This window comes from Stylophora pistillata, chromosome 8, assembly GCF_964205215.1.
Source record: "Stylophora pistillata chromosome 8, jaStyPist1.2, whole genome shotgun sequence".
Classification (NCBI taxonomy): Eukaryota; Metazoa; Cnidaria; class Anthozoa; order Scleractinia; family Pocilloporidae; genus Stylophora; species Stylophora pistillata.
The window spans coordinates 3479481-3548968 of NC_142526.1; the positions used below are offsets into that span (position 1 = coordinate 3479481).

General features: G+C 41.1%; 8 protein-coding genes, 1 long non-coding RNA gene and 1 other non-coding gene across 14 annotated transcripts in view; 4 read left to right on the forward strand and 6 right to left on the reverse strand.

Annotated features, from left to right (window-relative positions):
• Positions 1–1048: 1048 nt before the first annotated feature.
• Positions 1049–7053, reverse strand: LOC111342601 (uncharacterized). Its single transcript, XM_022949697.2, has 5 exons — positions 6416–7053; positions 4102–4743; positions 3385–3924; positions 2741–3054; positions 1049–1958 (listed from the first exon to the last, which is right to left on the reverse strand). The coding sequence occupies exons 1-5, from the start codon at positions 6612–6614 to the stop codon at positions 1818–1820; spliced, it is 1836 nt and encodes a 611-aa protein (XP_022805432.2). The 5' UTR covers positions 6615–7053; the 3' UTR covers positions 1049–1817.
• Positions 7054–10189: 3136 nt separating this feature from the next.
• Positions 10190–23275, reverse strand: LOC111342602 (uncharacterized). Its single transcript, XM_022949698.2, has 11 exons — positions 22715–23275; positions 20087–20269; positions 17689–17844; positions 16919–17196; positions 15397–15523; positions 14836–14988; positions 14395–14495; positions 14200–14291; positions 13788–13827; positions 13589–13638; positions 10190–13386 (listed from the first exon to the last, which is right to left on the reverse strand). Exons 1-11 carry the CDS (start codon positions 22943–22945, stop codon positions 11138–11140), a joined length of 3660 nt encoding a protein of 1219 aa, XP_022805433.2. The 5' UTR covers positions 22946–23275; the 3' UTR covers positions 10190–11137.
• Positions 23276–24447: 1172 nt separating this feature from the next.
• LOC111342600 (uncharacterized) lies at positions 24448–30716 on the reverse strand. 2 transcript variants are annotated; one of them, XM_022949696.2, is made up of 4 exons: positions 29645–30716; positions 26181–26249; positions 25534–25623; positions 24448–25424 (listed from the first exon to the last, which is right to left on the reverse strand). In XM_022949696.2, exons 1-4 carry the CDS (start codon positions 30656–30658, stop codon positions 25371–25373), a joined length of 1227 nt encoding a protein of 408 aa, XP_022805431.2. In that variant the 5' UTR covers positions 30659–30716; the 3' UTR covers positions 24448–25370. The 2 variants fall into 2 exon arrangements, with proteins under 2 accessions (XP_022805431.2, XP_088587072.1); XM_088730946.1 differs by lacking the exon at positions 29645–30716 and adding an exon at positions 26675–29633.
• Positions 30717–31448: 732 nt separating this feature from the next.
• Positions 31449–43132, reverse strand: LOC111342609 (histamine H2 receptor-like). 3 transcript variants are annotated; one of them, XM_088730948.1, is made up of 2 exons: positions 42972–43132; positions 31449–33539 (listed from the first exon to the last, which is right to left on the reverse strand). In XM_088730948.1, exons 1-2 carry the CDS (start codon positions 43026–43028, stop codon positions 32475–32477), a joined length of 1122 nt encoding a protein of 373 aa, XP_088587074.1. In that variant the 5' UTR covers positions 43029–43132; the 3' UTR covers positions 31449–32474. The 3 variants fall into 3 exon arrangements, with proteins under 3 accessions (XP_088587074.1, XP_022805443.1, XP_022805442.1); XM_022949708.2 differs by lacking the exon at positions 42972–43132 and adding an exon at positions 40339–40482; XM_022949707.2 differs by lacking the exon at positions 42972–43132 and adding an exon at positions 35663–35805.
• LOC148724465 (uncharacterized) lies at positions 34829–36405 on the forward strand. The gene is made up of 2 exons (XR_015990874.1): positions 34829–35097; positions 35596–36405. It is a non-coding gene; the product is annotated as an uncharacterized LOC148724465 (long non-coding RNA).
• Positions 41483–45842, forward strand: LOC111342598 (steroid 17-alpha-hydroxylase/17,20 lyase-like). 2 transcript variants are annotated; one of them, XM_088730942.1, is made up of 3 exons: positions 41483–41825; positions 43200–43357; positions 43901–45842. In XM_088730942.1, the coding sequence occupies exons 1-3, from the start codon at positions 41629–41631 to the stop codon at positions 45070–45072; spliced, it is 1527 nt and encodes a 508-aa protein (XP_088587068.1). In that variant the 5' UTR covers positions 41483–41628; the 3' UTR covers positions 45073–45842. The 2 variants fall into 2 exon arrangements, with proteins under 2 accessions (XP_088587068.1, XP_022805430.2); XM_022949695.2 differs by having other exon boundaries at positions 41721–41825; positions 43274–43357.
• Positions 42100–42172, reverse strand: Trnat-ugu (transfer RNA threonine (anticodon UGU)). Its single transcript has one exon. It is a non-coding gene; the product is annotated as a tRNA-Thr (tRNA).
• Positions 45843–64998: 19156 nt separating the features above from the next.
• On the reverse strand, positions 64999–66660 carry LOC148724466 (uncharacterized). Its single transcript, XM_088730949.1, has one exon. The coding sequence runs from the start codon at positions 66071–66073 to the stop codon at positions 65012–65014; it is 1062 nt and encodes a 353-aa protein (XP_088587075.1). The 5' UTR covers positions 66074–66660; the 3' UTR covers positions 64999–65011.
• A 1586-nt stretch (positions 66661–68246) lies between these two features.
• LOC111342611 (uncharacterized) overlaps positions 68247–69488 on the forward strand; it is a 9674-nt gene continuing 8432 nt past the window's right edge. The window contains exon 1 of the mRNA XM_088730952.1: positions 68247–68911. Coding sequence (XP_088587078.1) covers positions 68262–68911 — 650 coding nt within the window. The 5' untranslated portion in view covers positions 68247–68261. The remainder of the gene's footprint in view (positions 68912–69488) is intronic.
• LOC148724467 (uncharacterized) overlaps positions 68927–69488 on the forward strand; it is a 7525-nt gene continuing 6963 nt past the window's right edge. The window contains exons 1-2 of the mRNA XM_088730205.1: positions 68927–69108; positions 69244–69488. The exon at positions 69244–69488 is cut by the window's right edge and continues 6744 nt beyond it. The gene's annotated coding sequence lies outside the window, so the exon portion shown is untranslated. The remainder of the gene's footprint in view (positions 69109–69243) is intronic.

The window sequence follows — 69488 nt, forward strand, 5'->3', positions numbered from 1 at the left end:
TTCGCGAGATCTTTGCTCAACAGAACTAGGGGTAAGACTCCAATGCCTTTCCTTATTCGCTTAATTTCGTAATGCAAAAATTCCGCTTTAAATCTTGCGGCCCTAGATCAATTCTACATACTTACAAAGTAATTATACGAATAAAGAAAAGGGAAAAAGTTTACCTTTGCATTTTGTTGGACTGTGGGGTTAAGTAGCTCGAGTCACGCAGGCACCAGGAGTGTGATCAAGAACATTGTATCACTCTCTGAGTCTCTTGCTTTCCAATTCAGCCCTAATTACGTGCCCTTAAACACACTATCGGTAGGTATGTTTGGGCTTACGGGACGACTGACCTTAGAAGAGCAAACTTATTTTTAAAAAGCAAACCCAAACAATTTTACAAGGTATTTTTTATGAACAACAAAGTGATTGAAAAACAACAAATCTTCAAGAGTTAAGACCTAAACAAAATTTTCCGTCGAGGATTCTGAGCAAGGTCATGGACAAACCCAAACACGTCTAGCGATGACGATTATCGTTCGAGAATTGAGCCCTATTACATAGGTAAAGGACACATCACTCAAATTGTAAAAATGAATATGTTGTCTTGCAGCACATTACAAAGCAACGCTCACAAGATTCGCATAAGGATTCCAAAGTAATCTAAGAGGCCTGAGAAATTCCCAAACAATAAGCCAGAACAGTCCTAATTTTAGTAGCCGATGGCTTATTATTCTATGTTGATTTGACTGCGTGTATTTTGGACTCTACTTGCTCGTTTAGAGTGGGCGTAGCTTTGCAGTCTAATAAAGACATTTTTTTTGAATTTGTATCAATTAATATCATTACCGGATATATACGGTGCGCCAAGTGTATTAAAATCACCGCAATATATTGCCATAGGATGACGGTGCTTCTTCACTCATTTCTTTGCACCAGTAACGGCCTTTTTTCTCTATCTTGTTATTTTTTCTCTTCTTATGTGTACCCAACTCAGAAGACCCGTGATTGACAGTCAGCAACCACTATCACTGATCCAAGCCATTTAAATAAACTGTGTTGGCTGTTAAAGGGTTTCTAACGTCACTCCACTTTATTTGAAATGCAGCATCAGTCTCAAAGACGACACCTCCTTCCTCCTTTTTTAATGAATTGAATTATTATTCTTCCTTTACTTTAACTACTAAGGGTATGTTAAATAACATTTTCTGTTCCTTTACAAGCTTGTGTAATCGTCAGCATTGGCTCGACTGCAAAATGATTTCCGGAAAGATCTAGTTAAGAGCTAAACGTACCTGGACACCATTGCTGACAACTGCTAGTGAAAATATACTTATTACTAATACAAAATGCTCAGAATGTATCGATTTCTAAAACGCAGAGTATAACTTACATCAAATATATGTTACCAGTGTGATTAGATATTTATTTTTAGAATCTTACGTTTTTTGCGGTATACCTTCTGCTATTGTTGCTGCAAACTTTTCTTTAACATGCAGACTGTCAAAGCGAGGATTAGCTATGCTAAGTTAGGCCCTATATGATTTGAAGCTAAAACAAAAAAAATTCCAAGCGATAATTTGTATACAAGGCTTGAACACTTTGAACCAATTTTGTACTAGATAAGAGAAGCTTCTAAAGTGGTTTTCACAACGGATTAAGTGCATCAGATCTCTCTGATCCTTTCCCCACTTTATTTCCTTTATTACGCATCTTAGATAAATGGAAATCTGAACTCTCTTTCTGGTATACGTTTTTTGCATTAGGCATCGACAGTTTGTCTTTGTCTCCTTTGGCCAATGATATAGAGGAAAAAAAATCAGTAAAAATTGCCATCATTTTCGCACGAATACTTCAACTCTCAAGCATGGAAAATTTAGAAACGTGACGGGATAGAACCGAATGTATCTGGCACTGACGTCAGTAATGAGTGGATTCTTTACAACGGTGTTTCGGTCTGAGTTTCCTGGGAACACCTGGAAGAGGAAAAGATGCATTATTCATAACGAGGAACTCTTATAGTTCACCAACACGCAACGCAAGTTTATAGGGAGAAGACTTTGGGAAAGGATAGAAGGTAAATGGATGTTGGCGAGAAATCTTATGTTGCAAGTGAAATATCAGTGTAGCCTTCGGCGCGGACCTCTTTAAGAAAAGTCTGGTTCCACTCTAGTTTTCAAGTTAAGCGTTTTTAACCTCACTCCTTTGTTATTGAGAAGGACCATACTTCAAACTAAAAGTATGCAAAGCGTGATCCGGCTTTGATCAAACGATTGGAAAAATTTTCGATTGTAGTGGGTCCATCCTTCCGGCTCGGGATTCCCCGCTTTGATCCCGCGGAAGAAAGAAAATTTCGTGAAGGCGACTTACAAGGTTCCTAATTTTGGAGTACCAAAAGCCGCAGAAGACACTCAAAACAAAGAAAACATAAGCAGCTCTCGTGGAATCATATTACAAACACAGTTGGCATTCTCTCCCGGCTCTCGAAACAGACAAGTCATTCTTATTAAACCGAAACGTTTTTGCTATAAAATGAATCCTTCATTGAGCAAGCGTTAGGTTATACAAAAGAAAAAGAACTCGACCACTATCTATCACGCTTGGTCAGTAACGCATATATCACACTCTTGCTTGTAGTGATCCGATTTTGTAAATGACTCGTTTAATTCGCAGACCGACATGAGCTCCACTAGGTCCTAGAGCCATTATTTATAGCTGCCGATCAAATCAACTCCTTATTCACTGGTATTTTTCAAACCTTTTCAGCTTTTGATTCCTTGTAAGTTGTCCAAGTTACACCGTCTGTGGATAGGTGCAATTTGTAGCTGGTGGTCAATTCTGTAAGACTCCGTTCTCCCTGTGTAGCCACAGCACAAACAGACCGCACTGTACCCATATCAACTTGAAGATAGTCTGTTCTGTCAGATGTAGTCTTCGGACACCACCCCCCCTGTCCCCTGGTTTCATGCAGTCGGCCGTAGTATGGCTGATATCTTCTATCATAGAATGTGCTTGCTTTCAGTGCAGCATCTGGAATTGCATTATTGTCCCCCACACCGACAGGCGCACATTCTAAATGAGGGTAAATGGAATAAAAGTTAAAGTTTATTCGTATGGTATCATAAAACCTGCATTTATTGCTTCGTTTTGTTATCCAAAACGTTTGATTAATCAGCACAGACTTCGGGCGGGGATTGGGCTGCGATCGATTTTAAGAATAACAATAGGATAAAATAATAGTGATAATGATATTAATAATGATAATGATAACACTAATGATAATGATAAAAATATTAAAATAATATTGATAACACTAGTAGTAATAATGGTTCTAACAGTTACAATGAGAACGGTAGTTGTAAAATATAAAACGCGAATATAGAATATACAGGGCAGACTTACTCCCAATAGCCAAATTCATGATAGTAACCGCCGTGTGTATTACATTAGACGTTGCTGTACAAGTGTAAGTGCCTGAGTCTTCCTCCTTTGTGTCCCAGATTTGAAGTGTTCCATCATGTTTGACCAGTGATCTGCCAACTGGAAGATTGCCTCCCTCTTTAGACCACGTGATTTTTGGTTTAGAATGACCAGTAGCCTGACAGGGGACTGACACTTTTTTGTTTTTTTGTTTTTGAAGCCGTGCAGGTGGTGTCTTTGTAAAACGCGGCAGCTGAAAGACATTCAGGTGTGTCCAAGCTGAGTCATGTCCTAACTTATTTGACGCTGTACATTCGTACAAACCAAAGTCTGCCATTTTAGCTTGTAATATGGTTAGTTGTCCATCTTTCGCAACAGTCCTGGATTTCATTAAGCCACCGTTAAATTTAGACCACGTGATTACTGCTGGTGGGAAGCTTGTTACGTGGCATTTTGGTAGAGTGATATCTTTTCCCATTTCAACGTAGGTTGGACCCGAAGAAAGTGAAACCTTAGGATGACCTGCAAAAAAAACCGTATGATTATCACTACTATTCAACTATTGCAACCTGCTCGGCTGCTTTATAAACATGATGGATTAAAATGATTTAAACGAATGTGGCGATATGCTTTTATGTGTAATTATCATACAGCAAACAAACAAGATAGAAATGTAAAAAAAAAAAGATCACAGCCTACTTTGAACAACAAGTGTTGCAGCTTTTTCATCCTTTCCCAGAATATTTCGCGCCTCGCATTTGTATTCGCCTGCATCTTCCAAGCCAACGCCAGTGATCTGTATCAGCCCATCTGACGTCACTTTGGTGCGGTCGCTAGGCAACGATCCATTAGCTTTTGACCAAGATATTTGAGCTGCAAGATTTCCAGAAACAGAGCATAGAAGCGAGGCTGTGTTGGTTTCGTTGACAATTAGTTTTGGTGGAGAAATTGTCACCTTTGGAACAGAAATAGACTCTCCTTGTTGACCTTTAATCCCTGGGATACCAGGGATACCGGGTGGCCCGATGTCGCCTTTAATTCCCTTCTCTCCTCTTACTCCAGATGGTCCCATCTTTCCCTGTTTTCCGCTCCGACCGGGAGGTCCTACAATTCCTCGAGAGCCTTTTGTTCCTTTATCACCTTTGGGTCCAGCTCTCCCTGGAGGTCCCGGCCGGCCTCGTGGGCAAACATTTAATTGCCCTTGGTACTGACACATCTTTAAATTGGCGGAGATTATATCTCTAAACAGTTCTTTAACATGAGCCGAGCTATTGAGAGGAGATGGTTGTGAAATACCACGCTTCAATCGATGGAGTTCATCCTCGCCGTGTTTAGTAGAAACTAAAATTTTAACGAATCAAGGTTAGTTTACTCAGCAATTTCTAAGGCTTTTGTGTCTAGTCTTACTATGATATAATTTTTTTGTTGCTGTTGCTGTTGCTGTTGCTGTTGCTGTTTCTGTAGCTATTGATGAATTTAGCTGACCTTCCATTTGGGACGTTATTTATAATTACTTGTACTCAGTTATTGTAATTTTTTTTTTTTTTTGGTGACGCTGATGTTGTTTTCCTGAATCTAAGTAAGCCAGGGAAGCGTGCGATGTATTAAAATGTCGTAGAAGCATAAAGCGAAAGTAATAATATCATCTCTTAAGAGCATATTGTTTTCATCGACAGATTTGGAACCAAACGAGTCGAGAAGGAAGTGAATGAATTCTTCGGCAGCTCTACAGCTATGTTTCTAGGAATTTGCGGCCTCTCTCTAGATAACGACGAAAAAGAGATTCGAGAACGTTTCGTTCAACGGAGAAATTAGTTTTCAAAGATGCAGGTAAATCAGTATTTCTTCGTCCATCAAGAGTTGAAGTTAAAGATCCCATCCCATTTAAAAATTAAACTTATTACAAACGGAGGTAAGTCACCATAAGAATTTGCCTCGAACGATCAAAATGAAAGATAAACTTGTATCATTTTGGCGTAAATAATTTGCCTCTCCAAGTAACGTTATTCACCGAATAACTTATAATTGACGTGATTGAAGTTGTCCTGTTAACAATTTTATTAGATTATAAGTAAGTTGTTGACATCTTTTTAAGGTGGCTGAACACAGTTTTTGATACCTTTGTTTCTTTCACCATTTTCTCTAAAACCCTTGATCTCTCGGTCGCCAAAACTGGCAGCAAGCAAGTTGACAACACAAACTTTGTTTTTTTGATAGTTAAGCTGACGTATGTGCCGTTGCCTTGGCGACATGAATAGATATAAACAGGCAATTAGAACCGGTTTTGTTTCTTTGTACAAAATCTGGTCATTAGATTTTCTTTATAATTTGCATGCAACGAGCTTGTATCGATACTCACAAGTTAACAACATTTTACAAACAATTTAACAGAGAGATCTTTAATCATCCCTTGTTGAAGGTTCACTTTTTCAATACCCCAGTTACTTATTTCCTAAAGTACTTTCGTGCCAAATTTCGTGAAATTCTAATGATTGGTTCTCAAGAAATAGGCATATTTCCGAGAAAGCAATTTTCCATTCTTTTTTACTTACTACGTGTGCGCTGCATTTAACTAGGTTCTTTCGGTAACGACGAAAAAGCTGAGAATTGCTAGGCTCTTTGCATCGTTAACTTTTCTAACATATCTTTGTAATGAAAGATTAAAGCCTTCAATACACTGCGCCAACTGTAGAGAAAAATGTAGGACAGATAGTGCGGGTGCGTGTTGAGTAAATAAAATGACCGCTCTATTGACGGCATGTTTGTTTTTCTGCAATCCCTGTGCGCGTACTGAGTTGCATCAGCAAAAGCGCGCGCAAAAACTATGTTCAGCCACCTTAAGAGTTTCACTTCTAACATGCGATCCACCTTGAGTATGGCTCAAGCTACTTGTAAGGGCATGACAACTTGTAAAATTGTATCAAAATAATTAAAAAATGTAGGTAAATGTGTGTTAATGTATGTTAATGTATGCATGTAACCATCTCATGCAACACAGAACGGTTTTCATTACCCTCCTTGGTCGAAGCTAAATCCGTCTTTGCTCGTTTTAACTGATAGTGGGGCATAACTTCTTCCAGAGTCTTCAACCTTTGTTCGTAATCTTTGAATATGGTCTCAATTCGAATGAATCCGGTAGAGCAAAGAAGCAAACAAAAAACAGACAGAACTGTGCCGGGGCTTACCGGAGAAGAATGTTCTTTACGAGACATCACGAAAACTGGATGACGCAGGTGGTCAAAACCACTTATTTATATCCTGTTTATGTTCCGTTCGCTCTGATACAGCACAAATTTGATACCACTCTTTTTTTTCTCATTGTTCTCGGCATCAATTTCCTCCTAGGTTTTGTTTAGAGGCAACTTCCTTCAGTGCAAGCGACAAGCGTGAAAACTCGACGATATGAACCAGGAAGGCAAATAATAATCAAACAGCGCAATCAAAGAGACACAAGACTCTGCAGTGAAACAGCGGAATTAGCTCCTAAAGATACTCTGACAAAACGGAAATGTTTCATGCTAATTATCGGAGTCGCTTACGCTGGTAACAGTTGCATACAATTAGCAGACAGTTTTCTGAGTCACGATTCACAAATTCTTAGATATCATAAACCCTAGCTTACCAACACGGCCGGTTTAGGAACGCAATCCGACCTTATTCGCAATGACCCTTTCTGCCTTGATAAAGATTACGTCTTTTGATCTGATTCAAAAACAGCACCAACTGAATAACCTGACATGTTTAGGGTCTTCCTCTCTCACGTTATTTGACCTTTGAAAGTAAACTGAGACATTTCAGTCGTAAGGCTTCTTAAGATAATACGCTATTAAAGCACAAATACAAAGAAAGTCATGAAAATGGTATGAATCTGTTGTCGATTTTCAAGGAAAGTGTTTCGAAAGCCTCATCTCCAAGTGTCTCTAGATTAAACTCGTTACAATTATCGTTTTGAATGAACTAGTTCGGGTGGTAATGATCTTAGTCTGTTTCAGTCTTTGTATCGATAAAACACGCATCCGTGTTGTTTTGACGTTTTTGTTGCTTTTTTTTTTCTCACTGGATTGCTGTACGCTCACTAAAGACGCTCAGATAATTTCATATTTTAAAATGTTCCACTAGCTCTGACACGGTTCAAATTTCACGAACAAAATTGTTTTTAAAATATCTCTAAGCTTTCAAAATTCATTTCCTCTTCATTTTATTTCCTTGTTATCAGCAAGTTCCTTTCCGAGTACAAAGGGGAATTGAAAAGAACTCCATGAAGTTTACCAGGAAGAAAAACGAATTATAATCGATCAATACAATCAAAGAAGCGCTAAATTCTACAATGGAACAGTTCTGTTCCATTGTAGAACAATGTTCTGTTCCTTGGGAAGTCATTCATTACCGTGACATCTGTATAGAAAGTTTAAAAAATCGCAAGGATGGACAACTTCTGACGTAAAAAAATATAAAAAATTTTAATAAAAAACCTTTCGGTCAGAGACCTTCTTCAGCTATTTACAACTTTTGAAATTAAAAAAGAGCATTAAATAGGATCGGAGTGCTAGTGATTACGTAATTACAGATAACGACTAATGAACTGGTGCTAATAAACAAAAAACCTAATTACAAAGAAAGCAATAGACAAAATACAAGAAACAAACCCTAAAAACTAAGAGATAAGAATACTAAATATGTTAACAAGTGGCGTAATCAATTGCATAGAAGCAATGCGGCGAGCATTAAAAAAGGGAAGGCCCACTTTTTACCACAACTGTAAACCGTAACAAAATCCCAAAACAAGGCCTTTTGAGCCCGAAAGGGCAAATTAGCAACAAAATCCCTGGAGGGGCTCTTAAATGATACTAATCAACCCCACACACCCTGGACGATTTTTCGTTCCAATGTATTTATCAGGTACAGGCCCCTAGTGGCTATGCAGAGATCGATAGGCTTTTAATCACAAAAGAGGCTTATTGGAGTGCTCAGTTGTTCTCTTTGGCACCCCATGGTTTGAATAAAAGAAAGGAATTTCATTTGAAAAACAGAATTTGCTATAATTAATTTCCCATCTTATATTAGGCGCTACTAATTGATCGTTCAAAGGCCCTTTTCTTGGATTTTGTCGGCCCTTTAGGTGTGGATTGGACTCAGAGGCCCTGCCAAGGGATCTTATTATGATTAGTACGAACACTGGTCCCTTGGATCGGACACAAATGTGTAACATCAGACATTTGTATCTCACATCGGACACTATTGTATAGTTTTAGAAACTAGTGTCTTAAATCGGACACTTGTATGTAATACCGGACACAAGTGCCAGAAATCGGGCGCTAGTGTCCTAGATTGGACACTAGTATGTAATATCGATACTAATATCTAAAACCGTCCACTGTGTCTGAAATCAGAAAATATTGTCTAAAATCATACACTGATGCCTTTAATCGGACATTGGGCTCTTAAATCGGACGCTGCTCACTTAAAACTGACACTAATGTGTAACATCGGACACTAATGTCTAAAATCGGACACCTATGTACACTAGGAAATCTAAAAAATAGTAATGCTGTGGCATATTCTGTTGATAGTGATATATTTTAAGCAGTGAATCATCTACCTGCGCATTCCAAGAATTACTTTGACAAACATATCTCGGAAGTTATTTTCTGCGGGAGAGGAAGTATACTAAAAAACAAAGAAATTAGTGCGCGCACAGAAGAAAAGTATTGCCTTTTATAACACAATCCCATCCGGCTTTGCCAAACCTCAAGAACATGCAGATGTGGAAATGACATCTTAAAACTAATCCATGTTTCTAAATCGCAAAGGAAAGTTTAAGAGATATCCTGATAAGAGCTTGGCTTTGAGGGCAGAAGATTTAAAAGCACTAGCGAATGGCCTATCAACACTTCTTTTGCTTTCCGGCGTAACGGCGTGTCACCTTACGCAAGGTAGAGTTATTCATAGATCAAGTGACTCCTTTCATTGATCTAGTTCAATTGTCCTTCATTCAGTGCTCAAGATTGTAGATTTACCATTCAGTACTAGTGACTAGTTAATTCGCCTTTACTTAGGAAAGTGGATTTACAACACAATTGAGTACATATAGGAAATGTCCTTTCAGTAGTAACGCTAGGTAACGCAATACACAATACTCGTGATACAACAATCGTGGCGCAGTACACTCCGGTTAAATGCTACGATGCATTCTGGTAAAAAGTTATAAATTCAAGAATTCGCATCCCCTATACTCTTTTAAAATCCTGATCATGATGCTGCTCGCTCGCTCGCTCGCTGCGCAGCAAAAATTGAAGGCTCTTGTCAAAAATCGGACACTGCCGATCTGAAATCGCACAGCAGAATCGTACACTGATACGAAGCACCGAAGGCACCAAAATCATTAACGTTGGATATCCCTAGGATAATAAAAGCTTTTAATGTCTAAAATAGGACACAACGGACAAAGGCGCCTAAAAGTGTCTAAAATCGGCCACAAGTGTCAAAAATCGGATACTAATGTTTTAAAACGAATTTAACAATTCGTGCAAAATCCAATGTGCCGAAGGTATCATATCATCGAAGTTGGGACCCCCCCCCCCCCCGGATAATAAACGCATAGACTGATTAAATAATAGAAGTGTGTAAATAGCATTCCGGTCCTCTCAATGGGTGATCTTTTGTCATTCAAGTTTTCAACCGTCTATAGGGTATTTGCTGGTGCAACTGCAGGTGGGCTTCACACACAACTCAACTTTTGATGGAAATAAGGCATTTAACTCAAAGTAAAAAAAAAAATTTCTATTCATCCGTATTCATATTTTATTTTGCATTCCCTCGCCAACTTATTTTCTACTATTTCAAATATTAAGTACTAATTATTTTGCTATAGGCGATTTGCAGCCACTGACGACAAGAAAATTGTTCACCTAATTTTAATCTCCTCGGTCGACACTTGTACATTCTTTTCAATAGTATTAACCGTAAGAGCCTGCCAGCTGAATTACTGTTGATGCGTTTCTCAGCATATGCGAAGACGCTTATTCTTTGCAGCTTTTTACATTTTGACCTAGAAGAGTCCATATACCATGGAAGTCATGCTATAAGTGAGTTGCAAGTGTGAAACTTTCAAAAAAAGACAAAAAATACAAAATCACACTTAAACACTAATTCTTCTATGATTGGTGGCAAACATAGCGATTTCCAGCCACCAAAATTGTTGAATAATCAACTACTAAAATTTAAGAGACCCAGTCTCTAAAGATATTGACATAAATTCATTGACTGTCTTGCCCTTTGAACGGCAAGACAGAACTATTTCACATCTGTTTATCACACTGACTACTGTACATTATGGAGTTATGAAAAAATCATAATAAAATTAAGGGAATTAAAAGTAAAATTTTCTAAAAATCTCAATTAGCTGGTGTACATGCCTTAAAACAATTTTAAATGTAATTTCATTTATCCAGACAAATGGCCAAAGTGGCCAAACAATGTACACTAATTAACATGGGCTTCCCCTGTTGATGTTGGTCCAGTAAACACGGCGTGAAGGTTCATCGTTAGGGATTTCGGGTAAGACGAAGCTCCTTTCATCCGATAAACGCTACAGATAAGCTTCGAGGAGAATTCTTTTTTTTGACTCTGTTGTCTCAGATCATCCTGGTGTGAGAGATCATCGTTTGGGCTTTTGGGAAACACAGTTCCCTTTTCCTTCAATATACAGTTCAGATGTTCTTCCAGCAAACATTTCCTAACCCTGTTGTTCCAGATCCACTCGGCGTGGTATGATAGGGGTCGGGTTTGTCTTAGATAGTTTCCTTGGAAGCGGTGGCGGAGAGGAATCATCTTCTATTTGCGACACGGCACCAAAGCCATTTACCACATTGACATTTTCATAATGCAATGCTTTTGTTATCCGTGTTGTGCTGATGAGGGAAGCTTTCTTGTTTGATCGTTGTAGCTTTGGTGGAAGCTCGGGAGGGGATGTTTCCTCTGAAAGACTCTCACGCGGTAAGACATTTTCGTAAGCGTTATTATAGGAATTGCGAACCTTCGTGATTGCTTCATATTTTTGGTCAGCTCGCGGAGGCAGACATGATTTACCAGTCTCCAGTGCTTCGGAATGATGTCCATTCACTGAGCTTGCACCTTTTCTCGAACACACTACTGTTTCTTTCAGTCTTTTGCTCATTACAGAAGCAAGCTCAGGGCTGACAGTAATTTCCCACTGATTATTGGAGCAGCACGTAAACGACAGAGTCCTCCTCATGCGGGCCAATCGTTTCCAGCGCAGAGGTGGAACAGGATGACCTTGGAGGTCCAAATGGTCTCTGCTGTCCCTGAGGTCGCCGGTAGAGAGAGGATAGTCCTTCCAGGCATTAATACGTATAGCATCAGCACTCCCCACTCTGGTCAGCAACGGTTGGCTACGTTTTTCAAGGATCATATGTAATAACCCTTGGGGATCACCGGGAACGACCCCGACACAGTGGCAATTTGTGGGCAAAGAATAGCAAAGTTTTCGTGAATTGCTGTCATTTTGTTGCTTTGATCTTGGGATTATCATGCCTCCAACTTCCATCTCGAACTTGGCTGTCGTGTTGTCAAAAATTTCACAGTTCTCGTATATGCTGTCAGTAGTTCCCTGCTTTTTACAGTCCTGCGTGAGATCTTCTTTTTGTAACGATTTTGGAGTCATACATTCGTACATGTAGCTCATTTGTTGTGAGGTGAGTGAAGAATTATTGCACCTTTCCTCACTAGTTGCAGATTTTTGTGAGGGCATTCCATTATTAACTTTATGTTTACCAGTTTGTAGCTCGACGTTCTCGTAACAAGGTTTAAGACTTTGAGGCCTCTGATGTTCCTTCAAAAGCTCACTCATTGCAGACTTACTTTCCTTGCCATTGATCCTCAACTTATCGTGGCAGGCGTCAGTAGGTTGCCGAGTGGCGTTTGAGGAATTTCTAAGCTTGTGGTTGTCATAGCAACCTTCATCTGATGATACCACACCAGCACCGTTTAGTTTGTGGTTATCGTAATTCTGTTGTGTGGGCCGAGTGTAGGATCTGTTATCTCGAAGCTTTTGGTCACTTTGCACTCCATAGGCTGAATTATATCTGCTTCCATCTGCATCGTTACTGCTTTGATCTTTCGCAAGGTCTTGTCTTGAACTACGTTCTTGTTTCAAAGGTAAAGCATAGTTCTCGTATGAATGTTTCTTGTGCGCCGTCAATGGTTTGCCGGAGGAAGCAATTGTCACACCTGATCCTTTGGGATTTGATGGAACGGCTACAAACGGCCCAATTAATTCTTCATAAATGCTCTCTTCTTCATCTTCTTTGGTCAGAGGACGAACACATGACTCATTTTCTCCAGCTCCTTTCAAAACTGTCAGCATTTCTAGAGCAATTGTCTCTTCTATTCCAGAATCTCGATGAGATTTCTTACTTGGTAGTGGTGAGACCGTCTTGGAGAGCCTCGGAGAATTTTCTTGCAGTTCCGTTACTGGGCTGATTGGGAGTGACGCTGAAGTCTTTGGTGGGTCAGGAGAGGGAGCTACGGTTTCGCTGCCAGATAGCTGTGGGCTAGGAAAGTTTAAGTCAAAAGGGTATTTCTGGCCAGTGCTTGATAGAGGAGTGGAAGATGTGTCATTTTGCCGCCTTGCAAATCGTAATTCCCCTCTACTCTGTCTTGGAATGGGAATAGGGCTGGACACTGGTCCACTTGCAGGTGACATCAGCTCATGCGAGGTATCCTGGGTATCTTGCTTTCTGATGCTTGCATTTTCATAAAAAGCCGAGACCTTTGTTTTTCGTTGCAATGAGCTGTTCTCGCCAAATGAATAGGAAGAATATCCGCTATCAACGTCTGTGAGGGAGGCCAGGTCGCTTTCAACAGATCGACCAGAGAAGGTAGTACCAACACTGCTGCCGGTCTTAAACGAATCAGACGAATATATGAAGATGGGAGTCTCGTAGATGTGCTCACTACCGCAGTCTAAAGAATAAACGAGTTACAGAAATCAAAGTCTGAAGGATGTCATATGTGGTTTGTACCGTTCCCTACTGTCTTTCATGACAAGTAAAGATACAGTATAACATGCTTCTCGAACAAAGGAAACACACACGCCATTTGCGCAAGAACAAAATAATACACAAAAGCCAAAAAAGGAAAATTCGCATAACGGAAGGAATCTTACCACAGTTTGGTAGCTGATTACACTGTTTACTTCGCTTCTTAGTATTACTCCTGAGAAAGAAAGGATGACAAACGCTTACATTTCGCAGGAAGTTCAAGGTTAACTCAACCAAAAGATAAGAGAGGGGCTAATACTGTGCTCGTGTAAACCCCAAAAAGGCGTTGTATAACAAAAAAATAAATAAATAAAAAAAAATCACCTCGGTTTTGGAGACGTTCTGGTATTTACTGGTAAAACGGCTGAAAACAAACAGGAAATGGAATTAACCTTCAGTAAAATAATTTATTCCACTTCTTTTTTATTTATTTACTTATTTTTTAATGGTTGTTTACAAGAAGCATGTTTTCGAGACACGAGGCAGAATTATACACATTGAGGCGAGATAAATAAACAGTATTAAAATTAAAATCAGCACCCGATTTTTCCAAGGGTGATACCACTATGCACTGGATAAATAGTTATCCGGCGGATAGCGCGGTACGTTTTTTAAACACTTGTCCGCTGAATAGCAATTTATCCTTCCGATAACGTTATCTGCCCTTTGAAAAAAGGGCCTAGAAGAGTAATGAACACATTAGTCTAAACAGATGTGCTCTTCAGTGACATTGTACCTCGACGCATTCCACTTTCTACCAATTCTGACGGAAACATCCCGACTTTTCTAGTTCGCATGTTTTGTCCTTTCCACCAAGAAACATCGGGACTGCAAAGACAAAGAGAATTATAAACTCAGCAATCGGTGCACTTAAATGCATAATGTATTTTCGAATGATTCAGTCTTTGTTTATTACTTTTCATCACCCTACCTGGCTTCAAGAAGCGTGATAATGTCGCCTTTCTGAAAGCTCAGATTTTGTTGGCCCTTGCTCTCATAAGGGAGCACTGCAGCAACATTAATGGGGTGGGCCTTAAAAAAAAAAAAAAAACAAAAACAAAAAAAAAAAAAAAAAAAACAAATGATTAAATAAAGTGAATACAATCATTTCTGTATTTTGTGGTTCAAGTGTTAATACATTTACAATTCACTTGAAAATACGATTACGGGATGTACACATTATTAATGGTAGCACGAAATGTTATTGTTCACCACAAGAGAGAAATCAGATCCAGGGAGACATCACAGAGAGGCCCCAGGGACCAAGGAAAAAAAATAGAGAATTGAGCTTGCTCAAAAGAAACATGTACAGCAAAAAATTTAGTTACTGAGAAGTTACTGACAGTGGTACATATAGAAGTTTGGTGCTCACCTCGTCGACTAGTTTCTTGAGCATATTGAACCTTGCTCGCTGGTGAGGCTCATGCGACCAGCAGAGTAACACCAAAATATTGTAGATTTCTGGAGGGCAGTGTTCAGGTCTCTTGGGTCTTTCACATGATGGCAAGTCCACTTTGTCCAATATCTGAATTTGAATGTACAATGTACATTTCAGGTAAAGGACTAAAGTTAAGTGCATGTACATGGACAACTTTCAAGAAGGGGGGCAGGGGGTGGGGGAAAGGGAATGATGTCACAGACCTTTCCATTAGAAGAGAGTTGATGGGAATAAAAATTAATAAGTAAATAAATGGGGGGGGGAGGGGTTCATGGGCATTCCAAGATCACACTAACCACGCCTTTAAACCATCTGGACTTTTTACCTCATTGAAAATAGTCATAAGTCCTACATTCAAGGTCATGAGAAATCATTCAATTATTCTGGAAGGTGTGTATGTAGACTGCAAAGATAAGAATGCTCTTCAGTGCATGCAAACATCATGCACAAACAAATCTTAAGTATTTTAACTGCGTGCTCAGATGGTTCACTCACCTCAGCCCCATTAAGTCCTGGCCATGGTTCTATTCCATATGAGAATAATTCTAACACAGTGATACCAAAGGCCCAAACATCAGAAGCATGGGAAAACTTGCGGAATTTGAGAACCTCTTGCGGACACCTAACGCAAGAAAATCACAATCTTGAAGTAAACTTTTACCACAACAAAATGCAACGCTTCACATCTTGGATAACTTATCCTTCTTGACTGTATCAATTAACTGATCGTTTGGTGTTAACATTTTAACCCTTTAATAGGTGATTTTTAAAAATCGAGTTTCCAGATGGGATTTGAACCCACGACCCTCCGTGATCTAGTCGGATGCTCTAACCACTGAGCTACAGGAGACTCTATGGTGAGCAAGGGTCAATTAGTAGGTATTGACTGGAACCGCATCACGCGGCTACACAGCCAAACATCAGCTAGCGCATAGAAGCTCACTAACAGCATCACGCTGTCACATTAAAGCATCACATGCATTAAAGCATCACATGCAGCCAACCAGCCTCCAAAGTGAGCATGTAAAGATGAAATAAACAATTTTTAAAAATCGAGTTTCCAGATGGGATTTGAACCCACGACCCTCCGTGATCTAGTCGGATGCTCTAACCACTGAGCTACAGGAGACTCTATGGTGAGCAAGGGTCAATTAGTGGGTATTGACTGGAACCGCATCACGCGGCTACACAGCCGCGTGATGCGGCTGTGTAGCCGCGTGATGCGGTTCCAGTCCCATCTGGGTTCAAATCCCATCTGGAAACTCGATTTTTAAAAATTGTTTATTTCATCTTTACATGCTCACTTTGGAGGCTGGTTGGCTGCATGTGATGCTTTAATGCATGTGATGCTTTAATGTGACAGCGTGATGCTGTTAGTGAGCTTCTATGCGCTAGCTGATGTTTGGCTGTGTAGCCGCGTGATGCGGTTCCAGTCAATACCCACTAATTGACCCTTGCTCACCATAGAGTCTCCTGTAGCTCAGTGGTTAGAGCATCCGACTAGATCACGGAGGGTCGTGGGTTCAAATCCCATCTGGAAACTCGATTTTTAAAAATTGTTTATTTCATCTTTACATAATAGGTGATTGCCAGCTAATTTCTCCTTACATGATGCATGCTCTTCCTAGGCTTTTAAGGCCACGCTAAAGCCACAAAATTTGCTCATATTTCCAATGCTTCCAATATCCACTAGTAAAAACAATAAAACCTTAAACTCAGCACTACTGTAAACAGGCTTTACCCCTTACACCCTATGGGTGCATATTCTCCATGCTATTCTCTATAGATTTCCTGCGCCGCTGACAAGGAGAATTTGTTTAATCACCTAACGGTCAAACATGAGGTGATGAGAAGAAACGAAATGATCACTAATTAAACAGGCTCTTGATAGTTTGACAAATAATTCTCCTTTTTACACCACAAGCAATATGCAGAAAAACATGTGGAAGATATTCATATTGATGTTTGAGTGCTCCTGAAGAAGTAATTAAAAGTAATGAGTATTAGTAACACTTACCATGCAAAAGGAATTTTGCCACTGGGATGCATTGTGTAGTGGTCGTCATCATCAGAGAGGACACGCATCATTCCAAAATCTCCAACCTTCACTTTCTCATATGACTCCAGCAAAAGATTGCGGGCTGCCAGATCACGATGAACAAACCTATGAGACTCAAGATAAGCCATCCCTGAAGCAATCTGGACCACAAAATCACTCAAACCACTGATAGTAAAGTTATGAGGTTCATCCCTAAGCCGTGCTAATAAGCAGCCAAGTGGAGCCAGCTCTGTGACCTGTTGCATTTAGAGTTAAACCAAAACAACATGAGTCTCACTGGAAGACTAGTACAAGATATGTACAACAGCAGTTATGAGTACAACTAAATTCCTTAAAATGCTACAGAGAATGAAGATATGCAGTGCAACCTAGACTATTTGTTGTTTGTTTGTTTGTTTACTTTGTTCTCTTTTTATGTCTTGTTTGTTGCTTTTCTTTGGTTAGTTTTATTTGTGTGCGTGTGTGTGTGTGTGTTTTATTGCTTTGAATTTTGCTATCGTTGCAACATGTATTGTCATTTCTTCATCATTATCATTATTTGTCATGCATCCACGGTTCAGAGTTATTCTTTGTTGTTACTGAACATGAACATCAACCAATGTAAAAAAAGAACATAAAATTATATTTATTTTTTTAATCAAGGGTGAAATTTATGTTTGGTATTCATACATGTAAATTGTAAGCTGCATCTGGAATGCATATCAAGTACATGTAATAGTCGAGCCTACCAACATCATTGGTGCAGAAAGAACAACTCCATGGAGTCTGATAAGATGTGGATGATCCAGCAGACTCATGGCATTAGCTTCCTTGATGAACTCCATCTGCATTTGTTGGAAAGCCTGGTCATTGTATGCCTTCAGACACTTCACAGCAACATCAACCTAATATTAAATAAACATTCAAGAGGGAATTATGAATGACACTAACCAAACCAAAAAAATTTAATAATTGAAAAAAAATTTAACAAATCAACAGTGGTTCAGCATGGTCTGTACTCTTATCAACAGCAATATTCCTGACTACAATGGTCAAAATGTTGTGGACTCCCAAGGCACAGCCAAACAGGGCACGTTTCAACGCAATATCAATGTCAAATAAAACAATTCTTTCAGTGCGTGACCATTGGGTGACACAATGATGCTAGCAGTGTTGTCTGTACTCTTAAGCAAATCGGCTTAAACAAATTGCAAAATTACTACCAATTGTGGTCAAAAAAGTTGATAAGAAAAAGGATAACAGCAAACACACTCTTTTCATGTACCATGTGAAGGTATGTTTGAAACACTTTGCTGTGTTCTAAATTCAATTATTTAATTCACACAGTACCTCTTTCCAGTTGAGATTGCTATTACAGGACAGGGCTCCAAGCTCAACATTTTTAAAAAAATTAAATTATAAAATGACTCAAGAAAGGGTGTTGCTGAGGTCCACAAGTTTGAACTGTAGAATCCAGGAACTAGCTAGAGGCCTGGCTGTAGGCTCAGAGGCCTGGCTTCTAACAGTACAGGCCACAGGAACAGCAGCACCTGCGCCCACGCAAGATGGCGGATTTATGTGCAAATTACATGCATGTTTTACATAGTATTACTGACATAAAATTTTACACGAACTATTACACGCACCTTAAACTACACACAGTCTGCACCTAATTCGACTCAATTAAAAATTGCTTTGTCCATTACATGAGGCTTGCATGTATTTTTCACTTATGAATCTAACAATGGAAGTTAGAATCTCAGAGTCCTTGTTTCAATGTTCGAGAAATTTAGCCTTGCTTGTGCATACATGTTCTTAGAATAAGGTTTTATCGTCAGATTGCTGCTGTAATCAGTAGTTACATCTTTTTCTCTCATTTCAAACCACACTGAAGTTTCCTTTATCCTTATCAATCACAATTCAACAGTTTTAGCTGTAATGAGCAAATGATCAATGGAAGTGCTTGATGTTATGTGACATTACTGAAAAACAACCAATATCAGAACTTATGCTTTGATTTAGATATTCAATTTGCTCACTTGGTTTGAGGGATCGCATGTGGTAGAAAGGCAAAAGGTTAGTTTCAACTGTAAATGGGAGGATCTCAAGCATACATATATGTCACTCAATATTCAAGAAACAAAGTATTAATACACTTTCATGCATGTAATGTTTTACATTTAGGTGTTGTTCACTGGGACTGAGAAACCTGTTTTGAGTGAAGGCGAAACTTTGAACAGGGACAATTTTTTCTTTAACTTTGTTGTGGAATTGTAAATAATTTATTTAGAGTTTAAACATAAATGTGACTGCATCCTTGGCAAAGAGTAGTAGCAGAGTGAGGTTACCGAGGTTGTAAACCTTTTAAATATGGAATACGAGTGGATGTATTCCTCAATGTTTAGGTCTGACCAGGAAGTGATTGAAGGAGAGAATCGAACAAATTCAAACCTTCCTCCAATGACAAGTTACCCTGGATGAAAGTGAGGTCAAAGGTCAAAAGGTCAAAGCCAATAAATTACTTCTCAAGTTGGTGAGAAATCTCAAATCTTACAAAGATTTACTGGAACAGCTAAGAGAAGCATCTAAGGATGAAAAGCTAAAACTTAACGACTAGAAGACGAAATGGAGGAGTTCAGTGTTCTCGCGCTTGATGGTGACAAAGGTATTTGCGATCTTGAAATACTTCTGGCAAATATTACTAGGCAAAAACAGGAGACAACTGAAAAGAACTGCAGGAAAGAGTTCAGCAAAGGGAACTTCAAATGGACAAACTCCAACAAGAGAGGGGACCTTTAGCGTGGCAGAACTTAATCAAGAGAAAGAGTTGAAATGAAAAAATAATCTAAAAAAACTAGCAAGTTTCAAGGAAAATTTGGTCACCTATTTATTTTTTCTTTCTTGCTGTGTTGACCAAAATGGGTAAAACTTAGAGTGACAAATGGCATGGTGCCACTGTCCAGGGAACCTGACCTACATGTAATGCAGGAGGTGAACTTGCAAAGGATTTCAGCATCTCATCCATAGGTAAGGGCAATACCTCATTACCAATAAGTGCCATTGAAATGGGGATTAATACTGGAAACTACACTCTACACAGATTCTACAAATTAAATAAATATGCCAGCAGTTAAATGTTTAGTTCACCTTCTTGTGGGAGTTCTTCGTCCATAATCCTCTCCTGACATAACCAAAGGCACCATTTCCAAGCATTTCATAAAGAGAAATAGACTGCTCAGTGATAACACAAGTCAAGGAGTTGCCAGCAACTCCATAGCAACTTGAGCGCTCTGGTGGCAATCCTGTTTGACTCTCTGACTTCTTTGATTTCTATTATGAACACAAAATGAGCAAGTTTATTTATTGTATGATCAGCTGTAAAATTTATAACAATTATGTGTATCTACATGTACATTGTACAGTCAGCGACATAAAAATGAAGGGAGGTGGGTGTCACTATCCATTGCTTTAGTTATCATTATGCCAACTACCCATGACTTTGTACCATATGAAACAACCATTCATTGAGATTACAGACATTGAGGGGATAAAGAGGTGATTTCATTAAAAAAGGCCACACTGAGCCTTAAAGAGTCTTTACAGACCTTACTTTGTTACAGAGTCACAACTCAAATCAACCTAGTTTGAAATCGTGTCTTTGGTTTCATGTTAAAAATTGTTTGTCATCAAATGAACTTTGAAATATTACATGGTGGTTAAGCATGTGTAGTTAAGTTTAATTCACTTTAAGCTGCCTTATCGCACGTAACATCAGTTTTCAAGTGCAATTTAAGGCAGAATTCATGAGTCAGGTAATGGAATTTCCTTGAATTGCTTAACTGAATAAAAATAATGAAAAACAAATTAGAGTAATTGTGGTGTTACAATTTGATGACAATTGTTATCTAGTAGATACAACATCATTTCGCCTCCTTTTCAACTTAGGATTCCATGCTAAATACCTTCCTTCATATATTAGCCAATCAGAATGCAAGATTTTATTCAATATTGCAACTCTGTTTGAAATTGCACTTCTTGTTCTTATCTAACAAATCAAACTCAAGGTTGTGCTCTAAGGAAAATTGAATGGAGCCCAGTGCTCTGAAACTGTGAAATCCAGGGTGCCCAGCATATGCTTTCTGTGCAGGGCTCGACACTAATGGTAGCCCACTTGCCACAGACTCGTAGAAATGTAGTTTTGGCTGGTGATTTTTGGTTTCCACTTGCCAGTTTGGCTAGTAAACGAACTGACATTGTCGTAGCATCTAAGATGTCAAAAGCCACTTGGCTAGTAAGTTGAAAAGTAAATATTTTGTATATATTTTATAATGATTATATAGTTTTAAGTTTTACATTTGTAGGTATATTGCTTGTATACGACTGAGTGGAATTTACCGTGTATAAATAAAGTAATCTATCTATCTATCTATCCAAAGTTAGTATCAAGCTTTGTTATGAAAAAACTAAAATTTCTGAGTCACCCAAGAGCAAAAGTAAGGTGCCAGGGGCCACTGGGCACTGCTAGACCACAACCTTGAAACTTGTGCTTTGCAGTCATTGGATTTTAATTTGTTAATCATTTGACTGTATGAATACAGTCTGAATTAGACTCCACTCATTCCATTACCATTAAAAATATACAAATAAACAATATAATTTTCATAGATGAGTGGCACATCGACCATAATTATGATTGCCAGTGCAGGAAATTGACACAGGAACCATTGTTTCACATATTTATGAAAATATCGGCTTTTTAAATTCACTTTCCATGAATTTCTGTTTACAGTTTCTAATATGCGTCTTTTTATCAGTTTCACATAGTCATCTCATTTGAGATCAGATGATTTCACACACATCCGTTTATGGCGTTGTTCTTACAATTAATTGTAGTAGGGAGTTTGCTTAAAAGTGACAGTCCCACTGAAATCTTAACTACCTATCTCTTGAGCATTATAACGGAATTAAAACACAGACATTAAAAGGCAAAAGTCCAGTGGAATTAGGTTTGTAGGGAATACTGGACATATTTGAAATGTTCGTTTACAATAGTTCTAAACTCTGATGAGTCAAAGGTTATTTAAATTATGTCTAAAAACCGAAATTATAAATACCGAAAAAAAAAAACCCAGATAAATTTAATTCATAAGTAAGTTTTCAACTGTTTAAGAAATGAAAATGAAGACTAAACAGTTCCTTTCGTTCACTGGTAGAGTAGTAAAAGCGTCATTTGAGTATAAATGAATTTTTTTTCCGCTCTGTCCCCGCTGTGAAACCAGACGACAGAAATTAAAAGACACACGTGGACAAGTACTCGAAGTGGACTGTTAGTGACTTCATGGTTTCTTTCGTTTAACAGCATTATAAAAGTGTTCTGTACCACTCAAATTAAATAAAGTTTTGTATTCATTTCTTTTAACTTTAGTTCAAATCCTTAAAATGGCGTGAAATACGATCGTGGAACTAATTCGTGAACAAGTTTTACCGGTCGTCGATAATGTCGATCGTGTGTTCTCAGATTACACCAAGAGTACGCAACTCATAACAATAAATTAAGTCGAGGGTGATTTTTAGCCAATAGACTTCATATTGAACTATAATATAAACAAGGAAAGACATGGTGTAAGTAAAATTTCCTCACTTAAAAAAATTAGGACAAAATCGACAGACGCGTAGAATTAGAGAAAGTCAAAACAAGATCACAGACGTAAGGAAACGCGCGCCAATTTCGTCATCTGAACATCAGACAGAGAGTTCTAGAGTTTAGACAATCACCTTTCTCCTGAAGCTGCTAAATAACGATTTCTTCTTCGCTTTCTTTAGTGCTTCAAACAAACGTCTCTGTTCTGGTTTTGCCATTCCGAGATCGTCTAAATCCTCTTCCGTTACGTGATCAAAGTGCGACAGACGAGTAACATGTAGTTTGCCATGGATCTGCCGGTAGTACTGTTCTAGCTGAATGTCCTGTAATAGAGCTTTGACCTTCGCTTCTTCTGTGTTATCCATTTTAAACCGTTTTCATTTACAATGTCGAATTTTTCGATGACAAACTATATTTTATTATTCCGCGTTGCCATCGCCTCGAGTTCAGCCTTCATTCATTCCTGTGGTTACTAATTTGTAGTAAAACTCGTGCGGCAATTCGCAAGTAGTAGGAATCTGGCTCTCAATCCACTATCATGAATCACTCAATACCTGTTTCATAACAAATTTAACCTCCAATAAAATTTCCCATGGATGAAAATAGCTGCTAAAAATATACACTACAAGGAAGTATACTCGATGTCATTTTTCTACGAGGATAAAACGTAATATGATTTACACAAGCTTTCAGCACAGACTCGGCGTTCAAAAATTCTCTCAACACATCTAATACGGAGGTGTGACACCTTTCGTCAGCCAATCATTTCGCTTATAGAAAAACAATCATCACGTACTCACACGCTGTGCGAGATAACCATCACGCATCACCTGACATAGAACGATCTCGATCTTATAATTTATTGATGACCATCACTAAGATACCATGAGAAACACAACTGATGATCATAATAAAACTATGCCTACTAAAAATGGAACACGATCGCACGAGTCGCACGTTAGAAGGCAAATGTAAACAGTGCGGGGGAGGGTCGGGTCGTTTCACAGTTCCGTGCATGTGCGTACACATTATTCCGACCCAGAGGTCGTAAATCATCAATTAAGAGTTTGACATATCGCCTAAGGCCTTTGGTAATTTCAAACTCCAAGCCTTTCAACAGCTGAACCTAAAGATTTCTTTATTTTACTACATGACCTACCCGGCAGATAATCACGATGATGACAACGTACTTAAAAAAGAATAATAACAAAGAAAGGGAAACTACCTCTAACCGAGTTAAAGATACTCATAACCACAGTTGGGTCTTAACACAGGATGGTATACTTCAAATAGGAAAATCGACTGTTTTTTATTTATTTATTTTCTTACGTAATTCCATATTTAAATTTAGCAGCGGCTTTGTTATACGAGATGAGTCTGCCTTCGTGAACGACTGTACGTAAACCCAAAGGATCCGGAGTTTGAAACCGCAACACGCACCGATTTTCTTTCTTTTTTCTTTTTTTTTTTTTTTTTATATATATATATCTATTTATTTATTTTTTTTCGTTAATGACTTATGTCGGCTTAACTTTTCGTCAAAACCTCCAACCAATACCATACTCCTTTAGAATACTTTTGTACATTGAAACGCAGAATCTGCCACGAATGCGAGAAGCAAATAAATTTGAAAAGGGATAAAATCCATTGTACAAGTCATTCGTTCCTGCTGAAAGCAGTTTCCGGCTGTGGCTTAGAAGATGTTAACCGGCACAGAACCCCAATTATAAACCATTGTGCCAATTATCTGTCATTGCCATCGTTATTGTCATTGTTATTGTCAGCGCAATTATTTTCTTTTCTTTATTTCTTTTCTTTTCGGGGGAGGGTACGGGGAAGAGGGAGGAAGGGAGGGTGGGGTAAAGTCTAATAAAGAACAATAATGGTTTATTCAGAGGAAAAAAAACATCGTGCTTTCCTTGTTTCATTGATTAAATTTCTTTCATTTGCAGTTATCCACACTTGCTGTATCAAGCAATAAGCCGTCAGATTATATATCGAATATAGTCAGAGTAATAAGTGCTAAGAACAGTAGATAGTAGATGAGAACTATATGAATGTTATCATTAAATTTATTGTTATTGCTATCATCATTGTCATCACTACTATTACTACTGCTGCTAGCATTCGACCGGCGACTGTTTATAGGAAGATCCAATTGCAGTCAAATTTCTCTTGTCTCGGTGGTCCGGAAATGACGTACACTCAATGTTAAGTGTTGGAAAGCTTCCATCATTATAGATTTGTATAGTTACAAAAAAAAAAAAAAAAATTCGAGTGCAATTCGGAATTTAAGTTCTAGATTTTTAAGAACAGAGGAGTGATCCCTTAGCGATACACGTGGGGTATATGAATGCTTCTGAATTTGGAAGTTATTTTAAATTACAAAAGGAATCATTCGATTGCTTGTCAATACTGATAAATGCAAATCGAACTCTACGCCTCAATTTCGGATTCTCGACCAACGAATATACTGTAGCTTTTGTACATATACTTTTAGTACAATTTATGCGATAATTTATGCGAGAGTTATAGTTATAGTGTTACACGCCTTCTTTTGACTCTTTTATAACTTTTAAGGGTAAATGTGTATTTTTTGTCTCTATCTGCAGATCTAGAGCCGATCGTAAGAAAAAATAAGAATGATATTCTTAACAACTGAATCGATCGACGCTAACGCCAAAGTTGATCATCTAAAAGTTGAAACGTTTCAGTTGTTATTTACTAGAGCCATCGCGTCTGTTCGAAGGGTGTTTGGTGCAATCTGCAGCTGATTAACTGCGCTCCTCTTTAGCTTGGTAAGGTAAGCAGCACAACAAAGTACGATGCTATTATTCCGAAGAGCTGAAGAAAGAAAGGGAAAGAGTCAGGCGAAATATCAGTCATAAATAATTCATTTATATCCTTAAAAAGTTGACAGATCTACTTGATGTTTTCTACGATTTATACTAACCGTTAAGAATAAGGACTTGTTGACCACTGCGACACCTCCTACTGACAAACCGATAGGATCCCCTTGCAAATGTGCCAGGAAAAGAGTCAGCTACAAAAAAAGGAGAAGGAAGAAACGAGGTTACCAAGACTACCTTCACCCATACGTGGTCTTTATGAAGATAAGTTTGGACTGTATAAAGTGGTGAAGGAGATCCAGAGTATGATACACTGCTAGAATGAGCTGACAAAACTAGAGGGAACTAATAGTAAGCTTCTGCTTGGCTAACGAAAGGGCAGAAATCCGTTAATAATTTTTTGCGGCAACTGAATTTCGAACCACCCGAGAGAGTCTTAGAACTCCTCTTTCATCTGCGCCGTATTATGCTTTCAATGTAGTGTGAGCGTAAATCGAAATTACAATTTCAATTCCGCAATTTTTATACTAACGGTTCTGAAATAATTACAAATTACTGGTTGTCCTTAATTTTACTCAAAATCATACAATTTCATGTGTACCATAACTGGTTACAAGTTCTTTCACTGAGTCTTACATCTAGAACAATTATTCGTTTCGATCGTGAAATCGTGATGTATTCTAATTAACTGAGTAACGCAATTCTTAGCGTTATTGTGGAGATTCCGGAGTATAGTGCATCGGTTACGTACCTCGGCGTGTTCTTTGAGGTCTTCGATGGACACGTGTGACTTTTGAATGGTTTCATAGAAACTGTGAGCCTGCAGATGTAACGATGGCATAGCGTTATGTTCCAAATACATGTCCTAAGTATATCTTTAACTTAGATGAAACAAACTCAAACAGGACGAACGAAAACAAGACAAAACACAACAGGAACAATCGTATTTCATAACTTCATAATCGGTTTTAGCAAACTATTGAACTACTGTTATTGACAATGGTGTAATTATATATCGAATCAAAATGAATATTTCATGGATCAAGGTGACATTAATTTCCACATTTAATTACTTGTGCTTTCCTCTTGATAAACTATTAAAATGATAAAAGAGAGCATTACGATTTGTACAGGATTTGCATAAGTAATAGAGTAATATTGCTCAGTTTCATTCGTGGTTTGCGCGCCTTGAAGATTTTTATTTTTTCTTGGTTAGGTGAGATTTGGTTGAGAAGAAAAACTTACCTTATCGTTCACTCGATTTCCATACAAGAACATGACAATCAATAAAGAAGATATACAGAAAGTCCAATAGAAATAACCGACAATCATGATGCGGTCGGTTTGGGCCGACGACTTTATGAGTTGATGGAAGTTGACGCAAATTAATGGAACATCCAATGTGACAATGACAAAAAGAAATGGCGAGAAAATGGCATTTGCCAATTTTACTGTGTGACACAACTTCAAATGCTCTTTTCTTAAGTGCGCGATGCTCAAAGTGTGGATTAACCTTTCAGAAACTTGTTTCTGGTAATTTGTGAACATTGTTTCCAGAAGCATACAAATGACGCAGAAAACTAGCACAGGGACACACCAAGAGAAGGAGCAGTAAGTTCCCAATATGAGTTCGAACCATCGAATAAAGGTGTTCTTTTCCCACGGTGGAAACACAGCTACGACACCTCCAGTATAAACGCTCATCGTAACAACGACGACAGAATTTATTGCTGCTGCAGAGCACGCTAATGCCAAGCCCTTGACTGCCTTCACCTTTATACCGTCTAGCTTAAGCTCTGGTGTTGCCTCGACAAGACCAGAAATGTACATATAAAATTTCGATTGCCTACTTTGAGAAAATGGAAAAGCAACTAAGAAAATAGTCGTGGCAGTCGCACATTGGATATACCAAACCGAGGAAATGAGTAAAAAGAAAAACTGATCCATCGCCTGGAACCCTAAGTAGAAATGGCTTGTCACTGCAATTAAAACGAGCAACCACTGGCCCAGAGCGACAAGAATGCTGTAAAATCGCGACACGCACCACGTATTTCGCATATTTTCCTCAAACACTGCCGTTGTGCCAAAGTATTGTCCTGTGAGTTTCATAACGAGAAATATTGGACGCAAGATCTCTGACAGCTGTTTGTGTAGATTTTTCACCATTTCTTCGTTCCTATGATATTCTTCGGTCGGGATTTGACTGCATTTACTGTCTCCCGAATCTTTGCGATGTCCTTCCATCGCATCAACTGATCTGTGAAACATCGTGTTTTCTCGAATCAGGACCGATTCTTACTAAATGTTATGGATCGGTCACCAGGTTTATCAGGCAGCTGTTGTTTATAACTTCTATTAGATGAGAGCTTGATCTTAAATCATAATTGCCGATCGGTAATTATACCTGGCTAGTTCATTAGTGGCTGTAAGGACCTCATATTGAACGAGAAAAACTCGTGTTATCCATTCATTGGGTCGTATTAGATGTTCTTTGTTCCTCTGCGCTATTGACAACAAATTGCAATACCTCCTTGTCATTAGAAAAATGAAAATGTCAAATAAGAACTAATTATGTATGTAAACAACACTCTTCGGTTTGAATGCTTCTCAATTGGGCAGTCGTCGACTTCACTGTCATGCCACTGTGGCTTTGTCATTTTCTCGTAATGTATAGTTTTGCTCACTCAGCTAACTCGAAGTTTCGTGCAGTGATTTCCGCTTCACCTAAACGTACACCATAAAAGCGATTATTTTATGCATCCTCTCATTTTTATTATTGTATTCTTTCATCATTAAAATAACTCTCTAATTTCGCAAATATTTAATTTAAACGAAGAGGTAGAAATCGGAGACAATATTTCATTAACACCAGATGATATGAGGATAAAGAACTACTGACAACATGACCGAGAAGTTTATGTTCCATCGTTAGCATACATCCCTTCAACTCGCTGTGCTGTAAAGAGGAGAATAAAGTGATGACCCAAAATCTCAATCGAGCAGTAAAAAGAGGAAGTGCACCAAGCTTTCCTGCGTTGTGTTATTCAGAAATTTTTAATGACGATCAAAAGTTGTTCTGAAATTGAAATATGCCTCGTTGCAAGACGTGGTAATTTTATGGTCACGATCGATGCCGCAACGTCGTGTCCCTTCTATGCATTAATTCATATAAGATCAAAGCACAGAAGCATAGCACTTTAGTACCGTACGACAGGCTTTTTAAGTAACTGAGTCATATACTCGGCAAGTTGTTATCGAAATATTCTTAAAGGAAATATATGTTCACTAATGGGAGCGCTCTACTAATAATCATAACTAGAAATAAGGTTTATTGTTTCATGATAGGTTCCTTCGTCACTAGAATAGCGAAAAGGGACAACGCAGTACAGAAGGGTAATACGTTTCTGGGAACCTTTGAAACCAGGAGGGAAAGAAAACAAGAGAAAACAAGCTTGTCCACACCAGGATGCCTAACCCAGTACCCTTTACAGGCGAGTTTGCGCATCCAAAATTGGTATTCTTGCACATATGCGGTGTGTGTCAAACACCTGCCATTGACCTTTCCTGCCTTCCTATCTGTCTCAAGAGACAGATAGGAGGAGATATCGTCATGCTTTTGGTAAGTAAAGAGCGCAACGGAGTTAGGATTGTAGTTTGATAGGAAAACCAACCAGATTCCTGAAAATGATATACTGAAGGGAGGAAGGAAGGAATTCTCGATGGCAGTAAAACCTCTAGCTTTTAGACATCTTAGAGCAACAGGATTTTTTTGACAGGATTTTTTTCTCTGGACAACATCTGCATTTGCGGTTTTGTTCCTTTAATGGAAAGATGACTTATTGAATAAAACTAACTTCGTAGAGTTTCCTCTCTCGACACCGCCATTTAATTACTTTAAACAAAGCGCAATCCTCTCAAGATTTTTTCATTCAGCGACTAGTACTGGTAAATATTCTATAAGTTGACAAGGAAGAGTTATTTTGAAGTCAAATAGTACCATTATTTATATTAGTCTTGAAACAAGTTAATTAAAACAGGTGTGTCTCACTGATTTGAATCCAATTCATAGATCAACCGCAATTTTCGCTGCCCAAATAGACCACTGCATTAACTTTAAGCAGCTAGCTTTCTCAAGGAGTAAAATTTTAAAAAAAATTCTATCTTTCCGAAAAATTTGTCTAAGATAAAATTGCAGTAAGCAAGAAACAAACTCACCTTTTCATGGACCTGATTCCCAAATGAAAACAAAATCAGCAACAACACGATTACGAAGAGAGTCCAGTACACAAAAGCTATGATGGCAATGCGGTCGGTATCGCCCCGCACAAGTTGATAGCTGTTGATGCAAATTAATGTTGCATCCAATGAGATGATGGCACAGAGGAGCGGCGAAAATACAGTGCTGGCCAAGTCCACAACCTCACAAAGCTTCACGTGTTCTTTACGCACGTACGAGATGGTGAAATTGTGTATGGATTCATTGGAGAGTTTATTTTCTAGGGTTGAGAACATCCTCTCCAGAAGCATACAAGTGATGCAAAACATCAAAACGGGCAAGAACATGGCGAATGAACAGAAAAATGGAATTACTACCTCGGCAACTCGAACGAATTTGTGCGCAAACAGTTTCCATGGTGGGAAAAGAGAGATTATGCCACCGGAACGCATGCTGAAAAGGCCAATAATGACGGTATTGGCAACTGCTGCAGAAGAAGCAAATATGAGGCCTTTCACCGCCTTAGCCTTGATACCCTTGAGCTCGGGCTCTGTCTCTACAAAACAGGAGAGAAATTTAGAAAATCTCGATCGCTTGTTCTTAGAAAGAGGCATCATGACTAAGCAAATAGTTGCACCACTCGCACATTGAGTATACCAAACAACGGTCTGCAGTAAGAAGATGAATTTGTTCATGTCACTCAAACCGATATGACAGTGACTTGTTACAGCGAATACAATAAGCAAATACTGACTCAGAGTGACAAGAGCGCTGTAGAAACACGAAAAATTCCATGTTCTCTGCTTATTGTCGTCATTGACTGCTGTTGGACCGAAAAAGTGCCCTGTTAGCTTCATGGCTGTTAAAGTTGGGCGGAGGATCTCAGATAGCTGTTTACGAAGGTTCACCGTTGACCTTTCGTACTCTTGACATTGCACGGAAGGGATGTTATTACCACCGAGACTTACATCTCTTTCATTAATTTCTAGCACTTGAATTGAACGTTGCGGCATAGCGTTGCTCTCTCGATCAATAATTTCTTCTTGATAAATGGATCACGTACCGTTGACGTTACTAACGTTGTTACTTTAACATACTAATCAGGTGAAGCTTACAAACAATGATTAAATAGAGCTGGGAGATTGTGAAATTCTGAACTTCTTAAATATGTTATTAATTATACATGTTTCAGCGATGTAATCAGTGCCCTTGAATATTTCTTGTTTTGACAAAACCATGCTGAGTTCAGATTGAATCAGTCACGTTTGCAGTAATTCACTCCGCATCGCTTAATTTTCGGCGCTTGAGCCAGCAGATTTCATTTTCATTTAGGAGGTCAAGCCAAAAAAATTACAGATATATGGCGATATGATTTCTATTTTTCTTCTAATTTTGGCAGAAATGAATATCTTTAAGCTCTACCATGTATGTGGACGGGAGCTTTCTGGAATAATATTCATCCCACAGGGCTGATTTTGAAAACAGTATTTCGAAATTCATTACAGAGCAGTTTAAATCGCCTATAGTTGAATCATCAAATTTTTCTATTAATTCAAACAACCTTCCATTTGTTTTTTTATTTTTTCGTTATTGACCTACCTAAAAAATAACACTTTGCTAATATTTGCCAATCGATGGCGTCTATGATAAGTGTTTCTCCAAACTGACAGAACTAAAGACAAAAAAAAAGCAATTTCAATTGAAAAAAAAATCTGCTGCTGTGGTGTTACTGCAATTATTTAAATTCTTTAGAAATTCCCATGGAGTACGTCAAAGCACTCCTTATGCATGACAATATATATGTTTTCTTCTTTCCTTCTTTATTTCCTATGGATTTTGTAAAGGTAAAAGCTTGAGGTCAAGTTTTCAAACATTGTACACACTACCAACCTATCAACTATATTAGAAATAAATATTTTTGCCGAAAAAAATTGCAATTTAATAAAGTAAGAATACGATGAATATATGAAGTTCATAAATTTGAACTGCGGTTATAGATACGTATGATGCAAGATCCTCGCAGTAGAGAGCGCTATTTATGCAACAATGAAAATCAGACCTGAAAAAAATCAGGCCTGTACGGCATTCGAACCACTGACCTCTGCGATACTAGTGCAGCGCTCTACCAATTGAGCTAACAAGCCAACTGTTAGCAGGCCGTTAAGTTGATTCGTAATAAACCCGTGATGATAAATCAGATGCGATGAATATATGAAGTTTATTACGAATCAACATAACGGCCTGCTCCCAGTTGGCTTGTTAGCTCAATTGGTAGAGCGCTGCATTAGTATCGCAGAGGTCAGTGGTTCGAATCCCGTACAGGCTTGATTTTTTTCAGGTCTGATTTTCGCTGTTGCATAAATAGCACTCTCTACTGCGAGGATCTTGCATCATACGTATCTATAACCGCAGTTCAAAATATATGAACTTCATATATTCATTGTATCTGATTTATCATCACGAGTTTATTACGAATCAACTTAACGGCCTGCACTAGTATCGCAGAGGTCAGTGGTTCGAATCCCGTACAGTACAGGCGTGACTTTTTTCAGGTCTGATTTTCGCTGTACGTTGCATAAATAGCGCTCTCTACCGCGAGGATCGTGCATCATACGTATGTAAAGTAAGAATATTATCATCGTCAATTTTTGAATTGTGATTACAATATTTTGCCATGAATCAAAAATTAACCAATGAAGCGCATGGCAAGTATCCTTCAGAAAATGACTGAGAACAAATCATTGAGTAGGTCTGCAGCAGTTGATATTGTCCTTGGCTGTTTCTTTTTCATACAGGCGATATATCCTATTAAAAGAGTCCATTTTGCGGTCAGTTGTATGTGTCAGCACTTTCACGCTTTGAGTTATTTTCCTGTTCCTTTTGAATGTTCCAAACTGTCATTAAGCAACTGCCTCGACAAGGAAACATTTCGCAGTATCTCGCGCGAAAGGATCTGTTAAGCACCCCATATATCACTGGGTTGATTGCAGCACTTATCGAAACTAGGAAGACATTGATGAGATACACCTTCCTAGGTAAGGAGTGATTTCCTGTTACAGCATCCGTGAACTCGATAGTGAAAACAGGGAGCCAACACAAGGTGAAACCCAACACCATGGCAAATAGCGTTTTAGTGATGTTTATTTCTTCAACGCTCAGTCTTGGGTTTGTGGAGGTTACTGAAGAAAAGCGTTGTCGATGCTGCCGTACTTTCAAAAACACTTTGGTGTAGCAGAAAGTTATGACAGCAAATGGAGCAACGACATTGACCAGCCCCAAGATGCCAGTGTAAATCTTGTCTGTGGCGGGATGATGGAATTCTAATACGCAAGTAATCTTGCCAGAATGGAAATGAAAATAGCCCCAACCTGTAGCAAGAGGTAGGCCAAGAAAAAACGCGGCGGAGGAAACGACAGCCAATAAGGAGAATCCAACGAAATTCTTCTTGAAAATCTTGCGGAATAGCCATGGTTTCACCACTCGGCAGTACCGATTAAAGGCTAACAAAGCTATGGTCTGCAAAGACACGAATGCTAAGAAGAGCACAGCGAAGCCATGAAATCCACATACAACCTCCCCGTATCTCCATTCACCCAAGAGCAATACTCCCCAGACGAGAGGCATGCAAAATGCTGCCATGAAAACGTCCGATATGGCAAGCGCAAAAATATACAGATAGGTGACGCTTCGTAAACTTGGATTTTTGTAGAAGATCAAGCAAACGAGGATGTTGCCTAAAAAGGCCATCAGGTTGATTATTACATAAATTGTCGTCTCTGTAATGCATTCGGCTGTGTTTCTTGCTGCTAATATTTTTCTGAGGTCATCGTATGGATTTTTCTCAGATGTACCGTTGGTTACCATTTTCCTAGCTGGCCTCCTTTCTCGAGAACGCTATTGAAGGAAAACATGAAATAAATGTTACTGTCAAAGTGATAAATATAAATACAAAGAAATCAAGCCTGGACATATGATAGATCCAAAATGATAACGATGAAAACTATCAACAAAGACTGGGTCATTTGAAACACGAATGTTCTTCCGATATTGCTAGTGTACGAAAGATTTGATAAATTGTTATAAAAAATCCCACGCGGGATTGGACTAATCACTGGATGATTTGGAAACGTCCAATACAACTGCTCGTTGGTGCAGAGGATTAAGTCAAATCTTAGCTAATGATCAGTGGAAATGACACGTAAATGAACTGAATCATGCTCAACAGAATGACAGCTGCGGAATTAATGAGGAGTGAGGTATGAACCATTAAAGTCCATTACAATGCTGGTAATAAGTGAAGTGACCTTCTTATCTCTGTCATTACTCAAATTACTGTTTCTCTCTCTCTCTCAACATAGAGTATTTTTTCCAGCCCTTAAAATCTTCGTTATTTTTCACAGAGACATTTAGAATTTTCGTAATCATTTTAATTAGCAAGCGTTTGAGGACAATTTCGAAAACGAGAAACGAAGAGAGAAAGGCAAAGAAAAAAGTAGTCACGTAGTACGTATGGACTTTGAAGGCGCTAGACTAAAGACATGCTCCTGTAGGATAAATTTTAGTTTTAATTTTTGTTTCAAAAACCTTTTCTTTTCTATTTCTGGTTTGCTGAAGAAGTCACTATCACGGGAGAAATCGCGACTGACATTTGCACGCAATCACTTCAAGTGCATCTTACAGTCCCATGTTCCCTAATTTGTTCATATTTGTTTAGTGAAAAAAATTTAGCTATCTCTGGCTTTGTTGACAAAAAGTTATTGTAAGAATGATAAAATTGACTAAAATTCAATTTTAACCCTTTTTTAAGTCAGATGTTTAAAACAGAATATCGGCAACTTTCATTTTTGACGACAAAAAGTCGAGTAAAATAAAACAAAGAAATTATAATGGCTTCTCCCGACAACATGATAAATAATGGATTATCTATTTAAGTTTCATTTCCTGACATGACCCAAGTGCACGTAACTACCAAGAAAAAAAAGACTAAACGACTTTGCTGGCTCCGCTTTCTACATCGAAAATAAATAAAAACTTTCCTTAGGCGTCAATTTACGACAAACTGTCGGCTACCATTCAAACACCTACATCCGTCCATCTAAAACCTTTCCTAGTGACAAACGCATGCAAAATTATTCGACCAGCCACTAAAAAAAGGTATCTTGGAAAATGTGATACAACGATATCATTACTTTATCTTTTATACTTTAGTATAAAGCACATTATTAGTTCTATATATCCCCAAATCGTAAGAATTAAGAAGCATATAGCTGAATCATAAAAGATACATCGTCTGAAAATTGTCTTATCTTTAACTGACTATACTTTCGCATTTACTTAAGCGCACGAAAACCGAAATTGCTTCCCTTTCTATTTTCAAGCGGACATAACTGGAGTGAAAATTATAAAGAAGAGAAGAAATCAAACAAAGAAATTTATGGTCACTTGGCTAAAGGTCTCTGAGCTTTGAACTTAGTAAGATGTTGGCGTTTGCCTCTATGTTGTGAAAAGGGGAAAATCTTCTGCATCGTTTTAGAATGGTGTTTTATCAATATTTCTGTTAACCCAGCAATAGTTTTATAAAATCAAGACTAGTTGTATGCATACGGGAAGTTACTATTTAAAGTTTTATTCCAAATGGCCCAACGAAACCTAATAACTGACGATAACTTGACCAAAGACAAAATTTACGGTAGAAAACCCTGCTTCTTCCTAAACACACCTTTGAAATTAGTCAATATTTCTCATTCGATTCTTTATTCGGTCAAATAGTGTTCATTAAACGTAGCTCACAAATGAAAGATTATGTGTAAACAACAAAGTTTATAGAATCAATGGAAAAAAATATTTCAAATGGGCCTGTCACTTCAACCTAAGCTCTAGTCTAAGGATTGACAGCGCATAAAAAACGCCCTATTAACATTAACGATCATGTGTTTGAATTTTCTTTCAGTTCTCCTACAACTGAATTCATTGGGTTGATAATATACAGATGATACAGAAAGAGCTTAGAACCGCACCTCAATAACCACAAGTTTGTTGTCCACTCTTTAAGGCCAAAGCGAAGGGAACAGACATATTACACAGGGCCGACCAGAATTACAAGCGATGTAAACTATTTTTATAGTTCCCCGCGGTAGGTTACGTGTTATTTCCTTCGCAAACTGCGACACGTAATTGTACAGAGCAAATACAAGGAAGTTATTTTAATTGCTTTTTGCCTTATTTGCATGTGAGATTTTTTTCGCTAAAAGAGTCATGCAGCTGTCCTGGAACTGAATCCTTTGATATAAAACTTATCAGATAAATACTAAGCCAAGCTTCAATTAGATTAAAAGAGGAGATGTTTAGTTTCCTAATCATAGAAATTTCTTCCTGTGTTGCGATGTAAAAGACAACTTTTCTTTAATTTTTTTTCTGTTTCACGGTGATGCACCGATTTTGAATGTCAAATGCATGGGTATATGAGCCGCTGACCACGAAGTCGGAAATAGGAATTGGAAACAAACAACAAAGGCGCTCCCCAATCGACGTTGAGGAGCGTCCGAATGGATTTAGGAACCGGAATTTGATATCAAGTTTCGAACATTCAATCATATCACGCTAACACATATTAGTTTTTCATCAGTATTAACTAATTCACTAGTGAAAAGTAATATTTCAAAAGGAAGATCACTTAAATTTGAATCTTCTCTGCGATTAGTGCAGGCGGAAGTTTCAATAACTTTTTCCAAATAAACTGTGCTGTAAATATTGTTAACAAGCTTCGTGCAAGTCCTTTAATTTTGCTTTGTTTTGTTTTGTTTTGTTTTGTTTTGTTTTTTTTTGTCAACGTACAGACGATGTCATGGTTATAATGATGGTACTGAGAAGATAACGAAAACCATGAAGGAAAGGAAAAAAGAAAAACAAACAAACACAAACAATAGAGGAAGAGAAAGAGAAAGCAAAAATGAGATCGAAAGTTTTCTACTCGAGAACACCAAAGCTTCTTTTAACTAGATTGAGTCAACTGAAGTCCTCTTTCTAGGAAAAATCAATGAAAAGCTGTAGGAATTGTTATTAATTACAGGGGGGCTTAAGAATTTTAAAGAAACGGAAATGAAAGCAAGGCGATTTAAAAAAAAAGTGGTCTAAAATCATGGAAGTACGACTGATGATGACTCCCGCCGGTGAATCAATTTGTTTTAACCCTGAATGTGATCAAAAGATATAACTAGATGGTATTGAACATAACGAAAACTAAATGGCATTGGTGCAATCGTGTCCGCGACCAACGGATTTCGATAAACTTTTAATAAAATGAACTAGCTCAACTGAACGTGTTTCTGGAACTCTGAGGGTACTGAAAGTGTCACTCGCTACAACAAAAGGTAAAAGCTTAACTTAGAGCTCAGAGCATACCTGCCGAGAACAAATCGAAATCAGATTAAAGATCTTATTAAAGGGTTATGACTGAAAAAGTAATCTGTTCCTTTTTGTCTTTCAGATATCTTTCTGTGAATGTAACAAATTTAAAATACCGAAGCAGAGACTTAATACTCGTTAGAAATACATGATGGCAGTTTCAATCGGGAAGAGTGACCACATGTCCTTAATCGATTATGAAAAAAGAAAAAAAAAAACGAGAAAAAACAAGTAAAATTAAAATGAATAAAGGCTGATAGTTTCTAAAGAAACTGTTTGGCACTGCGTCGGTGGGGGTAACGAAATAATTTGAATATATCAACAAAGTTGAAATGGTAAATTGGCCACCGTTACGGTTATAAAAGCTGACGTTGAATGTGATAAAACGGTTATAAAAGCTGGTAATAATAAGTAAAATTAAAGAAAGGATGCTGAAACATTACCTGAAGCTTTGCTAATTACTTTTTGCGTTCACTAAATCTGATTGCTAGCTAGAGGAAAAAGTTAATAACAAACAACTAAAGGTAATGAATGTCACCGAGTAAACAAATTCGAATGACAGTAAATCCCTTGGCAATTCATGAAGATTTTAGTCTGAATTTCAGGCGTCTCTTCCCTTAAGGGAAGAAACGGCTGAAATTCAGACTATGAAGATTTGAACATGTTCCTTGGCGCAAGCAATTCTCTGGAATCTATAAACCAAGGATTTCAAGATTTTCACATAACGCAGAGAATAGCAAATGGAAAAGTCTCGTAAAACACTATGAACTTAAGAGAGTTTTCAGTCTAAACCCAATAAATCGATCGTAGAAAGCACATCAAGACAAAAAACGCACATAGCTGAACTTCGAACCCCACAGAAATGTATTTTTTGCTATTGTTACATCTCTTTTCTCAGGCGGTATGACACAGGTTCTTTTGTTCCCAAACAAAATCTTCACATACGCGTGCTATAGTTAACAAGAATTCAGCTGAGCGAGGGTAAATAGTGGTGCATGAGTATTTACTTATGCTGACCCGCGAGGCAGAGAGGTAAATAACTGCCACTGTACGTTTTAGGAAATATAGCACTCAAAACCCAAACCTTTTGGTTCCTGTAAATATGCTAAAAGGTGGTCAGAAATTAATTTCTTGACACGCGAGTTTTTTCTCTTCGGCTGCCCAGCTTAGCCTAATTCTTGCTAATGAGTTCCGAACCAGCCAATCAGCGCTCCTGAAGAACACTAATCACGTATACCTGTGTGGTATACATATACAATAAATATATCTTATTAACCAAGGGCGAGGGTCGTACAGGGAGAATGTCGGCCCGAGGTCTTGAGCGCAGCTCGGTCCGTACAAAAAAGACCGTGGGCCGATATTCTTCCATTACGGTCCCGAGCAAGCTTGGTTAATAAGAGATTTATTATACGACTGAAGTTCAGAGGGACACAAGTGCGGTATCATTCGGGACCATTCGGGACAGTGTCCGGTCCAATACTTAGAGAATATTGGACCGGCAATAGAGCATTTTGATTGGTTGATTTTAGTTATTGGCCCTCTGACTGCCCGAGTCGTGTAATAATTAACAACTGTTCACCGAAGTGGAGGTGGTTAGTGGTGGATATTTACCAAGCCGCGAAGCGGCGAGGTAAATATCCACCGCTAACCACCGACACTGAGGTGAATAGTTGTTTTAGTATATACTAAAACAGTGAGATAATATACACCACCAAAAATTTATTTTAATTCATACATTCCAGCAACGATTCCAACATTTTCCCGGGAGTAACGATCCAACGCGGCTCGGATCGCGGTAAGTGATTTTTTGTTGTAAAAACTGCCGTCACGTTTTTTCGCTGACAGATAAAATTTCCTAAGACATTTGTTTAGCTCTGGTGGCGACATTTCTTCAAATGCTGTCGCAAACTCTTTCTGTATTGGAAACCATTCTGTAAAAAATACCATTCAACTTTGATTTTCAAGTGAACAAGTGAAGTTACGCAAGATTAATTTGCATTTGTAAACAAAACCTTTTTTATTGGTTTTTATCGATAAACTCCCGGTTACCATTACCTTTAAACACGGCCAAACCAAATTTAGTCCCTTTCTCTGTGTTTTCAGGGACTGCTTCGTCGTTATTTGAGTGATTTATTCGCTTGTCGCGCATGCAAACCGGCATGCCATTTTTTCCCGAGTTGCTAAGAGGTAAATAGCAAAGGATATTCGGAGTTTGACTAGCCAGTCAGAACGCGCCTTCAACGCTATCCACCGTTTTAGTATATACTAAGTGAGAATATTGGCATCTTCTTGCCTATGAACAACACCTATCTTGCTCCTTGCTTGCAAACCATTCATAAATTACACTTCACTCTCTCCTGACAACCTCTTTCGATCATGAACCACTGCAAAAAGCCTTTCTGTTCCCCGTTCAAACACTGTTACAAAACTCTTGTAACTGACGGCGGCCACTTTCTCGAGCGTACACCTCCTTCAAAAATAGTACACTTTATCGTGTTTTTGCCATATCATTGCTTCCCCACAAGAGCGAATCTATCATCATCACTGCCATTCGTTTCGAAACAAAATACGAATGTCGAGTTATTGCAGCTTGCAGTGAAAACAAACCTGGTGACCTTGAATTCATATGTCATCGCAAACATTTTGACTTACTTCTAAGCCTGACGCGGAACAATAACATTTTTGTCCAAAGGGTCTCAGTAATTATAACGGATGATCGTCTCGATCAGAAGATTAGGTAGCCTACTCTTTCTTTCGGAACGTTAATTAGAAATATCAAGAATTCTTTTAAAGAAATTGCGTATGCATTTTTAAATACGTGAAACATGAAATACCGGCTAAATTAGACTAAACGATAAATGATTGAAAGTAACACAAATCAAAGACATCTAAACCTGCCCAAAGCTACCGCAATTTTTGATGGAGAACTTTCTATGAAGCTGTACTGGTCCAGTTTTTCTTACTGATTATTGTGCCTTACTTATGTCAAGTTAACGCAGCCGAAACTATCCAGTATAAATGTGTTAAAATTAGTCTACCGGTCAGAGGGTATGTGGAATCTCGCTCTTCGTCTAAAAGAAGCAGTAGCTGGGCAGTAACAGATTTAGATCAATAAAATCAAAAATCAAATTGAGTCATAAGATGATAAAAGAAAAGCGGGATTGAATGATTACGTAAGCAAAGCGAAGAACTCAAAACAAGAAGTATATAAGATCATGGAATCATAGTCAATCCAAAGGAACTGCTCTTACTGAGAGGTATTGCAGCATTATGCAATTGAAGCACTTACATGCTGGTCTCACTGACTCTGTCTTGTATTCAAAGACTCTAGAAGTGTTGCCCTCCCCGACCAGTTAACAACAAATCAGTGCAAATTATCCAGAGTGACCAGCATCCAGCAGCTCGAAACTCCCAACCATTTCTCAGTGTTTATTTTGCATCACATGACTGGGTAATGTGTGTCAAATGTAAACAAAACAGTCTGATAAAAAAAACAGTCGTGTTGTCACGTGGAACTGAAACGATGGATAACCGATATCACATTGTACATTTTGAAATATGCACCCAAAAAAACATGGACAATGCAAAAAGGTTAACTGAACAGGTTTTTATCTGCTGGGAGAGAGGGGACTGGGATACCGGCATGACCTAGGCGATATCCTGGCGCAAACTCCTTGGAAGTTTGGGGTTGTAATTTTTCATTAACATTTTGAAAGTAGAGGTAACAAACTTCAGCTTGGAGACCGAGTGTTGATGGAATGAGAAGAGTGACGGATAAGGGAAAAGAAATGTGCAGATTATGAAATAGAGACGTAAGAACATTTGATGGAAAAAGCAAAAATGGGGGGAAATAAGAGATTATACACATTTCATAATCTCTAGGCGGAAGAAGTTGAAACTTTCGTAGATGTCTATAAAATCAGAAACAACGTTAAATTTCCAACTCTCTCTAAATTCAACTATCGGTACCCGAACCCGCTTTCCTTAGAATTTCCGTTGACATTTTTGTTGCGTTGCGTTACGTCGCATGCACATGCATTACGTTAAGCATGCATGTTAGCTTGTTAGTCGTTAACCACGACCCTTAAAAGGCGTAAGTTTTGTTCTATTCTGAGTTTTTCTTCTCCCTTTTTTAGTTATTTAGCTAATATGAATGTTTCCACAGTTTTGACAGTTAATTAAATTTGTTCAAGCCACATGGTCTTAAGTTTTACAAGCTATTCATACCCTCGCCGGTGCAGTACCGCCGATGCAGGCATTTATACAGCGCAACAAAGGATCAACTCGATTGATATATTTCTGTGATATATATACAAAACATAAGGCGTGTGACACACTAATTGTCATTTTATGTTCCTATAACAAAGGCCAGTGATTAGCAAATGCAAATTAGGTAAGAATAACTTCACACGTAGCAATGCACAATACAACAACACAACATTGTTTGGTGGGTATCTTTAGTTTACTTAAAATTGACGCAAGCTTGAAAACAGAACTGTCGGTCAAGAGCTTCTGATTCGTCTCAAAACTCAAGGGAGTATCTCATTCTTTCCTCGCCTGTACTTGTTGGACTCAGATTATGGTGCTATTCGTGGAATATCTATGTCCAGCAAATGTAATCTTCGCGTCACTGCTGGCGTTTATGATTTATCTGTTGATCGAATTATACCAATTGAGAGGGATGCCACCTGGTCCCCGATTAACCAGTCTACCTTTCATCGGAAACCTGTTTAGCTTTGATTTTGATGCGACGACCTTCCAAGATGCTGTCGCCAGGTAAACACTGTTTTTTCTGCAGGTCAATTATGTTCCTCTGCATTAGTTTTTTTTTTTTTTTTTTTTTTTTTTTGATAGAGCGACTTGACCCCACCGCAAACAAACTTCAGACTTGCTTAAAATGTCATCGACTTACTTTCTATCGATATAGATTATACGATGATTACATGAAGTTCAATTATTTTGAACTGCGGTTATAGATACGTATCATGCACGATCCTATCAGTAGAGTGCGCTATTCATGCAATAGTGAAAATCAGACCTGAAAAAAATCAGGCCTGTACGGGATTCGAACCACTGACCTCTGCGATACAAGTGCAGCGCTCTACCAATTGAGCTAACAAGCCAACTGGGAGCAGGCCGTTAAGTTGATTCGTAATAAACCCGTGATGATAAATCAGATACGATGAATATATGAAGTTCACATATTTTGAACTGCGATTATAGATACATACGATGCACGAGAAATCAGACCTGAAAAAATAATCAGGCCTGTACGGGATTCGAACCACTGACCTCTGCGATACTAGTGCAGCGCTCTATATGTATCTATAACCGCAGTTCAAAATATATGAACTTCATATATTCATCGTATCTGATATATCATCACGGGTTTATTATGAATCAACTTAACGGCCTGCTCCCAGTTGGATTGTTAGCTCAATTGGTAGAGCGCTGCACTTGTATCGCAGAGGTCAGTGATTCGAATCCCGTACAGGCCTGATTTTTTTCAGGTCTGATTTTCGCTATTGCATAAATAGTGCTCTCTACTGCGAGGATCGTGCATCATACGTAAATCTAGATTATGGCGGCGTGCATAATGCATAATTGTGCAGCGAAAAGTTAAAAACCGTTCAAGTGGAAACGAAATAGATTGTATGTTATTAAAGGTTGTACTGTAGAAAGACAAATCGACTTAGAGTAGTTCAGACTCTTGAACTTCCCACCTTAGAAAAAGATCGGGTCATCCTCGGTGTAAAAACCTGACGAGGTTTTCTTTGTTTCATGAGGTATATTGTGTTGCTATACGCTATTGTTTTTAATGTTTTGCTGTCTTTGTTTTACGTTACTCGTGAGCTTTACAGGTTTTTACACCAAGGATGAGCAAAAAGATCTCGATAACGAAGCGGTGGGAGTGAATATTACCTTCGCCGCCTTCAGACTCCCTTCCCCTGCCGTCGACTCTGACACCAAATTAAACATGGCCGGTGAAATAAACGATCGTGCGCTTCTTAACGTTAACTCGCCCTAACAAGAAGACGCCTGCACTGCTGGCTAGGCGTTGACTAAGAATGAATTAATTAGGTTTCAGTGATCATAGTGATTAGCATATAAAGTTATCATTCAAGGCTAATTGTTGTCATGTTGTGATAGCTTGCGAAAGAATTATGGAAGACTGTTCTCCTTAAAGCTCGGAAGCTACAAATTTGTTATTGCTGGCTCAACAGAAGCTGTCCGGGAGGTACTGGTAACAAAGTCTTCCGAATACGGTGGAAGACCTAAGACCTACAGTTTGAAAATGTTGAGCCTTGGTGAGTATTCTGTGGGATTCTTTTAGGAAGGCTCATCTGTTGCAATCTTTTTAGTAATATCAGAGGCCAAAAGTATTTGCTTCTCTTAGTCATAATAGACAAAACGCTCTACTCTCTCTCTATGAAGATCTAGATTAAAAGCATTTCTCCTTTTCTGATTCTCTTCAAGAAGATATAACTTGATGTTTTTTTGTATTGTTTTTTTTTTTGTTGTTGTTGTTTTGTTTTGTTTTGTTTTTTGTAGGATGTGTCTAGTGTCTGTTCCATTGTTTATTCGTCCGTGTGTGCGTATTTAAACATTATTATTATTATTACATTTATATTATAGTTGTTATCATATCTATTTTTTGTTTTTACGATCTCGTCTATGTTCCATTAATAACAGTTCACACACGATTGCCGTGTTTTTAGCTCATAGTCACAAGCTCCATGGTTACCAAATAAGCTTCCCGTCAGCCAAAAAAATTATATGTTCACAAATAAATATTCCAAATATTTTCTGGAAAAATAATTATATCTATCGTGTTTTGATTCTTTCGTTAGGCTTCAAGAACATAGCTTTCAGTGACGGATTGTCGTGGAAGATTCATCGACGTATCCTTATCTCTGCCCTAAGACAACACATCTCCAATACAGCCGTAATTGAAGAGAGAGTGACTTACACGGCTTCGAAACTTCTGCGGATTCTTGAGGAACAGCACCAGAAGGACTTCGATCCCGCCGATTTTCTAAACCAGTGCATTGTGGAGGTCCTGGGACGAATAATATTTGGAAACGGTTGGGATCTTAGTGATCCTCAAATTAGTAACTTAATCCGCAAAAACGAACTCGGTTTAAAGAGCTATAAAGAATTTCAAGCCATAATGTTCCTGGACTTTTTCCCCTTGAGCCAATTATTTCCTTTCAGTTCGCGGAAAAAAATATTCGACATATTTCTTTCTACTCTGGAGATCATCCGCCTTAAGTTGAGAGAACGAATGGCAACTTTCGATCCTCAGGTACCCGGTTCTAATTTGATGGACGCCTTACTGCATGCCCAGAGGGAAGCTATGGAAGAGACCAAAGAAAACAAGGCTTCCCTTTTCTCTGAAGACCATCTGATCAACACCATACAAGACATGTTTACTGCTGGCTACGAGACTACTGCGCATGCACTGACATTTGCGTTGGGCTATCTGGTCCAGTACCCTTATTACCAATACGATATTCAGAAACAACTGGATGACGTCGTTGGTCGACATCGCATGCCACATCTGGAGGATCGCCCTAGACTGCCTCTTATCCATGCGACTATAATGGAAAGCTTGAGACTAGGCAACGTTGTACCCCAAGCGTTACCTCACCGAGCTGTAGAGGACACTTCCCTTTGTGGTTATCGAGTCCCTAAGGATACCATCGTGTATCCGGATACAGAAGGAATTCACCTTGATCCTGCTTGTTGGAAGGAGCCAAACCTTTTTAACCCTCATCGCCACCTTGATAAAGATGGGAATTTGATGACGAATCAAGGAAATTTTTATCCCTTTGGAGCTGGACGCCGTGTGTGTCCAGGCGAAACTCTTGCTAAATTGGAAATGTATGTTATCTTGTCTTGGATGCTTCACAAGTTTACATTTCTTCCGGAGGAAGGCAAGGGCTCACCTACGATTAAGCATCTAAGAGCAATCACTCAGTATCCAGCTCCCTTCAAGATCAGGGCTATGAAGAGAAACTGAATGGACGTCAGACTTCAACAAACTAGACGCTCGAGGAGCGTTCACTCGGGCTTCTTTTATAGCCATGGCATTTACACCAAACACGAGTACAATTGTAACATAGCTTGTAAATTCGAGAAATCAAATTCAATTGCGCGAACGTGCTTCAGTTTCCCTTTGTGCACGCCGGTGACTTAAGCAAACATATGCCTTGCGAAAATGTATAGAGTCATAGCCCTGGTATAATAATTTAATTGTTCAAAAACTAACAAAAAAAACACACACTTGTTTTTACCTAAATTATTTAGGTAAAAACATATGCCTTGCGAAGAAATCTTTTTCTCGCGAGTGACTTCAGCTTTTTTCATTAAAAAACAGGAAAAACTTCCGCTAAAAAGTTAAACTAGACATGGCAACAAGCGAACAAGCCGATGAGGATCTGCCTACTTTTTCTTTGGAATGGAATTTTTAACTCCCGAGAAAGAACCCAGAAAAAGGGAAAACAAAACAATCAACGGTTTCATTTCGTTTCGCAACTCTTCATTTCCACACATGAATTCACCTGTCAGCTTTTGACCAATCTGAGACAACATCATGGAGGCAGAGCGAAATACTTTTCCGAAACAAAATAAACAACGCATTGAAGCGTACGAGAGGGAATTTCTGCCCTTTATACATAAAATACCGCGTTGAAAATGTTATTGAACAATTGTTAAATAGGGATTATGTACGAAATACCAAATCGTACTTTACAAGTATTGAACCCAATAAAGCCAGCAACAGAAACAGGATATTTAACAGAAGAGCTAAGCTTATATAACCTTACTATTTAAGTTGCTTCTGCAAGTATCCTTATCCAATTCGCTGTTGTTAGCGCCACCTCGAAGTTGTGTTCACGAACATTCTTGCTTTTTTCAGCAAGTAAGGTGTTCGTCTCAGCATCATAGTTTGTTGTTAAATCGGCCGTCACAGTTTTGCCAGTATTTTCGTAGTTTGACCCCACATATGGCTTATTTGTTATCTCGTGAGAACTAGTATGAACTTTCCACATTTGGCTAGCTTTCAAACAATGAAGTTCTTGGACCGGACCATTCCGAAAACACTCGACATCACTTAGCGTGGGCCAACCGCGAACAGTGTGTGCGTTTGCATTTGGGATAAGCTTAAAGGACAGGAATCTTTGCTAAGCGGTCTTCAAAAAACGCAGAATTCTATAAATTACGTTGTTTACGAAGAGCAAGCTTAGGATAACACGAGTTGTCGCACTCTCATTCCCAGTTTCCGCGCTTACCGCAAGGAACGCCTGGGACCATGACCCCCCTTTTGGCGACCAAAACGGCTTGCATTTTCAGACTCGGGCTTTCTTACAGAAGCCCGAGTGAAAATAAGAAAATGTTTGCTCAAAATTCCAATTCAACCTGGAAACACTGGACAAGAAGAGCCATCTCGTGGATTGCTCACAGCTGAATTTCTAATGAATGTTATTTTCCCTCCCATAATTCATTTAACAATAACATCATGACCTCAACAATTACCCTCAGTAATCGAGAGGAATTAATGTATAGAGTCATAGCCCTGGTATAATAATTTAATTGTTCAAAAAACTAACAAAAAAACACACACTTGTTTTTACCTAAATTATTTAGAATGGAACACCACTAAGCTACTTTCCATACTCACTACATCTCGCATGATAGCTAATGAGTCGAGTAGATGTTTTGTTACATTTGCACGCAAATATGAGATCGTCCCTTTTTATTTCTCGCAAAAAAATAATTTATTAATAACTATAGATGCTTTGGATAAATTCTTTTGAATTTCACCAGCAAGAGGGCTGTACTTTCTATAATAAAGCGCGATAAAACTAGCAAGATAAAAGAGATATAGATATAATGGTTTACATTTGCATTAATTCCGCAATGATCGGAACTAAACAGGAATTTCCTCAACGTTATTGTCGACTATCAATGAATTTGAATGTCTATTATGCTCCCTCGTCAGTAAAGGGTGCACTAGCAAAAAGGGGAAATTATTAAATTATTATTAAATTTAAATTTATACCGCGCAGTTTCTATAAAAATATTCAACTGCGCCTAATGTGTCTATTGCTTTGATCAAAACAGTGAGAGCTTTCTTTTTCCGAGTTATATTTACGCTTACATACACAAAAAATTCAAAGGGTGTCGCTTTTATTGTGAAAACCAAAACCAATATTGTAAAACTAATAGTAAATTTTCATGATTGATACATATAGCTCTTTGGCATACAAAGCTTTGCTTTCATGTCCAAATTGAGCACTCTAACTAGGATGAGTCATTGCTCTGCAATTGCGCATGCTCGCTAGTGTACTCTAGTTTGAGCACTCTGGCATGGCTTAGACGATACCACAAAGGTTGGATCGTTTGGGGTGACCATATTGGTTCTCCTCCATCCTAGCATTAGCACTGCACTGATGAGGCCCAGAAGGCCGAAACAGTACTGTCTGCAGTTATATATATATATAGCTCTTATATATATATATAGCTCTTTGGCATACAAAGCTTTGCTTTCATGTCCAAATTGAGCACTCTAACTAGGATGAGTCATTGCTCTGCAATTGCGCATGCTCGCTAGTGTACTCTAGTTTGAGCACTCTGGCATGGCTTAGACGATACCACAAAGGTTGGATCGTTTGGGGTGACCATATTGGTTCTCCTCCATCCTAGCATTAGCACTGCACTGATGAGGCCCAGAAGGCCGAAACAGTACTGTCTGCAGTTAGTTATATATATATATATATATATATATATATATATATATATATATATATGCTCGCATGCTCGCTCGTTTACTCTAGTTTGAGCACTCTGGCATGGCTTAGACGATACCACAAAGGTTGGGTCGTTTGGGGTGACCGTCTCGGTTCTCCCCCATCCTAGCATTAGCACTGCACTGATGAGGCCCAGAAGGCCGAAACAGTTATAAGCTTCTCGGCCTCTTGGGTAAGGTTAAAAGGCTTATGAAAAGTTTATTTTTCTTGCTTTTGCAGCAATTGGTCAACATGGACAGCCAGGAAAGTGAAAATATCAGCCAGTTTACTACCGATAACTCGACAGCGAATCCAGGAGACGTCGTAGACGCAAGCGTGGTAGAAGGTTCACAGTCCTGGGACGCAGACGTGGAAATCGAAATCCCTGAGGTACTGAAAAATCTGGAAAATAAGGGTGTGAAATTTAAGGCCGTGCCTTTTTTGAATGCTCCTAGTCAAAGTAAAATCACGAAGGATCGCTCTATCTATTTTAGCGTTGATACAATCGTCACATCGCAAATAATTCTCGAAGCTTTTGACGCGGCAGAAATCGATATTGACGCTATCACCGGAATCCAGAGAAAGGCGTCCAATAGATCTTGGATCGTAACTTTTAAGAGCCGTGCAGCTAAAGAAGCCGCTCTTGAAACACCTTTTGTCGTGATTGCCGGTCTCAAAGTGTTCTTGGGCGACTGCGAAAATCGTTTGGTCCTCGTCAAGATCCATGAAGCCCCCGCTGAACTACCCGACACTGCCGTGATTGGCCGACTCAGCCACTACGGTCGTGTCCTTTCATTTCGGCGCGACAAAATTGCACAACATATCGAGAATGGAGTAAGAACGGCTCGAATGGCGCTACATCGAACTATCCCTGCCAACATCAACATAGCTGGTGAACATATTAAAATATGGTACCCAAATCAGCCAAACTGGCTTGCCGGAATTGTGGAGCTACTGACCACATGGCCAAAGACTGCTCTGCAGTCCGTTGTTTTAATTGTGAATGCCCTGGGCATCGAGCTCAAGAATGTAAAGACTCGCCAAGATGTTCCGTTTGTTTAGCGGACAACCATTCCATGCCTCAATGCCCCTTCCTGCTCTTCAGCGCGAACGTCGATAGTGAGCCAACGCCACCTAAAACTGAAGAGGAAAAGAAACAAGAGCGAGCCCAGCGCGCCAAGGAAAGAGAAGAAAGGCAGAAAAAACTACAACAACAGAGAGAACAACAGCGACAACAAGAAGAACAACAGAAATTACTAGAAAAGCAGAAACAGCAAGAACAACAGAAACAACAAGATCAAGAGAAACAACGAGAACAACAACGCGACGAAGGTAGAAGAGAACGACCAAGAGAACGAAGAGACGAGCGAGGGAGGGACGATCGAGAAGAACGAAGAGATGACCGGAGAGACGACAGAAGAGAGAGAGATAGAAACGATCGAGATTATTATCGCGGCCGCGATGACCGCGATAGATCTTCCCGCCGTGACTACTCTGGCTCCGAAACTGATGATGATGGATGGGAGAGAGTTAAACCTAGGAGAAGGCGGTACAGACATTAATTTTTTATTTATATTCAATGAGTAAGCTTAAAATAATTTCTCTAAATGTGCGAGGACTCGGGTCCTCCAGTAAAAGTCGAAAAATTATTCAAGAATTAAATTATTCAAACTGTGACATAATCCTTTTACAAGAAACACATGTCTCATGCAAAAAACAAGCGGAGGAATTCGAAATACTCTGGCGCGGCAAATGTCTGTGGTCCTTCGGGACTGGCAGGTCTGCCGGTGTTGCCATCCTCTTTTCTCTAAACTTCCCAGGCAAAATTATCCGTTTTTTGACCGATTCCGAAGGAAGAATATTGAGCTTACTCATTGACTACTATAATTCTAAACTAAATTTAGTAAACATTTACTCTCCCAATACTATTTCGGATCGTAAAAGTTTTTTCTCTTGTCTGCACAATTACTTTCTCCCCCAAGGGGATCTAGTGATCGGGGGAGACTTTAATTGTGTAGACAATGTCCTAGATAAATTAAATTGTTCCGCCATCCTATTGTCTGATCAAAAACTTCTCCGATCCCTTTGTGCTGACTTCTCACTTACAGACATTTGGCGCAAAAACAACCCGCGCAAAGTAACTTTCACCTGGTCTAACAAAGACCATACCCAGGCATCTAGAATTGACCGCTTTCTCGTCGCTAAAGGCTTAACCCTAGTAACGAAATGTAATATTCTTCCATGCGTATACGACCTATCCGATCATGACTTTGTAAAAATTGAACTAACGACCAACCCTTCTAATCACGGTCCTGGAATTTGGAAGTTCAACAGCTCTTTACTCTCAGATGTAGAATTTAAAAACATTATGTCAAAATCGATTAATAACTTTAAGCTTAAAATTCCCGAATTCGCCTCCCTTCGCGAATGGTGGGATGCTCTAAAAATTGAAATCCGCAAAACAAGTATTTCATACTGTATCCGTAAACAGAGAATAGCAAATGCCAAAAGAATCCTAATTACTAAGCAATTAACCCATGCTAAAAACGCTTTACATTCTAATCGCTTAAATAACCCAGGTGTAATTAGCGATTTGGAAAGCCAATTGTCCTCTCTAATCTCGAAAGAAGCCGAAGGAGCTAAAGTCCGCTCCCGAGCACAATGGTTCGAAGAAGGCGAGAAACCAACACGCTATTTCTTCCGTCTGGAGAAAAAACGAGCTGACATGAATAGTTTTGAATCTTTTTTTGACGAGAACGGTGTTCTCAGAAATTCTCAAAATGATCTTGAAAGAATTTTAACCAATTTATACAAGAATTTATTCACCAAAGATCCTCTTGATATGCGAATTCAAACTGAAATAATTGACGACCTCGAATTTTCACTGACTGATTATGAGCGCAATCTATGTGAAGGCCCTTTTTCTAATAAAGAATTACTTACTGCATTGGAAGGCCTTCAGACCGGCAAGTCACCCGGTTCTGATGGTCTCCCAACAGAATTTTACTCGTGTTTTTGGAACGATTTGAGCGAATCTCTCCTTTCTGTTTTGAACGAGGCCTTTCTTGCTGGCTCCCTCGCGGATAGCCAGTACGAGGGCCTCCTACGACTCATCCACAAAAAAGATGATCGACGCCTCGCAAAAAATTGGCGCCCAATTTCCTTGTTAAACACTGACTACAAGTTAGCATCTAAAATCATCACTGAACGATTGAAAAAAGTCATGAACTCCATCGTGCATTCAGACCAAACGTGCGGCGTGGTCGGCCGCACTATCTTCTCAAATTTGGCCTTACTTCGTGATGCCCTTGACATGATTGACAAAACTAATGAACCAGGTATTCTCATTTCCTTAGATCAAGAAAAAGCTTTTGACCGAGTTGACCACGAATTCATGATGAGAGTATTGCGTAAATTTGGTTTCGGCCCCTCCTTTTGTGGGTGGGTCGAACTATTTTATTCTAAAGCCTTCTCTAGAATCATTGTTAATGGCTCCCTGTCCCCCCCTGTCCACTTAAGAAGAGGGGTGAGACAAGGATGCCCATTATCTCCTCTCCTTTATGTGCTAGTTTCAGAAGTATTATCAACGCAAATCCGTAATTGTAAAGATATTGAAGGTTTCCTGCTCCCCGGAGCAGGGGGCCTTCAATATAAAATATCCCAGTACGCTGACGATGCTACTTGCATCTTAAAATCCGAAAGATCTCTTTCTTCACTTCTCCGAGTCGTATCAAAATTTGAACAAGGATCTGGCGCTAAACTGAACACGTCCAAATCTGAAGCAATGTGGTTAGGAAAATGGCGAACTAGAATTGAATCTCCCTATGGCCTCAAATGGGTCACTAAAATGAGAGTGCTTGGTGTTTACTTCTCAAACGGCCTCGTCAATGTCGACGACGACAATTGGCGGGCCAAATTAGACAAACTAAGTTCGGTTCTAAATCTTTGGAAACAAAGAGACCTGTCTTTTATCGGTAGAACCTTAATTGTAAACACTTTAGGCGCAAGCCGTTTATGGCACGTTGCTAAAGTCATCCCCCCACCCCGTTGGGTGCACGATAGCTTTAAGTCGATCATTTGGCCTTTTATCTGGAAAGGAAAAATGGAAAATGTAAGTCGCGATCGCTGTTGTGCGCCCCCATCCTCTGGGGGCCTCAACGTCGTTAATTTTAAAGCTAAGTGCGCTAGCCTGCGCCTTTCTGTTTTTTCCAGTTTAAGAGATGACTTTGGCACATCCAAATGGCATTACCTAGCTCGATATTTTTTAGGACATAAGCTAACTATTCTAGATCCCCGTTTTTCTTTTCCCACAAATTCTGGCCCCTCTTCCTTCCTTCCTTCCAATTACTACCGGCTTTGTTTAGATAATTTCCGTACCTTGCATCAGAAAACTGGTGCCTTACCTGATTTACTCACCAGTAAGAATTTATATCTTTTGTTGCTTGACCCCGTCTGCGTTGCACCCCGGTGCTCCGGTTTTTGGGCGTCTGCTATGGACCGCCCCATCAATCGTTGGGCCTGGGTGTGGCGCAAGTCTCGCCTAAAGCTAATTGAGAACAAGAAGAACGATCTAATTTGGCTATTGATCCATAGAATGATCCGCGTAAGATATCTCCTAAAGTCTTGGGGATACATCAATAATGATAAATGCGCGATCTGCGGTAAAACAGAAACTATTGAACACTGTTTCTTGGGATGTCCCAGAGTTGTGAAAGTCTGGGACTATTTCTCTCCCCTTTTTCGTGTTCTGCTCGACTCCCCCTTCTCTATCTCCCCTACCTCTATCTATTACCCCTTTTCCCTAGACCAATCTACCACCAGTATATCCTTATCTAACTTTCTCAAGGCAACCATCATATATTGGTGTTGGCTTGCCAGAAATAAAGCTACCTTCGAAGGTTCTCTTTTGAGCTCCAACGCGATTATCGACTTAATTAAAAAAGATGTCCAACTCAGAATTCTTAGCAGCGACACTGATACCTTAAGGAATTTTTGGTCTTTTAAAAACGCATTTTGTTCGGCCGATGCTGGTAAACCTGTCTTCTTTCCCTCTCTTGCTCCCCCCTGAACCTTTGTATATAATAAAACTTGTTAAACCTCGCCCATGAGGGGTGCTTACTCCGGGCTACAGGCCCGCGCGCTGTTTGCGCCCCACATGGTCTGAAATATCTCTTTGTAAATAGTAAATAGAAAACTTTTAAATAGAACTTTGTTACCTCTTACAGGTGGGCGCTTACTCCGGGCTGTTATAGCCCGTGCGCTGTTCGTGCCGCCTGTAAGAGAAAATATCATTAGTTAATTGAGACCTGTAATTACCTAAGTAACTCATAATTTAATTCGAATACTTTAATCAATTAGAATTGTAAATAGATATCATTGACGAAATAAAACTGCCTGGTCTCCAGGCTTTTATATTTAAAAAAAAAAAAAAAAAAAGTACTGTCTGCAGTTAGATATAGCTCTTTGGCATACAAAGCTTTGCTTTCATGTCCAAATTGAGCACTCTATCTAGGATGAGTCATTGCCGTTGCAATTGCGCATGCTCGCTGGTTTACTCTAGTTTGAGCACTCTGGCATGGCTTAGACGATACCACAAAGGTTGGGTCGTTTGGGGTGACCGTCTCGGTTCTCCCCCATCCTAGCATTAGCACTGCACTGATGAGGCCCACATAGGTCGAAACAGTGTGCGCCCTACTTACCTGACGCGGGATTTCATCTTTGCAAGGTAAAGTGTTGGTCCGAAACCTCATCGTGGGCAAAGGATTTGTAAGTATTCTCTCATTTTTCAATTTATTCGACTGTGCTAAGTACCTGCCGGGAGTGGAACGCCAGTCTTTTTTGTCTTGTTGTTTTCGGTCACCCATCTCGTTTTTGGTTTTTTTTGGTGGGGCCGAACTTTGTTGGGAACCCATCCAGGTTTCAGCTTTGCTGAACTTGGTGGGTTTTTTGCCTTTTTTGCCTTTTTTGGCAATTGTTGTAGTCCTTTTTCTCTCCTTTCTTTCCTTTTTGTTTTTTCTCTCTCTTCCTATTCCTTTTCAAAATGTTAATATGTGCTAGAACTTGTGTTGTCCATGCTACGGCGGCAGTTACGGTCCACCCTAGACCAGCTGTTCTTAAAATGTTGGAAAAGGAAATCGACCTTAATAGACTATCTGCGGTTCAGTTCGTTCCGGGAGGCCTTATTCGCCTCACTTTCAAAGATCCTGACGATATGGCGAGTCTTGTTGAGTCCGGTTTTATAAATCTCGATGGTGTGGAATGTAGTGTCACCAATTCCGATCGTCCACACACGCTCGTCTATATCCATCACTACCCCGCTGAAGGGGATGACGCGATCCTGTGCGAGGACTTCAAGACCTTTGGCAAAGTTTTCTTCTGCAAACGTCAGGCTTTCATGGGGCGTCCACATCTTCTTACTGGATCACGAATTCTGACCATGTCCATGGAGAAACCTATCCCCGCACAAATCACCATTGACGGTTACCCTGTGCGCATTTGGTATCGTGGTATCAAGCCATTCTGCTCTATCTGCAAAACCATGGGTCATAAAGCTGCTGACTGTCCCTTCAATGGAAAATGCAGGGAATGTGGGGAAGCTGGTCATCTCGCCCGTAGCTGCCCTTCCCGCCGTACCGGAAATGTCTGGGGCTCTACGCCCTATGTTGTTCCCCCGGCCGCTGATTTCCCGCCCATTTCTTCTGGAGATGTGGCAAATCTGCCGGGTAACGTTCCTTGTCCACCCAACGAATCTGTTGATCTTCCGTCTGAAGAAATGGTTATCTCTGCTCCTGGCGAAGCCAGTAATAATGAAATCAGTAATCTAAATAACGTTCCTAAACAATCTGAGGCCTCAGAAATAAATAGTGTTCCTAATAATAGTATCGCTGGTCAAAACACCAGTTTAGTTAATAATAGTGAGTCCGGTCAAAGTACCGGTCCTTTAGTTAATGATAGTGTTATGTCTGGTCAAAGTACCAGTCCTATAGTTATTGATAATGTTAGGTCTGGTCAAAGTACCAGTACTTTAGTTAATTCCAGTGAATTATTTATTGATAATGTTAAGTCTGGTCAAAGTACCAGTTCTTTAGTTAAGTCTGGTCAAAGTACCGGTGAAATAGTTAAGTCTGGTCAAAGTACCAGTAAATTAGTTAAGTTTGGTCAAAGTACCAGTAAAATAGTTAAGTCTGGTCAAAGTACCACTAATACTAGTGTTGGCCAAAGTGTCACTAATGTCGATGATGATATCACCGAATTCTCCTCTCAGGACTCTACCCCTGTTCAGGGCTCAGAGTCTCCTGATATTTCTGAATTCTCCTCTCCTCTCACGAGGAGCATGTCATCGGACGGTTTTGAAGTTGTCTCCAGGAAACGCTCTAAGAAACGTGTCATGGTTCCTTCTCATACTCAGTTGGCGAGTACGGTCTCTAAGCGTACGAGGGCTGTCCCCAATCTTCCCAGTAGGAAGGGGAAACCCCAGCCCCAGCCCTGGCTTTCATGAGGGTCATCCATCTCTTCCTCATGGCTTTGTCTCTCCTTACTTTGAATGTCAATGGCATCAGGGACCGGTCAAAGCGTGATGGTCTCGTGCAATGGTTGCGCTCTCTCCCGGTGAAGGTGGATGTTATCTGCCTTCAGGAGACTCATTGTGTTTCCTTAACTGAATGTTCATCGTGGTTTTCCTCGTCTGGTTTCTTGTCTGTGCTAGCCCCGGGTTCTATTCACTCTTGTGGGTGTGTTGTTCTCTATCGTCCCTCTATCTCCCTTCTAAAGTCTTGGTCTGCTGATGGTCGTTTCTTACAATGTGAATTCTCGTTTCATGATAAAATTTTCCGAGTTGTCTGTGTCTATGCTCCTAATTGCAACCCTGCACGAGACCTGTTTTTCGATGGCCTTCATTCAAGGATCGACCCTTCCATCCCTACGGTCCTTGCTGGAGATTTCAATGCTGTATTTGATAGGGCTCGAGATAGGCGTGGCCCAGACCCCGCCTCCTTGTCTGGAGATAGTTCTCCCACACTAAACCATCTTTTTGAGGCGTCCTGCGTCATTGACATCTGGCGTTATCTCCACCCCACTACTCCTGGGTTCACCTGGACCAGGTGGAATGGCAGTTTAGCGTCGCGTATTGACCTTTTTGGGGTCCCATTTGCGTGGGTCCCATCAGTGTCGTCTTGTTCCGTGTATGTGTGTCCGTTCTCGGACCATCGCGGTTTGTGTTTATCTCTGTCTGTTCCCGATGCCGTTCCACCTGGCCCAGGCTACTGGAAGCTGAATACTTCCATCCTCGACGATCCGGACTATCGGCAACTAGTCCGTGATGAATGGTCTGCTTGGCGCCTTGCCATCCCCCGCTTTCCTTCTCTAGCTAAGTGGTGGGATCGTGGGAAAAGTAAAATCAAGGGGCTTACTATCCGCTTTTGTGCAAATAAAGCCCGCACAACATCTTCATCCAGAGATGCCCTGGTACGTCTTGTCCAGCATCTTCAGGCCAAAGTTGATTCTGGAATTACTTCCTGCATTGACCCTTGGCGGTCTGCTTGTTCTGAGCTTGCCCGGCTTGATTCCCATGCTGCGAGGGGGGCTCAGGTGCGTGCGAGAGTCCGATGGGTTGAGGAGGGTGAGTCTTCCTCGCAGTATTTTCTTCGTCTCGAGAAAAAACGTTCCGCTGACCGTCATATCTCTGCGCTGAGAGAGCCTGATGGCTCTATCGTCTCGTCTTCTGCCGATCTCTGTGCGTCTCTTGGTTCCTTCTATTCTAGTCTTTATACAGCCTCACCTACTGACCCTCATGTTCAATCTTCTCTTCTTGAAAATTTGTCTTCTGTTCTCTCTCAAGATCAGGCCAACAGTTGTGAGGGCCCTCTTACATCATCAGAGGTCCTCGTCGCTCTCAAGGGCATGGCTCGTAACAAGGCACCTGGTTTAGACGGCCTGCCTATGGAATTCTATCTCCGTTTCTGGGACGTGGTTGGCTCTGATCTTGTTTCTGTTCTTAATGAATGCTCTTCCTCTGGTTTTCTCTCCCTCTCTCAGCGCAGAGGTATCATCACTCTGTCTTTCAAGAAGGGGGACCGCCTTGACCCCAAAAATTGGCGGCCCATATCTCTTCTAAACGTGGATTATAAACTTGCTTCTCGTGCCATAGCTGGGCGTCTCCTCCGGGTAATACACCTCGTTGTCAGCCGAGATCAAACATGCGGAGTCCCTGGCCGTTTTATCGGAGAAAATGTTGCTCTGCTTAGAGACGTTGTCAGCTATACTGAGTCTTCTGGCACCCCTGTCGCCATCCTGTCCCTCGATCAAGAGAAGGCTTTTGACCGTGTGGATTGGGGCTTCATGCGGTCCACTCTTGTCACCATGGGCTTTGGCCCTTCCTTTGTCGCGTGGGTCGACTTGTTCTATACTCATGTTCAAAGCGCGGTCAATGTGAATGGGTTCCTGACTCCTTTCTTTAGCCTTTCTCGTGGTGTCCGGCAGGGGTGCCCTCTTTCTCCCCTCCTATATGTTCTTGTGTCTGAGGTTCTTGCGTGTAGTATCCGTGCAGACCCCCGTATCAAGGGTCTGTCTCTCCCTGGGTGTCCCGTACTGTCTCCCATCTCGCAGTACGCGGACGATACATCTTTAATCCTTACCACTGATTCTGGCATTCTGGCTGCCCTTGAGACTTACAAGCTTTTTGAACTAGCTTCTGGATCTAAGATCAACCTTTCTAAGTCCAAGGGTCTCTGGTTGGGTGGTTGGCGGGGTCGTACGGACCCCCCGGTTCCTTTTGACTGGTCTCCTGCTAAGCTCAAGGTGCTGGGGGTATTTGTCGGCCCCGGTAACCTTGATGAAGACAACTGGCGTCCTCGCATTAATGCGGTGGACCGTGTTCTCAAGTCTTGGCGTTCTCGTGTTCTCTCTTTTCATGGCAAGGCCCTAGTCATTAACGCTCTCGCCCTCTCCCGGGTTTGGTATGTGGCCTCTCTTATCCACATGCCGGCCTGGGTGGAGGCGAAGCTTTCCCGTCTTGTTTTCTCGTTTTTCTGGTCTGGCAAGGTTGAGCTTGTCTCCCGTTCGGCCGTGGTTCAATCTCCCCTTTTTGGTGGTTTTTCTGTGGTTAATATTCAGTCCAAGGTGAGGGCCCTCCTTGGTCAATGGGTGAGGAGATTCGTCTCCTCCCCATCCAGTTGGGTCGCTCTCATGTCCTTTTGGTTTAACTCTTTGTTTGGTGTCTCTCCTCTTGTTGTGTTTTCTCGTCCTTTTAGTTTCGACTTCAAGGTCTTGCCGCCCTTCTATCAAGCTCTGGTTTTGGCTTGGCGTAGGCTCGACGGGGCCTTCGCCACGTCAAAAAACTCTTTAGTCTACGGCTCTTCATGCCCTCTTGTTTGTTCTCCCGTTCTTACTATGTCTACCAAGTCTTGCTACCTATATCTTCTCTCTGAGAACATGGTCCAGCCTTATTGTGTCCTTAAGTTTCTATTCATCTATCCCAACCTTGACTGGCCTGCCACGTGGCGTGCCCTATCCTTCTTTTATCTTGACCGTCGTGTCATCGACCTAAATTGGAAGATTGCGCACGGCGTCCTGTACACCGCCCGGCGTCTCTCCTCTTTTGGTTTATCTGTTCCTCTCTCGTGTTTTTGTGGACCCACGGTCGAGTCACTCAAGCATTTGTTCTTCTACTGTCCACTTGCTCAGAGTGTTCTCGCCTGGGTCCAGTCCTTGCTGTTTTCCTTCTCTCCTATGTGTCCTGCCATCTCTTTACGTCATGTCCTCTTTGGTTTCAACTCTAGTGAACTGGTTTCTGTCCCGCGTGTCTTTGTCTATCTGCTCAATGTTTCTAAGTTTTGTATTTGGCGGAGTAGGAACGATTTCCGTTTCCGTAACGTTCGTCCTGGCGCTGTGGCGGTGATTGCTTCTATCAAGGCCCGCCTGAAGTTTTATTTACCAATTTCCTTCAGGCGGTGCAAGTCTGACAGGCGTCGTCGCGTCTTCCATCGTCAGTGGGGCGCCCGTGGCATCATAGCTTCAGTGGTAAACGACTCCCTTGTCTTTTCCATTTAGTCCTGCTCCCCGTAGTTATTTAGTTTCCTTTTTTGCTCGAATGAGTGTGTCTCGGTTAGGCTCGTGCTGGGTCTCCTTTATTGGTGTACTGCACAGTAGCCTCGTTCTTCTTTTGCTTGAGTGACGTGTGATCTTTTGCTTGAGTGAGCGTGTCTTTGTGCTGCTTGTGCTGGGTCTCCTTCATTGGTGTACTGCACAGTAGCCTAATTGTTAGTATCTGTTTCGTAACCCATGGGCTGGGTCTCCTTCGTTGGTGCACTGCACTGGGCTAGTATCGTTCGTTCTGTCTACTTTGTAAGTGTGTCTGTCCGCTGCTTGTGCTGGGTCTCCTTTGTTGGTGCACTGCACAGTAGCCTTTCGTGAGTATTTGTTTTGTTGTCCATGTGCTGGTCTCCTTTGTTGGTGTACTGCACTGGTCTGTTTGTCCTTGTTCGTTTTAGTTCTGTGTACCCAATTTTTGTTTCTGTGAGGTGGGGTTCGATTCCCCAGCGAGTTTGGCGTCTGGTGACCCTCGTTTCTGGTGGACCCTAACCCTAAGGCATTGCACGCAAGCCATGGGTGGGATTAGTCCTGTTGGTCGGCGGGCATTGCACACGCCCTTCATCGGGGGCCCGGCCGTCCACCTTAAACATAAAAAAACTGCACTGATGAGGCCCAGAAGGCCGAAACAGTACTGTCTGCAGTTAGTTATATATATATATATATATATATATATATATATATATATATATATATCGCAAGTCGTTAATGGAACTCTCAAGCCAATAAAGGTGCACCGCGCCAAGAGGATCAATAAAGATTCGCAGTCCAAACCTCACAGCCAACATGAACGTAGAAAGTTTAAAAAATTGCGAGGATAGACAACTTCTAACGTAAAAAATATAATTTTTTTTTAATAGAAAACGTTTCAGTCAGAGACTGAAGTTATTTACAACTTTTAAATGCTCTTTTTTATTTCAAAAGTTGTAAATAACTAAGGAAGGTCTCTAGCCGAAACGTTTTCTATTAAAAATTTTTATATTTTTTACGTCAGAAGTTGTCCATCCGCGCAATTTTTTAAACTTTCTACGTTCGTGTTGGCTGTGAATTAAAACTTGAAGGTGAATACCGCTGTGCGGTGCGGTGCGGCGCATTGGGGAACTGATGCATTACTAGAGGTTCATTGTTCGTAACTTGTGGACGAGTTGGATTACATTAAAGGCGTAAGTGCTAGTTGTTCAGGAAAGGTTTCATATTCTTTACACTATTTACAGGTGTGGGGGGGGGAGCCTCTGCACAGTGCACCAAGTAAGGAGACCCGACGAAGGGGCTTGGTGGGGGGGGGGGGGGGGGGAGGGGGGTTTAAATCTTTATTAAGGAGCACAGGGCATTCCGGTAAGCCCAGAATGTGGTTAAGATGGCGCGAGGTGCAATGTGAAAGGCGGCTGTTATGCGTTGGTGAATGCGGGTCTTAATTTTAGAGATAATGGTTTGAGCGGATGGCCGTTTAGATTCGAAAGTGTCGAGGTTCCGGGCGGCCCACAGCTCATTTAAGGTGAGTTTCATTAGAAAGGAGGTGATGGCATTTGAATGCGCCCAAAAGGAGCCTTGGGGCAGCCCTTGGCGTAATAAATTAATAGATTCGGAAAGTAAAAGAGGTTGATCATAAAACTAATTTATCAGATTTGACATCCAGCTCCACACAGGAGACACGAGGCGGCACGAGCAGAAAGCATGAGAGATCGTTTCCCGCTCGCCACAGCCCGCGCATTGATCGATCACGGCGAACTGGCGCCATGACTTGAGATAGGCCCTTGTTTTGACCACACCGTGAGCGATCCGCCACGCTATTTCGCTTTCCCAATTGGTACTCAGACCAGCACCGAAGATTTCCTGCCAGACATTTTGCCAAGTGAGTTTACAGCCCAACCGTCGCTCCCACTTTTCGACGCAAGGGAGCTGCTGGGGAGGAGGGGGTGTTAGCCTTGAGTAAAAGGTTCTCACCGTGAGGTCGGGGAGGGAATCGAAATTCACCCCCACCCGGTCGACTGTTGTCAGGGCAGCGCGGTAAATGGGGGGTTGTTCATTCCCTAGATACTTGGGAACGTCGTTGGAGCGGAGAAACGCCCAACTTTTAATTCTGCGGCTCAGCGGAAAGCCGACCCAACACTTTGCAGGTTTTAGTAGTGGATCCCGGAATGGGGATGCCTTCTATTTTGGGATCGCGGCGGATTGCCTGCCCCAGGGTTTCCACGATGAGGCAGTATAACAGTAGGGATAGCGGGCAACCTTGTCTAATCCCCCGCTGGAGGGGGAAGGACGAGGAAAGCCAGCCGTTGTTAATCACCCGTGAGGTAATGTCCGTGTAAATAACCTGCACCCAACGGCGAAAGTCGGGCCCGAAGTTAAAGCGCTCGAGAACGCGTTGGAGGAATTTGTGATTGACGCGATCGAAAGCCTTCTCCTGGTCGAGGCTGATAACAGCTGCTGAGAGCTTTTTGTGCCCCGCGAAGTCGATGGTATCGCGCAAGAGGAACAGGTTTTCGAAAATGCTGCGTCCAGGAACGCCGCAGGTTTGATCTTCACTAAGGATATTTGGTAAAACCTTTCTCATACGGTGGGACAAGGCCTTTGTCGCAGTCTTATAATCCAGGTTCAGCAGCGAGACTAGGCGCCAATTCTTAAGCGACAGTGGGTCGTCTTTCTTGAAGAGCAGGCGTAGGATACCCTGGCGTTGCGTGGCTGAGAGAAAACCCTCGCGGAAAGAAAAGTTGAGCGTCTCCACGAGGTCATCCTCAATGGATCCCCAAAAGCGGGAGTAAAACTCGGCTTGAAAGCCGTCCGCTCCCGGCGATTTGCCCGATTCCATTTGTGAAAGCGCAGCGTGACACTCGTCAAGGGTCAGCTGGCCTTCGCAGAGTTTTTGTTCTTCGGATAACAAAGTGGAATAAAATTGTTCCAGGAGCCAGTCTTGACTCGCTGGGTCGACGGGTTCCTCAGTGTAGAGTTCCTTATAGAAGGCCCTGCATTCTCCGAGAATGCCCCGGGAGTTTTTAACCGTGGTTTGAGGGGTCACGCGCAATTCGTGAATTGCGTTACGTGACTGGCGGGATTTTTCGAGCTGGAAATAAATACCGCGTCGGTTTCTCTCCCGGCTCGGTCCATTCCTCTTTGCTGCGGAGAATACACCCTAAGATGGCTTCGTGATCCAGAGCTCTCAAGTGATCATTGATCTCGAGCAGTTTCTGACAGTGAGCGGCATTGTTCGAGTCTGCCTGTGACGACAAGTCACGAAATTCCCGATCAAGAGCGGCTCGCTCGCGCCTGCGAGTGTTAGCGGCGGTCACGCTATGAGATATGGCAATCTCTTTCAGTTGTAGTTTGCCCGCATCCCACCAAACCCGGGGGTCGGTAAAGAGGGGCTTTTGAAATTGCCAGTGAGGCCAAAAAGTTTCCACTTCGGCGCAGAACTCGTCTGATTTTAGTAGCCGCGTGTTAAATTTCCAAATGCCTTGGCCTCGGGGATTTGAATTCCCTAATTGTACGTTAATTGACACTTGGTGGTGGTCTGAGTACGGGAAAATGTCGCTTTTGTGAGCACGCACTACTGATCTCCACGCGCGAGGAGTTTAGAACCGATCTAACCGACAACCGACCAAATGTGGGCCGTTAAACCAGGTAAATAAACGACTAGTGGGGTTTTTGGCACGAAAGACATCCGTCAGTGCATGCAAATCTGGAATTCCCTTATCCTCTAAGCTGTCATCGTCTCCCCATTTATCCAACCGGATGTCTGGAACACAATTGAAATCGCCTGCGATAATTATGTCTGTATTGTGCCTGACGTAACGCCACAAATTCGCGAAGAACGTGACGCGTTCAGAAGGTTAATTTGGAGCGTAAATATTGAGAACTTGAAGAGAACGGGTGTCTGCTTTGATTTTCGCAGTGACAACCCGGCCCGCTGTGTCGATAGAAAAATTTTCGATTTTAACTGTGCTCCGGGGGTGGATAAGCAAGCCCACTCCGGCCGATCGCGTTGTGCCAGGAGACCAGCATGCGTGACCGCCCCAGTGTTTCTCCCACAGCTTACCTTTCGTGACATCCGGTAAATGTGTCTCCTGAAGGAGATATATGTCAAAATTCTGCCGTTTGAGATGATTAAAAACTTTGTCCCGCTTGGGAAACTCGGCGATGCCATTTACATTGAGTGAGCAAATAGACACCGCCATAATTAAAGGAAACGGAAAAATGAAGTTGAAAGCGAACATTACAAACTAGGCTTTCAGGAAAAGTTTGTAGTCTGCTTGGACGACTTGGAAAAATTCGAGAAGCTTCGCAAAAGCGTCAGCTTGCACAGTTCCAGTAAGCCCTTGCCATTGTTGTTGCGTGGCGTTGGAAATTTTTAGCTGGCGACCTCGTTGTTTTGTGTGATCACCGTGTTGGTGGTAACAGTAGTAGCCTTGGCCCTTGTAGAAAAAAGCGGCCGGCGCCGCTTTCATAAATGCTTGCCTGTGAGTTCCTTGACGGGCCAGGGCGTTTAGAGAGTGAGTGAGTCCCTGTCCCGAGGGTTCCGAGAGCGTGGTGTTTTCCTGAGGGGTTGGCTGGTCGGGCGCGGTGTCGCTCGCGCTCGAGGACGGGTCATTTGAAATTTCCGGTGTGACGGCAGTAGAGGGCGTAGGGATGAATTGCTTGGCCGGAACACTCTCCTCGTCGCTGCTTTCTACAGGTTGGGGAGCGTCTCGTTTTCGGCGCGGGGCGGGTAACGGGGTGATGTCTATGGTGTCTTGCTCGTTAGAGGTGACAGCTTCTGCGTAGGTCGAAGGATGGCTTGAGAAAAGGTTCTGAGTCTCCTCTGAGCCCCAGTCCCGTGGGGCTGCGGCGATTTCGTCCAGCAAAGCGGACTCACTGGGGTCCTCTGGAGGGGCCTCTGGCGGTGGTTGTGGGGGTGGAGGGGCTGGTTGCACCCAGCGCCTTCTGGGACAGTTTTTTACCACGTGCTCTGTGGACTGGCAAGATAGCACGTGCTAGGCTGTCCAGTATATTTAAAGCCAATTTCAACACCACCGATGACTAACCGTTTTGGAATGTCCCTCGTGATGTTAGTGAATTGTGCGACACGTATGCCATTTTTAATGTGTGTAAATCCTTCTTCAGGGTAGTGAAGTCGTCGTAATTTCGGCGATGCAAGCGTGCCATAGGTGTTGAGGAGTTGAATTAAATCGTCGTCAGGGAATTCCACTGCGACGAAAATCGAAACGTGAATCGATTTCGCGCCCAAAAAGCGTAGTTGCTTTCGCTCATCTCCATAATCGAAGCCAGTATTCGCAAGTTCTGCCGCACATTCTGCGTCATCTAAGGTTGTATCGAAGCATTTTCCTCCGAATTGGGGCACTATGCCGGTAATACGTTTAGCAAAATCAGGCAGGGATTTTGCGATGTTGATAGAATCAAGTTCCATAGAGTCATCGATGATTAAATCGTACTGTTCGCCTGTGTGCGATAACCGGCCTGGGACGGCTGAGCGCCATATGTTTGCCAGAAAAAACACGCAAAACAGAACGTACAAACCCCCTTCTTTTCTGTAAGAAACACGAAAACCGTCTGGCGTTAAGATGTCTCGAAATTGGCCTCAAACAATCGGAAAAACGGACTAGTCTGACTTTCGGACTAAGAACAGATGTTACGCTTGAACTTAGCCAAAAGGGCGACCAACTTTGCACTGTTTCGGCCTTCTGGGCCTCATCAGTGCAGTTTTTTTATGTTTAAGGAGGACGACCGGGCCCCCGATGAAGGGAGGTGCAGTGCCCGCCGAGCTACATGTCTAAGCCCAACCCATGGTAGGCGTGCAATGCCTTAGGGATGGGGTCCACCAGAAACGAGGGTCACCAGACGCCAAACTTGCTGGGGAATCGAACCCCACCTCACCTAAAAATTACACACTCACTCCAAGGAAGAACGCACTCACAATAATAATAGCAGACCAAAACGATAATAATAGCCCCTAGCCAGCCAAGGGGTGGCTCTGGAAAAAACCAAAACGATAATCATAGCCCCTAGCCAGACAAGGGGAGGCACCAGAAAAAACCAAAACAATAATCATAGCCCCTAGCCAGCCAAGAGGAGGCACAACAAAAACCAAAACAGCTAAAAAGCAAACCGCAGGGAGTCACCATGCACGGATGCAATGACACCACGGGCACACCACTGCCGATAAAACACGCGACGACGCCTGTTAGACTTGCACCGCCTGAACGAGACTGGTAGGTAGGACTTCAGGCGGGCCTTGATGGATGCAATCACCGCCACGGCGCTAGGACGAATATCACGAAACCGGAAATCATTTCTACATAGCCAGATACAAAACTTAGAGACATTGAGAAGATAGACCAAAACACGCGGAACAGAAACAAGGTCAGTAGAGTTAAAGCCAAAAAGGACATGACGAAGAGTAATGATAGGACACATAGGAGAGAAACGAAATAGCAAAGACTGCACCCAGGCGAGAACACTCTGAGCAAGTGGACAATAAAAGAACAGATGCTCGAGCGACTCGACCCGGGGCCCACAAAAACAAGAGAGGGGAATAGACAAACCAAACGAGGAAAGACGCCGGGCGGTGTACAGGACGCCGTGAGCAATCTTCCAATTCAGATCGATAACATGGCGATCAAGATGAAAGAAAGATAAGGCGCGCCACGTGGCAGGCCAGTCGAGATTGGGGTAGATGAACATAAACTTTAGAACACAATGAGGCTGGACCATGTTCTCAGAGAGAAGATACAGGTAACCAGACATTGTCAAGACAGGAGAACAGACAAGAGGACACGAAGAACCATAAACCAGAGAGTTTTTGGACGTGGCGAAAGCCCCATCGAGCTTACGCCACGCCAATACCAGAGCTTGATAGAAGGGTGGCAAGACCCTAGGGTCAAAACTAAAAGGACGAGAAAACACAACAAAAGGAGAGACACCAAACAAGGAATTAAACCAAAAAGACATGAGAGTGACCCAACTGGAAGGAGAAGAGACAAATCTCCTCACCCATTGGCCCAGGAGGGCCCTCACCTTAGACTGAACGTCCACCACAGAGAAACCCCCAAAAAGAGAGGATTGAACAACGGCAGAGCGAGAGACGAGCTCCCGCTTGCCAGACCAAAAGAAAGAAAAAACCAGACGAGAGAGCGCCACCTCCACCCAGGCCGGCATGTGGATAAGAGAGGCCACAGACCAGACCCGGGAGAGGGCAAGAGCGTTAATAACGAGGGCCTTGCCACGAAAAGACAGAACACGAGCACGCCAAGACTTGAGAACATGCTCCACCGCATTGATGCGAGGGCGCCAGTTGTCTTCCTCAAGGTTACCGGGGCCAATGAAAACCCCCAGCACCTTGAGCTTGACAGGAGACCAGTCAAAAGGAACTGGGGGGTCCGTGCGACCCCTCCATCCACCCAACCAGAGACCCTTACATTTGGAAAGGTTAATCCTCGATCCAGACGCTAATTCATAACACCTATATATGTCAAGAGCAGCCGAGATGCCTTCATCCGAGGTAAGTATGAGAGATGTGTCATCCGCGTACTGAGAGATGGGAGACAGCGGAGGACAACCTGGGAGAGACAGACCCTTAATACGGGGGTCTGCACGAATGCTACACGCAAGGACCTCCGAAACAAAAACATACAAGAGTGGAGATAATGGACACCCCTGCCGGACACCACGAGAAAGACTAAAGAAGGGAGTCAAGTAACCATTAACATTTACAGCACTTTGCACACGAGTATAGAATAGGTCAATCCACGCTACAAAGGACGGACCAAAACCCATGGCGACCAGAGTGGACCGCAGAAAACCCCAATCCACCCGGTCGAAGGCCTTTTCTTGGTCAAGAGATAGGATCGCAACAGGGGTGCCAGAGGACTCGGCATAACTCACAACATCTCTCAGTAACGCGACATTCTCGCCAATGAAGCGGCCAGGGACCCCGCACGTCTGATCGCGATTGACGACAAGGTGTATCACGCGGAGAAGACGCCCGGCCATGGCCCGCGACGCCAACTTATAGTCCACATTTAAAAGGGATATGGGCCGCCAGTTCTTAGGATCGAGACGATCCCCCTTCTTGAATGACAGAGTAATGACACCTCTACGCTGAGAGAGAGAAAGAGAGCCAGAAGAAAAACACTCATTAAGGACAGCCACAAGATCAGCACCAACCACATCCCAGAAACGGAGATAGAACTCCATAGGGAGCCCATCTAGACCTGGGGTCTTGTTGCGTGCCATACCCTTGAGAGCGTCAAGGACCTCAGATGGTGTGAGTAGGCCCTCGCAACTATTGGACTGATCCTGAGGAAGAAACGAGGACAGATTACCAAGAAGGGAAGATTGGACATGAGAGTCTGTAGGCGAAGCAGTATATAGACCAGAATAGAAGGAACCAAGAGACGCACAGAGAGCAGCAGAAGAAGAAACCATTGAGCCATCAGGCTCTCTCAGCGCAGAGATGCGACGGTCGGCAGAACGTTTTTTCTCTAAACGAAAAAAATAACGCGAGGAAGTCTCACCTTCCTCAATCCATTTGACTCGCGCCCGGACCTGGGCCCCCTTCGCCACATCAGAATATAGGCGAGCAAGCTCAGAGAGAGCCGACCGCAGTGGATCCACACAAGAAGTAACCCCCGAATCGACTTTCTCCTGGAGATGTTGAACAAGGCGCACCAAGGCGTCTCTACATGCAGATGTCTTACGGGCCCTACTGGCACAAAAACGTATGGTGAGCCCCTTAATCCGGCTTTTCCCCCTATCCCACCATTTAGCGAGGGAGGGGAAGCGAGGGACAGCAGGACGCCAGGCGGAACATCCCTCTCGGACAAGATGACAATGTGCTGATGTTAGGATGGGGGAGAACCGAGAAGGTCACCCCAAACGACCCAACCTTTGTGGTATCGTCTAAGCCATGCCAGAGTGTGCAAACTAGAGTAAACTAGCGAGCATGCGCAATTGCAACAGCAATGACTCATCTTAGATAGAGTGCTCAATTTGGACATGAAAGCAAAGCTTTGTATGCCAAAGAGCTATATCTAACTATATATCTATATATACTTTTGTAGGGCCTTCATAGATAAAGAGCTGCGTTTTATTTTCATATGGATATGCTGTGAATAACTCATTCTTATTATTATTATCGATATTATTATCATTACTATTAAGTCATATAGAAACGTGAGGATAATCAACCCAATGAAGTTGTAATCATTTCCTAGAAAACAAATACTACGAAAATTAAGCAAGGGAAAATTAAAGAAACACAAAACTAATTTTGAAGTCATTAGAATAACAATGGCTTACAACATAAATACAGAACGAAGGGAAAACATATTTTAGTGGCAAAATCATGTCTTCCAAAGCGTTGCCTGTGAATGGGGTTTCCGCACCCTTTCAATCTCGTTCAAAGAGCTCCACTTCTTTCGTTGTTCCAATACACGAGGCCACAAATGGTAACAAAAGAATGTTAAAGACATTGAACGAAATATACAACCCAGTTCTGAAGCTGATGAAGCTATTTGGATCCTATTACGGACACACAGACTTGAAGCAGTTGGAACACATGGCAGCTGGAAAGCATATCTTTTCGAAGATATACTGCGGCTTGATGGTGTCTCTCATTTGGTTGAATGTCGTAATGGCTTTCTTTGGGATTTTTCTTTCAGGCTCAGCTTACATGTTTCTGATGTTTGCCTTAGGCCAGGTTTTGATAGGAATCTGTGGGATAACGTCAGTAATTGTTCTCCCTTTAACTCTAAAAAGGAAATCTCGATTTGAAAAATTTATTCGCAGCCTACTTGCTAATGTTAAATTCATTAATTTAAATGGGGTTAAGAAAAAGTCAAGAAAAACCTTCTTCGTATCTTGTTTAGTATTCTTGACTAACATCGCTTTCTGTTATGTTTGTGATCAAATATTAGGCCTTACTATTGCTTGTTGTGGACCTTGGAATAGGTGGTTTGGTTTTAGAGTATTTGCACTGATTTCTTTATTTACTGGGTCTGTAGGGTGTGTTGAGGCCTATGCTCAACGCCCTCATTTGGACAGCGGTTTCTCACCCGACATCCGGGCATACAAAAAAAAAAAAACACGGCTCCTTTTTTCCACGTGCATGTGCTCGAGCTATTTTGTATCTTTCGAAGCTGTTTAATTTTACCTTGTCCGCCTCCGGATCCTTTACCAAACGTCGATAATCGGTAGGCTTTGTTGTTTTATCTTGGCGTTCTTATTTTTTGGATTTCTTGTTAGTTAATTTAGCCGGTTGTCGGTATGTTGGTAACTTTCGTAACCTTAGCAGCATTGTGATTTAGCCGTTAACTGATTGTTTTCAGAATAAAACGGGGATTTCTACAAAGATTCTGTCCCTCGTCACGTTCTTATCGACTTTGGGATAGGCTTCGACAGGAACGCCTATTCATGGTTTTATTCGATTAGCTTTGTTTTCGCCGTCTCGATAGCAATTATCGCGCCGTTCACTGATTAACTATTGAGATTCGCTTGCATGCACAAGGTCAACTTGGCTAGATAACCTTCACCTTCACAAGCGACAACCTCCGTCGAAAACACCACAATTATT

Coding starts and splice junctions, on each gene's coding strand:
- LOC111342602 (XM_022949698.2), bottom strand. CDS start 22,945: ATGGATAACACAGAAGAAGCGAAGGTCAAAGCTCTATTACAGGACATT. Junction 20,270..22,714: donor TTAGCAGCTTCAGGAGAAAG/GTGATTGTCTAA, acceptor TGTTCATAATAG/AAATCAAAGAAGTCAGAGAG. Junction 14,989..15,396: donor CAGGACTTAATGGGGCTGAG/GTGAGTGAACCA, acceptor ATTCAAATTCAG/ATATTGGACAAAGTGGACTT.
- LOC111342598 (XM_088730942.1), top strand. CDS start 41,629: ATGGTGCTATTCGTGGAATATCTATGTCCAGCAAATGTAATCTTCGCG. Junction 41,826..43,199: donor TTCCAAGATGCTGTCGCCAG/GTAAACACTGTT, acceptor ATGTTGTGATAG/CTTGCGAAAGAATTATGGAA. Junction 43,358..43,900: donor TTTGAAAATGTTGAGCCTTG/GTGAGTATTCTG, acceptor TTCTTTCGTTAG/GCTTCAAGAACATAGCTTTC.
- LOC111342601 (XM_022949697.2), bottom strand. CDS start 6,614: ATGTCTCGTAAAGAACATTCTTCTCCGGTAAGCCCCGGCACAGTTCTG. Junction 4,744..6,415: donor TTTAGCTTCGACCAAGGAGG/GTAATGAAAACC, acceptor TTAAAATTTTAG/TTTCTACTAAACACGGCGAG. Junction 1,959..2,740: donor AGGAATCAAAAGCTGAAAAG/GTTTGAAAAATA, acceptor TTCCTCTTCCAG/GTGTTCCCAGGAAACTCAGA.
- LOC111342609 (XM_088730948.1), bottom strand. CDS start 43,028: ATGTTTAATTTGGTGTCAGAGTCGACGGCAGGGGAAGGGAGTCTGAAG. Junction 33,540..42,971: donor GGAGTCTGAAGGCGGCGAAG/GTAATATTCACT, acceptor TTCCTTCAATAG/CGTTCTCGAGAAAGGAGGCC.
- LOC111342600 (XM_088730946.1), bottom strand. CDS start 27,697: ATGTTTCACAGATCAGTTGATGCGATGGAAGGACATCGCAAAGATTCG. Junction 25,624..26,180: donor ACCTCAAAGAACACGCCGAG/GTACGTAACCGA, acceptor CTTTTTTTGTAG/CTGACTCTTTTCCTGGCACA. Junction 25,425..25,533: donor ACAAGTCCTTATTCTTAACG/GTTAGTATAAAT, acceptor TTCTTTCTTCAG/CTCTTCGGAATAATAGCATC.
- LOC148724466 (XM_088730949.1), bottom strand. CDS start 66,073: ATGCCGGCCTGGGTGGAGGTGGCGCTCTCTCGTCTGGTTTTTTCTTTC.